Source organism: Homalodisca vitripennis, chromosome 7 (genome assembly GCF_021130785.1).
Source record: "Homalodisca vitripennis isolate AUS2020 chromosome 7, UT_GWSS_2.1, whole genome shotgun sequence".
Classification (NCBI taxonomy): Eukaryota; Metazoa; Arthropoda; class Insecta; order Hemiptera; family Cicadellidae; genus Homalodisca; species Homalodisca vitripennis.
Genome location: NC_060213.1, coordinates 56596996 through 56669084, shown reverse-complemented (window position 1 = coordinate 56669084; position 72089 = coordinate 56596996). Strand labels below are relative to the sequence as shown.

Genomic DNA, 72089 nt, shown 5'->3' with positions numbered 1-72089 from the left:
TGTTAATATCATCCCCATTTTTTAAGATATTCTTTTGAAATTAAAAATGAATACTTATATCAATGTCTTTAATAATTCTGTAAAGTTGTAGAATTATCCAATGAATAATATAGACAATAAGACGATTTTTTCAAAAATTTTACTGAATTTCTCTAATATCGTTCTTAATCACATCATAGACTAAAAATTTCTCAGAGACAACAACAACATAACAAATCGCGTTTGTAACAGCTTTTTGAAAATCCATATTGATAATTATATCGTTCTTTGAACCAGAAATATTTGTCAAACTCTTTGTTGTATCAATGACATAAATAGGTCTATTCGCTAAAAATTCTTTAGGATTGTAATACATTTCCTTATTATTACAGTAAACTTTCTTAAAATCTTGATACATCTGATACATGATTCTGAAAAGACCTCCGGAAATGTTTAAATTTTGTAATTCATCTGGATAATAAGAACCGTTCAATTTTACTCTGATATTTTTTACATCCAAACTATCAAACTTTGAAGGATTTTTTTTCTTGATTATTCTGTCTATCTGTTTGAAAACCGATGATAACGAACTTGGGATTGAAGATATTTCTATAAATATTTGTGATATCGAACGAATAAGTTGTTCCGGAAATACCTTTTTGTTCAATACATTGCCAATCTAGAAAAATTAAACATAATGTTTTGACTTTTTGTAATTTCATCCAATCAACCTAATTTTAAACTCGTGGTTTTATAATCAATCATTGGAAACTCTAATAAAAAAATCTGTAATTGTTATTTTTTCCATCAACAGGCATAACATTTCCAGTTGCAGTCTTCAGAATCACATCATCGTCTTCTGCTCTTATAAAACTTAGATAAAATCCTCCTTTATAGATCGGAATAGTAACATTTTCAAAAAATCCTAATCCAAAATGAGATAAATTTCCAGCTGCTTCAAAAACACCAAATTTAAAATCTGATTCAAAGCCATTAGAAGTTTGAGAAATAACATCACTTTTTGAATACGAATAGTTCCTTTAATTGTGCTTAATTGGCCACAGTTTTCGACTTCTTCTATCAATTTTATTGTGTTTTCTTACTTCAATCTTAGAAAATAAAAACGGTATAAAATTATCGATTAATCTAACATTATCAGTTCCAAGAATATGCTTGACCATCTTGTTTTTGTTTAAAGTTCCAGAAATATAAAACTGGAAGTTAGACGAGCAAAAGTTATCTCCAAAATCAATATTAAACTCAGTTCTTTTATTCGGTTCATTCAAATGTTGTTTACTAATTGGATAGAAATTTTTAAACTCCGCCCCTTTCAATATCACTAGCATATTTTCTGTAGTCCGCCATTTAATAAGAGAAAATTTAGAAATTTTAAACATCATGTATAAGAAAGATATCATTTTTTTCATCGATCTAATGTACGTTTTTATAAGAAAAGATATAAATTTTAGTAAAATAATTAAAAAGATTAGAGTCATTTTTAATGATCTACTTCGTCATATTCAGGATTCTCTTCCTTAAATTTTGCGATCTCGGTCACATATTTCAATAAAATCTGCACAGGATAGTAACCGCTATCTATAATATTGTTCCAATCAACTGTATCTTTATTTTCATCCAAAAACTTTATACTCAAGTGTTGATAGAGACAAAGAACAGACATATGATCTTTTTAATTGATAATGTATATTTTCTTGAATGAACTCTGATGATAAAGTTTGATATTTAGCAATGTTATACCAATTCAATTTGTTTACGTATAATCTCATCATATCTTCGGATAATTCATATTTTTGAGAAATGTCATCCCCAATGTTCTTTTTTCAAATCTCTTTCGTGTTGCATGATAAAAAGATCGAAAGCACTGTAATGTCCCGCCATCTCTATTTATTAAGAAAAAAATTTCAAGTTTTTTGTAAATTGGCTCTTTTTTGAGTTACATTCAGCACATTTTCCCGAAATTCTTTTAACTCCGTTAATGTTTGCATAGTATTTTATATCATTTGTTGCAGTTTTTTCTTTACATCTCACACAATATATGAGCGCCATTTATATAAGGAAAAATTAGTCATCATAGCCGCCTACTCCATTAAATCTGTTGTCGATGTTTTCAAAAGTTTTATTATATCGTTCTTTGAACCAGAAATATTTGTCAAACTCTTTGTTGTATCAATGACATAAATAGGTCTATTCGCTAAAAATTCTTTAGGATTGTAATACATTTCCTTATTATTACAGTAAACTTTCTTAAAATCTTGATACATCTGATACATGATTCTGAAAAGACCTCCGGAAATGTTTAAATTTTGTAATTCATCTGGATAATAAGAACCGTTCAATTTTACTCTGATATATTTTTTACATCCAAAACTATCAAACTTTGAAGGATTTTTTTCTTGATTATTCTGTCTATCTGTTTGAAAACCGATGATAACGAACTTGGGATTGAAGATATTTCTATAAATTTTTGTGATATCGAACGAATAAGTTGTTCCGGAAATACCTTTTTGTTCAATACATTGCCAATCTAGAAAATTAAACATAATGTTTTGACTTTTTGTAATTTCATCAATCAACCTAATTTTACTCGTGTGTTTTATAATCAATCATTGGAACTCTAATAAAAAAATCTGTAATTGTTATTTTTTTTCCATCAACAGGCATAACATTTCCAGTTGCAGTCTTCAGAATCACATCATCGTCTTCTGCTCTTATAAAACTTAGATAAAATCCTCCTTTATAGATCGGAATAAGTAACATTTTCAAAAAATCCTAATCCAAAATGAGATAAATTTCCAGCTGCTTCAAAAACACCAAATTTAAAATCTGATTCAAAGCCATTAGAAGTTTGAGAAATAACATCACTTTTTTGAATACGAAATAGTTCCTTTAATTGTGCTTAATTGGCCACAGTTTTCGACTTCTTCTATCAATTTATTGTGTTTTCTTACTTCAATCTTAGAAAATAAAAAACGGTATAAAAATTATCGATTAATCTTACATTATCAGTTCCAAGATATGCTTGACCATCTTGTTTTGTTAAAGTTCCAGAAATATAAAACTGGAAGTTAGACGAGCAAAAGTTATCTCCAAAATCAATATTAAACTCAGTTCTTTTATTCGGTTCATTCAAATGTTGTTTACTAATTGGATAGAAATTTTTTAAAACTCCGCCCTTTCAATATCACTAGCATATTTTCTGTAGTCCGCCATTTAATAAGAGAAAATTTAGAAATTTTAAACATCATGTATAAGAAAGATATCATTTTTTCATCGATCTAATGTACGTTTTTTATAAGAAAAGATATAAATTTTAGTAAAATAATTAAAAAGATTAGAGTCATTTTTAATGATCTACTTCGTCATATTCAGGATTCTCTTCCTTAAATTTTGCGATCTCGGTCACATATTTCAATAAAATCTGCACAGGATAGTAACCGCTATCTATAATATTGTTCCAATCAACTGTATCTTTATTTTCATCCAAAAACTTTATACTCAAGTGTTGATAGAGACAAAGAACAGACATATGATCTTTTAATTGATAATGTATATTTTCTTGAATGAACTCTGATGATAAAGTTTGATATTTAGCAATGTTATACCAATTCAATTTGTTTACGTATAATCTCATCATATCTTCGGATAATTCATATTTTTGAGAAATGTCATCCCAATGTTCTTTTTTCAAATCTCTTTCGTGTTGCATGATAAAAAGATCGAAAGCACTGTAATGTCCCGCCATCTCTATTTATTAAGAAAAAATTTCAAGTTTTTGTAAATTGGCTCTTTTTTGAGTTACATTCAGCACATTTTCCCGAAATTCTTTTAACTCCGTTAATGTTTGCATAGTATTTTATATCATTTGTTGCAGTTTTTTCTTTACATCTCACACAATATATGAGCGCCATTTATATAAGGAAAATTAGTCATCATAGCCGCCTACTCCATTAAATCTGTTGTCGATGTTTTCAAAAGTTTTATCGACATCTTCTTTAAATTTATTAAAGTTTTCTTCTAGTTTATTTACTTTATCGAGATATAAATCGTTGTATTCAACGAGTTTATGATCAATATTCTCAAAAGTTTTTGTGGCATCTAAACTAAACTTATCAAAAGACTGCTTATTTTTTATAACTTTTTCATTAATTTCGCCAAAGTTTTCTTCTAGTTTAATTAATTTATCATGAAGTAAAGATTGATTAGTAACTACTCTTTTAAAAACTTCACCATTTTTTCTATCGGTTTCATTAAAACCCTCTTGAAATTTAGCGAAATCTTCCAAAAAGTTTGTTATTTTTCCATAAAGATCGCCTTTATATAGATTGAAATTTTCCTCAAAATTTGTAAATTTTTCATCACAATTTTCTATAGATCTTTTACTTCTTTCTTCAAGTTTTTCATAGACTTCTGTTGTAAAATCTTTAACATGCTGTTTATGATTCTCATAATTTTGTTTTAGTTCATTAAACATTTTAATAGGATCTTCTAATTGAATCATTACAACAACATCAAATGGATTAATTCCTTTACTAACACCGCTAATTCTTTTTCCTTTAAAATCTAAGGCATTTTTAACATTCGGATCATGTAAATCAACAATATCGATGTTTTCTGATAATTTTAGAGGTTTTAAAATTTGTTCTTTAACAACAACATCATGTTTGTCAATACCAGGTCGAACACCGACAATTCTTTTCTTATTAGCCAAACTAACATAATTCTTTTCAACTTTGATCGCTTCAGTAATTTCATCAGCTTTTTCGATGTGAGACATTAAATTGGTAAATAATTTTTTTACACCATCATCAACTTCTTTTTCCAATGTTTTTATTTTATCAGCAACTTCATTTGAACTCATGAAATTTGCAAGTTTGTTATCATATTCTGCTTTAAAATCTTCAATCTCGACAGCAAACATATCTGAATCTGGAAGGTTTTGTAATACATTTTCTAACTTGTTATCAAACTCATTTCTCAAACTATCAAAATTCAAACTATTATCTACATTTTGAATAATTTGTGTTCCAAATACGTCAAAAATATTTTGTGAATCCATATTTATTAAGCAATAATTTGTTAACAACTTCTTTAAAATCTTTACCATTACTCAGTTCATTCAAAACAAAAACACATAAATGACCACAAATTGGGGGATCTTTATAATCTTGAATCTGAGAATCATTGTAGTAGACGCTTGATTTTTTCAAATATTTAATCAATTCTATAGGTGGTTTGTCCTCAATTCTTCCATACGAATCAAAATAACATGCATTCTTATCATTTTTATAATAACAAATCCAATGCGTTCCACTTCCCATAATCGAGTCTAAATTCACAATTCCACATTCAAATTTCTTAACTTTTTCAGGTAATGTATCTCTCATGAAGATTCCTCTAAAATGTTTAATATTTTTGCAGATTTCTTCCAATTCCCCGAATGTTAAAGGTTTAAATTTTTTTTTCAATGTTTGATTTCACGTAATTCAAAGTTTTTTCATCTAATCCAGATCCTGTAACATCTTCCAACTCTTTATCTAACCAATTTAAAATGTTTCGAACAATAGGAATCACATCTTTTTTAACGATTGGAGCAGCTTTACGAACATAAGGAACAACATTTTTAACAACTGGAATATTTTCTCCAAAATCTAATAAATCTTTCAAAAGTCCACCATTTTTGAGTTCTTTCAACTGATTATAAGAAAATTCTATTCTGGTTCCTTTATTGTTTTTCTTATGTTTTTCGAGTTTATTGTATTGTCTATTTGTTAAAAATATCTTATCTTCGCCATTTTTTAGTTGATCTATTTTAAATTGAATACTAACGGGTATTTTCTTCTTAAAAGCGGATTTTATTTTTTCTTTCTGATTTTTGCTGAAATTTACATTCACCTCCATTTATATAGTTAAAATTTCAAGTTCTCTTCGATTCCTAGTTTTCTCTTCAAAAACATTGCTCCAGCTGTTGGAAGCGCAACAAATCTTTCACCTAAACTAGCATCTTTTGATAAAAATCTATCCATTGCCTTATCTTGCAAAACTTTATCTGCGATATGTCTGGAATTTGTGTCTCTATGTTTTGCATAAAAAATATCGTGTTCCATAGCAGCTTGATCTAATTTATTTATACCAGGATCTCCTCTTTTTAGTCTTTTTTCGAGTTTTGTGCCAGGCCCCAGATACTGATAAGTTGGTACGTGTAATTCAAAAGGTAAATTGTTGATAAAATCATTCAAAAGTCCACTACCTTCAATCATAGATGAACTTATTGCCGGCAAAACTCGTTTTAAATATTTAATTCCATCAGGTTTTTCAATCATTTCATCAAGTTTGTTCGAAATAAAATCTTTAATCGCTTTCTTTTTGTTCAAAAAATTGTTGTTTCCAGCCTTTTCTTGAGCATAAATATAATTAATAATTCCATCGAGTTTTGTCAAATCGTCGATATATCTGTACTCAATCTTATTATCATTGTATTTTCTCACACCTGATCCTTCGATTCGTTTTTCCCAAATTGGTTTAATCAAATTGAGATATTTTTTACCTTTACTTGACTTTGGTTTCTTAGTTGATGGATCATTATTTTTGTAAATTGAATCAGATTTCCATAAAATTTCAGTATACTTTTTCAAGTCTTCTTCAGAATATAAACCGTCTTTTGGAACATCAGTGCCTGTTAATAATCTCCATAAACCTTGAGTTCCTTCATATGTTTTTTCATTAATAATGATATCATTATGCTCAAAATTCACGGGCAAATTTCCAATCATAAAACTTTTCTTTTTTCTGTCCCAATACAAACCAAATTTATCATCCTTTGCTCTAGGAAGAAATTTTTTACCAATTTCACCAATTATTATATCCGTTGTTCCAGGACTTATTGGTTCAACTATGGTAGAGTCTTCAATGATTCGAGGTCTAAATGGTGTTGAAGATGGTAATTTTGGCAATTCAAACTCAGATTCTGGTATCGAAATATCAGCAAATTGTCGTACAACTGGAACCAAATTCATCAAATTTTGATTATCGCTTAAAACATTTTCAATTTTGCCCTCAACATTTTTTATTGCAGATGTTACAGGTTGATTAATTTTTTGAATAAATTCTTGTTCTTTTTCATCAATTCGAATCTGTTCTTTAAATTCTTTGATTAATTTCTTTTCTATTTGATCAAGTTTTTTCGCTTCTTCAGAAGTTACGTTCGCCATTTATTTAGGAAAATTTTGAAACGTAAACGTGGAACGTGGAAACGTGAACACGAAACGTGAACACGGAACGTAAAACGTGAACGTGGAACGTGAAACACGAACGTGAAACATGAACGTGAAACGTAAACACGAACGTGAAACATGAACGTGAAACATGAACGTGAACGTGGAACGTAAAAACGAGAACACGAAACGTAAACGTGAACGTAAAATCATGAAAACAACTAGATTATCACACGTTTATATTGGAAAATTTATTCAAATATTTACCATTTTTAGGCTTCAAAGTTAGATTAATAGTTAAAAATCCATAGTCTTCTTTCCAAATTTTATCACACAATTCATTAAAGTGGTTAAAACTCATATCAGATCCCACATAATTGTTGTAAATCTTTCTCGAATAGTGATCGTCTTGCTTAAAAACACACAACATATTCAAATTATTTCTAATAACTTGTTTATCAACCTTTGAAAAGCATTGAGAAAGATAGATACAAGAGATATTTTTGTGACGGGACATTACGAAATATTCCTTAATAACGTCCTGATTTTCCAAAATACAATCATCAAAAACGATTAACGAATTGGGTTTACATTCGCTTAACGGAACTATGCCCTCAGAAGCATTATAAAAATATGATATTTTCTTACTTAAGTTCTTCTCAATATTTTCAAATCTTTCTTGTAATTTTTTATAGGCGTCTTGTTCTAAAGATTTACTAAAAACATACAAATTGGAATAAGGAATCAACCTATTGTAGATAAAATTCAATAGTAAAGTTGTTTTTCCACATCCACTTGAACCAACAATTAACAATCTGATTGGTTGATCTTTCTTATTTTCTTCAAACGTTTGAAGTTTTATCTGATCTTTTTGCTTTAAAAATTTCTCCATTTAAATAGAAGATTTTCATCTTGAAGCAACGCTTGCGAAAATGAAGCTGTTCAAGTTGACTTCAGAAAGCTCTAAATTAGTTTTAAACTTGGAACATCATAAACACTTAGAGGAAGAATCAAATTATTTTATCGGTTTAAGCGGATTTTATTCTGACAATTTTGTAATAAATATTAGTGAAAGTTCTCCTTATTGTATAGGATTTAGTGAGAAGAACATAACAAAATATTATGGTTTAAACAAAGGATATTATACTTTCGATCAAATAAAAAATTCCCTTAAAAATTATCTGAAAACATTCAAACAATCAGATAAATCTTTAAACTTTGACGAAAACAAGTTTGAAATGCAAAAAAATTATCTCTCTAATAAAATTCAAATAAAATCACCAGTAAGAATAATGTTTTCAGCAATTATTGTAGATTTGTTAGGGTTTGTTCAAGAAACTATTGAGCCAAATCAGGTATATTTAGGAAATAAAACGCCAAAATTTAGACCGTTCGATGTAATTGAAGTGCACTGCAATCTCGTTGAACCTAGTTTTGAAAATCATACCGAACATTTACACAAAGAATCTGAAATTTTGTACACTTTTTTCCCAAATGTTGCTTATGGATCAAAAATCAGTGAAAAACCGAATGAAATCGATTATATTCCAATTAGAAAAAATATTAAAAGAATTCAAAAAATCGTTCTGACTATTCAAGACTCTGAAGGAAATTTATTAAATAATGAGAGTAAAACAACAATATATTTAAGATTGAAAAAGGAATAAAAATGAGTTGATGATGATGACAAAATTCAATATTTTTACTTAAAAAACAAGAGTCTATGCCATAGACCCTTTCAAAATCTTCATCCTGACACTGTTTTTATCAATGAATCTGGCCTTCATTCTCAAAATAAAAATTACTAGTTAAATTTCTTTTCTATCTAAATGGAGTCAGTTGTAGACCTACTCAATAATCAACTTAGATTTAAAAGCAAACATATCTTTACAATTGTTGACGAAAATAATGAATTTTGGTTTAAGGCTAAAGATGTTGCAGAAATATTGGAATTTAAAAATACGAGACAAGCTATCATAGATCATGTTAAAGAAAAATACAAAAAAAGCTTTGAAAACATAGATTCTGACAAGGGTATCGAATCGCGACTCTTACAAAAATTACATCCAGACACTATTTTCATCAATGAACCAGGCATATATTCTTTAATACTGAAATCTAAAATGAAGATTGCAGAAACGTTTCAAAATTGGGTTTTAGAAGAAGTTTTACCGAGTATTAGAAAATATGGTGAGTACAAACTCAAAAACGAAAATAAGCAGTTAAAAGATGAAATAAAACAGTTACAAATTTCAGGTCAAATGAAATCCTTGAAAATAGAGAATCAAGAATTGCGAATGGAATTAATGAAGAGAGATATGGTATGTAAAGATTTTGATAAGAAAAAACACCATGTTTTTGTGTTAATTAAGAAGAATCACATGTGGGAATATCCTTATTACGTTATCAGAGCTCAGAAACGAGAAATACCAAACCGATTAAAACATCTAAAAATAAATTATCCTGAATTAGAGATTTTGTTCATTGATGACGAACCAAATTCTATCAATCTCTACAACCAAATGAAAGAATCTTTGAATATTTTATACAACGGAAATCATTTTACTACAAATATGGCAGAATCTCGACTGATTTATAGAATATCTAAATTACACGATGAAAATGTTTCTAAATTTTACTAAAAACTCTCGATTTATTATATTTTGTTTGTAAATGTTTAGCATAACTAGGTAACCATTGTAAAATCTTTTTTTCATATTCACAAGGCATTTCGTTTTTATAACTTTCGCTGAAAATTTTTTTAGCACAATCTTTGCAAAAAGCATCTTTTCTATCTTTACTATACTGCCAGTTATTAAATTCAGAAATATTTTTAATTTCTTTACAAAAGTAACACTTTTTCTCTTCTAAAGTTAATTTGTTCATTTTATCGTATAATTCCTTACAATAACAGTCTTTTCTATTCCTTTCTTGACACTTTGTACATTTCTTTTGAGACTCCATTTATATAGAAAAAATTATTACACGATGAAAATGTTAAACTCTTGAATTATGATATTTTGTTTGTAAATGTTTTTGATAATTATTTAACCATTTTATAGTTCTTCCACATTCACATTGAGTATCTTCATAATATAATCTATGGTGATTCTTCTTTACACAATCTTTACAATAGGAGTCTTTCTTATCTCTACTATAGTGATCACTATTAAACTCTGAAATTTTTTTAGTTTCTTTACATTTAAGACATTCTTTATCTTCCAAAGTTAATTTTTCTATTTTATCATATTATAATTCTTTATGATATTCCCTTTCACAATCTTTGCAATTATAATGCATTCCATCTTTCCTATTTTTATCTTTATAAAATTCATTTCAATCTTTAAATTCTTTGCACTTTGTACATTTCTTTTGAGACTCCATTTATATAGAAAAAATTACAGCTTTGACTTTCTCAATTCATATTCATAAAACTTTCCGGTTATTTCTTCATTATTTAAATCTTTTATACTATAAGTTACAGGATCTGTGTTATTAATTTGATAAATCACAAAGATTTCTCTTGACCAGTTGTTCTTATATTTGTTCGAAAATGTTTGTTTTTTACTAACAATTCTTACATGATCATTGACTTTAAATTTAGTTTTTGTATGAATTTCTGGTGGAATATACTTGAAAACGGTCTGTAATAACTCCTTTTCTGCATCTTTATCTACGTCTTTAGGCTTCATTTTGATTGTGCTATGAACAGTATCGTTATATTTCTTTACGATTTCTTGAAGAATATCGATCCATTTAAAGTTTTTATTAATCTCAAAAAGAACCTTCATTCTTTCATTTTGAGTTCTGTTATATCTCTCTACAATACTTGATTTCTCTTCGTTTTCAGTATGATAAATCTTAATGTTGTATTTCCTCAAAACATCGTTAAATTCTTTATTTTTAAACTCTAAACCCTTATCTGTATGAAGTAGGTTAGGAGGTTTGTGATTGATCCTTATGGCATCTTTTACTATATCTTCGAAAGCTTTTGAAATATCCTTGCCGTTTTTTCTTTTGATAGCTCTTGACCAAGCATATTTTGAGAAAGTATCAATAACATTTAACATATACTTAAATCCATCATTTTGATCTGAATAGTTAGACATTATAACTAAATCTGCTGCCCATAAATCGTCAATTCCTAATGTTATAATTTTTCTCTTTTTAAACTTTTTTCGTACTGGTGCATGAATTTCTCGAGCTTCAATCTCTATCTCATCTTTAGTCTTCAATTCTTGCTTAACAGGTTTTGGATTTGGATTCTTTATAAACTTACTCTTGTTTGTCTTACATTTTGAACATTTTGCAGCAATTCTATACAATCCATTTTGAGTTTGAACGATTTTTGAATCTATATTTTTCGTTTTCTTTTTACACTTGTGACAGTGAATTAAATCATCTTCCATTTACATATCAAAGTTTCCAAGTTTATTTAATTCGTCTAATATATCTGTTTTATAGCCATACGGTACTGTATCGATCTTATTTTCTAGGACAATTCTCTTATCATCTTTAGCGTTCAGTGCCAGCTTGTTTATGGTAACAGTGTACAACTCATGTTTATAACTTTTGATGACTGTCATCTCCCTAAATTCTTCTTTATCTTCGAACAAACATCTCTTCAAGTTTTCGATATTTATTGTTTTATTTACAACGCTTCTCTTAATTCCTTTACACCTAACTGGGTTTTTATCTAGATATTTGTACGAGTACATCTTAGACCTTAAACCACAAAATTCTTCTAAAACTTCGCTATTTAACTCATCTTTGAATTTCCCTATTACCTTCTTATTTTTAGTAGTGAAACATTCATGATCTTTTGGATAATCACTTGTATCAAAGTCATCTATATTTTCTTTAATAATTTTAAAAGGATCTCGTTTCAATTCTAGAAAATAACTGTCTGTATCCATGTAACACAGATTCAAATCTGGATCAAACTTCTTTAATTTGTTGTAATAAAACTCGTACATTAGCAATTTTGAGAGGTCGAGAACTGAAAATCCTATGTAAATCGGTTTGTTAAATTTAACCTTTTGTTTGTACATGTGACTCGCTATACAGTTGTCGTCAAAGATGTTAAAGCATTTGAAATTTGTTTTCTTAGCTTGTTTCATTGAAAATTCTTCATTTCCAAGCTTAATATCACATCTGTTTCTCACATTTTCCATAGATTTTCCAAAAACTGAGTTGTTCATCAGCTTATAAAAGTCCTTTTCAAAGTCGCTTGTAGCTTTGGTTCTCATGTTTGTGTTAAAATCAATGTACTCTTTCATAAAAGGCTTCTGATCGAATGCAATAACTCTATTCACATGTTTCAAAATCATACCTTGTTCCAAATAGAACTTCAAATTTCTCGAATGAACAACGTATTCAGTTTTATCCAGTAGAGTTGTGCAAAGTTTGTTTTTAAAATGTTCTGGAGCAAGAGGTAAATCCTTGTGATGTTCGTGTAAATTTGTTGGATATCCAAGATCGACTTCGAGAATATAGCCATAATCTTCGTCGCCAGTGAGTTCTAAAATTGTTTCTTGCCATTCTGCTGTTGTATATGTTTTCGGGTTCATCCACTTGATTTCGTTATATGGTAAATTTTGCATAAGACCATAACCATAAAGATTATTGGCATCGACGTACAACAGATAGCTTTCTGGTTTTGTCTTATCGAAATCTTTCAAATATTTGTTATTTGCTTTAACATATCGTTTAATACATTGAGAAATGCCTCCGCGAATACCTTTTTCAATCATTAAATACATATCGTAATCGTTTATCAGCTGAAGCTCAATTTTCGTTAATTTTAACATTGCGTCCCAAGCAATGGAGCTGTTAGATAATGTGCCGGATCAAGTTTATAGCAATTTAAGCAAATGTTTCTGAAGTTTTCAAAAATATCAGCAAGCAATAAAACATCTTGGATGTTATAGAGATCTGAGTAATTACCAAGATTTTTATCCTTTAATTTATTCCAAACAGCTAAATAATGTTGTAAATCTTTCTCAGATATGCTCTCATCTGTTAAAAGTGAATAGAAATCTTGAATTTTTAGCTCTTCTGTGTAATCAAGTTTTTCAATACTATCGATAAATTCATAGGGAAATATTCCTTTTCCAGATAGAATTTTAAAAATCTCGTCGTCGTCATTTGGCTGTCTTTCTATTATCTCATTCAATATTCTTCCATCTTGTATAAAATGATTTGTATGTTTGAAGTCTTCTCTCTTTAGATTTTTAGCTAACTTTTCTATAGACGAGGCCATGAATCTGAACGTGTCTACAAACGAAAACTTGATGAATTTTCTTGGCTTATCACCTTCGAATTCATAGCCATATCCAGAATTTACAGAATAATTTATATATTTTTCATCGGTGTTTGCAATCAAATCAACATTTCCATATTGTTTAGCCAATTCTTTTATGTACAAATGAGTATCGTAATTTGACATATTGTGGCAGAAAACGGGAATATTCTGAGGAAATTTCAAATTTAGATTGCAACATGCATGAGCTGCGCCTCGAAACTTGCCGGTTAAATGACAATGATCTCTCACTTTATTATAACTCTTATCTTTCCAACTATCAGGAGTAAAACCATACTGAATTGACCCAACATCATAAGCAGACCATTCACAGATATGACAAACGTTTGAATTTTGATACGAAATTTCTTCTTCTTCTGTCAATTTCATAGGTTTCATGTTCTTAGAATTATATTTTTTCGCTATGTATTTCGATAATTTATTGAGTTCTTCAAACAATTTTGTCGGGACGTTTTTTCAAATCTTCTTCATTTTTGGCACGATAACATATCGGTTTGTACATGCGATTGGTCACATTCGACACTAAATATAGAGTAAACATAAGGAATGTGCCTCTGAATCTTGGTTGTAGTCGATCTTTGTGGATTGTTCTTGCATGTCGGAATTTTTTCTAATATGCTCTCAAAGTCCATATAAATTACGTACGGATGGTTAAATTTCTTTTGATAATTAGTAAATTTAGTTGTTTGACCTGGAAATGGCATAATTGGCTTACAAACTTCATGATTTTTACAAATTTCTAAGTGATCTGTTAAATCTCCAGATTTGTAAAAATGGCTTAAACATCTTCTACACAAAAATTTTCTTTCTTTATGTTTAGACAATTGCGAAGAAACAAGCTTATTTAAATCGGTTATCAAAACATAATGAGATTTATCATCTTGTTTAACATACAATAAATCAATGTTTGTTTCAGCGTCATATTTTTCAGAAATTTGTAACGGAACAATGTTAATATTTTCATCAAAACTGTAGACATTGATAGACATTGTTGGATACTTATACTTGGAATTGTAGCTTCGTTTTTCAAATATTTGTATATCTTTCAGAGACATTGGATACTCAAAACCTGAAAATATTTCGTCATTCACAAATTTTTCGTATTGCTTTACACGTTCACAGTCTCTTTCTGGTTTTTCAATAGCACATCTTATTGAGTAAATAAAGCAAAAATCATCTCTATTTTTTATATTTATACAAGCTTTTTTATCTTTGATATTCTTTGGTAAATCGATGTATGATCCTGCATTCATCATTTCGTGTTTGTTAAGGCTCAAAACTAGTTGTTTACAACTTTTAAATGTCCATCCGGAACCTTTATTTGGATTATTCGTTTGTTCTCGATGTGTTAATTTATTAAATTGCTTAGTAATAAAGTCGTTTACGTCAAAGATTTCGTCTGCTTTGATAGTAAAATACATTAGACATGTTTGCGGTTCACCATTCACTAAAGTTCGTTCGTATTCACATTCCAAAGAGAGATAGCCCTTCATATTTTTAACATTTTCTTGAAATTTCTCGATTAAACTTTTAATTTCTGACCGCATAATTGAAAGATATTTGTAAATTGACATGGAATTATCGTTCAAGTTTGTTAAAATGTATTGCTTGAAAAGACCGTGTATTGAGGATAAAACTTCTACATCAATGATATTTTCGGATTTTACTTTAAGAGTTTTATCAATTTCTTCGATCATTTCAGACTTGGTTTTATCGTTAGTACCGATAGCCAACTTTTCAGCTATTGAATGAAGTTTTTCATCATTAAATAGGTCGAGATTTTTCTTTTCAACTTTGAAATTTCTCTTTAATTCACGTAATTTCTCAATATTAAACATGTTTTCGTGATCGGCAATTTTATTTTCTCTAGCCCACTGTCTTAAATAATTTAGTTCATTATTGTAAATTTGCTTGTTTTTTTCATGACTTTTAGAATTATAATGGCGATCATAGTTTTTTCTTAAAATTTCTATTTTGCAGAACGGACATGATATTTTATCGCGCTCCATTTAGATAGAAAAATTTATTTAACTAAATGGTGCTTGTAAACCAACGATTGCGCCTCTCACGGCGTGATATCACTACGGATATGACGCATGCGAAGCGATTATCGTATTAAAGTACAGTATGTTTTTAGTAAAAATGTTTTAAATTGATTAAATTTTATTAAGATAAATCCTTTATTCGTAGCAGATTTGACAACATTTTACAAAGCACAGCTTAGGAAAGTAGAAGCTCAGATTCGGTTAATTTTTCATTCCACAGAGTAGATAGTAATGTACCGATCGCTTTTGGAGACGAACGACTGTAGATTCGGTTAATTTTTCATTGAGATTTGCTGTGTTATTTCTCAGCTTCCTTTATGGTACATTGAACAGTATTTTACATTGCTTTTCGGTCGGCTCCGAAAGTGCGCCAGGAACCCCATATTACTATCTACTTATGAATACTTTTTATCTTATAATAGAGTACAATGAAACCATTTTAAAAGATTGTGTAGATTTTCGTAAATAAATCATAAAATGTTCATTTAACTGCTTAATTAAAAAATATGATAATGTGCAAGGAATTATGAATACATGTATATTTTGATACAGTTATAGATAAATGTTTCTAAATTCTTTACTATTACTTTATAGATTTTATGTAGCATTTATAACTATGAGTTTTTTGTTTTAATTTACTTTTTCTTAAAATGTGTGCATAAAAATGTCTTTTTTATAGTTTTCTTTAGTTAATGAATGATACCATTTTAGTTGTTCATCAAAATATTAGAAATATGAGACAGAATTTTGATGTTTTCATTTCCAAATTACAGGCAAATTATATCTTTCTGATATTATCATCTTATCAGAAACATGGATAAGTTCAAACGAAGTTGTCTTTTATAAACTACCAAATTATAATTTAATAACTCAATGTAATGATAATTATAGAGCCGAAGATGTGGCGGTTTATATTAATGATTTAATGAACAATGTAGATTGTATCCAATTTGAGTTACAATCGGCAGATGCGTTATTAATATCTTTTTATTTACTTTTTATTAAAGAAACATTTTATTTACTTGCTGTATATAGGTTTGTGTTTAATGCAGCTGATATTTTCATCGATGTTGAGGAACCAATTTAATAAGTCAATTGTAATTTTAAAAATTTGGCAAATTTTTTACTTATCTGAGAGATTAATATAAATATATTGGACAATGTCTGTGCGTCTGTAGATAGTTATAACACTCTGATGGCTATAAACGGGTTTGAGAGTTTAATATGAGAGCCAACACGAATTACAGAACAGTCTGAAAGTTGCATCGATCATGCTTATATGAGAGTATCCAGTAAGAACAGGATTATTGTAGACGCGTCTGTGATACACGCGGACATCACGGACCACTCCATGGTCTGTGTGGGCGTGCAGGTGTGCGGTGCGCGGGGAGAAGGTGGCGAGCCTGGGCTGTCCTCGCCCCGCTACAGCACTGATTACGCTCGGCTCGATCAGCTGTTGGATAGCGCAGACTGGTCTCTTGTCTATAATCAGGCAAATGCGTCTTTGGCGTTTGATGAGTTTTTGGGAACTTTACAAAGTTTCTTAATACAAAGTAGAGTGGAATTACGACAGATAAATCAATTTAAATTAAAAAACCGTCGATTACTAATTTTATTTGTTCAAAAATTAAGAGAAGGAACCATATTTTTAAACTGTTTAAGAACCACCCAAACAATACCAAATTGAAACTGTATTACTTAACATTTATAAATAGACTTCATACGTACATAAAAGAGCAAAAAATTGTTATAAACAAAAGTTTGAAAATTGCAATAGAAATTCCAAGGGCACTTGGAAAGTTTTGAAAGAAGTGACTGGTCAAGCTAAACAAATCAAAAAGACTATAACACTAATAAATCATTTACACACATTTATTTTTGATCCATTTTCTGTTGCAAACTATTTTAATGATTACTTTTTAAATATAGTGAGTACACTAAACTTAAACGATCCTCAATAAAAAAATTTCCTCTACTGCATTATAAAAAATTCTTTACAAAAGTATACCAAGTAAATTAAATTTGTATTGATTCAGTTCTACCACATGAGCTGGTGAGCGTTATTAAATTACTTAAAAATAATACTTCACTGGGTCTGGATGGAATTAGTTCCTTCACGATTAAGAAGATCTCTCCCAAAATCATGGATGTCTTGTTGGACATAATTAATTTGAGTTTCAACAGTGGAGTCCTTCCAACGCAGTTAAAAAATGCAGTAGTAATACCAATATCTAAAGAAGGTTCTGATTTGAACAGCAGTAATTATCGTCCTATATATTTGCTTTCATGCTTCTCAACAATTTTTGAAAAACTAATGAAACAAAAATCTTTGAAATTTTTGAAATGAGAAGTTTTTTCTGTAATAATCAATTTGGATTTAGATGTAGTATGAACACAGAGAATGCACTGTTGCATATCATGACAGATGTGAATGATGGTTTGAATGAGGGTAAATGTATTAGTGGTCTTTTCCTCGATATAACGAAAGCCTTTGACACAGTGAACCATAAAATTTTATTGGATAAATTACATCAATGTGGAGTGCGTGGAATTGCATACAAATGGTGTCAGAGTTACTTGGAAGATAGGAAGCAATGTGTAAAGAGTTAATTCTATATTAAGTGACTCTTGAATAATAAAGCAAGGTGTACCCCAAGGATCTGCCCTGGAAACAATATTATTCATTGTCTACATAAATGCCTCATGAAATGGTAGTTTACAAGGAAAAATAACTTCTTTTGCTGACGACACAGCTCTCTGCTATTCAGAATCTAGTTGGAACAGTATAAGGTCCAGTATGGAAAATGATTTGGAAGCACTTCAGTGGTGGTTTACTATGAATCACATGCTGCTGAGTGTAGAAAAAACTAAATATATACATTTCAGCCTACGATATTTACTTTGAAAATCAAGTTTATTACAAATGCGCTAAGTATCTAGGTGTTCAAACTGTATGTATTGGGAATAGTTGTGCTGTATTTGATAGAGTAACGCATATAAAGTATTTAGGATTTTTTGTTGACAGAGAGGTTAATTGAAAAATTCACATAAATCATTTGAAAAACAAAATTAATAATATTTTAAGGTATTTTTATTTTTTTAGGAAGTTGTGTAATGAAAGATTTATGCGTATGCTTTATTTTTCATTGATTCAGAGCAGAATTGGTTATGGAATTACTTTTTGGGGCAGTACATACGATACTTATCTGAATGCAATATATGTTCAACAAAAACATGCAGTTAGGTTACCTATTAATTAAAGGAAAGACAGACCATTCACGTCCCCTTTTTTGGAGTTTAAAATTCTACAATTGAAATATATTTTTGTATTTAAAGTTCTAAAGATTTTCTTTTGTAAGAGTGGTAACATGCCACAAAAAATATAGAATATAAGCAAAAATTAAGATCCGGGAATCAATTTACAGTTCCAAAACCTAATTCTACATTTTTTACAAGAACGTTAAATTTTATAGCACCTAGAATTGTTAACAAATTACCAAACAATACTAAAGAATTATCGAATATTAACACATTTTTGAAAAGACTTTAGAGAGTGGCTGCTAATTTTGGAGCACATTGACTTTCTAATTCAAATTCAGCAGTAACATTTATGTTTATACACCATAAATATTTTCCATCATTATTATGCTGATATGCTCTTTTACATGCAGTACACTAAAAAATATATTTTTTTCTCTTAAAATATTTTCTATTATTTTTGTTTCAATAATTTCTCCTGCAACAAAGCAGAGAAGCACTGATAGTAGAAAGAAAATTGGCCGAAAAAGATAAAATATTCATTCTTTCACAATCTGGACGCGTAAAAGAAGTTTAATGTTAAATAATTGGAACCTCCGAACAGGCCATGTGCCTTGGAGGCCCTAAATTTTCTCTTCTGATATTTATATAATTCAGTATTTACAAGTTTTATAACAATTTGATATGTAAGGAGACTGAAAACAGTTATATTAAGTTATTTTTTAAGTTACGTTATGTTATTTTATAAATCTAAAATTCAGAGTGTGTATAGTTCATTTCATTTAGTGTATATAGTCAACCTTTTCAAGTATAATTATATTGTTTATGATTTTTAATCATGTAAGTTTTTCATATATATTTGATTTATGTTTTGTGGCAGAAAGAGAAAATAAATACATTTATTTATACTTTTTGTATTATTCATACTAGAATCATACTAAATTTTAAATATTTCCGTGGAATAATCAATTGAACAGGAAATGTTTCCACAGTGCAACGTAGGCTAGTCTGCAGGAGACGTAGTTTAAATAGACCAGACAATTTGTAGGAGGGCTGTGGGGGCCGTATACTGCAACAAAAAAACACGTTACAAAAACAGGTTACGCCTACTAACTTCAGTCCTTCCCGATAGGATTAAAAATACGAGCAACATTCAACAAATCAGAATCGTCTCTGACATGTGTCCACGTGTGTGAACATGCTCTTTTCTGTTTCCATAGATGGACGCTCTAGTTATTTATCATACCGCCTGAATGTTCTCTATTTTGTTACTGCTTTATAAATATTATAATTATTGAATCTTATCTTTGCAGTTACATTAAATAGGCTAGATAATTTAAATTACATTACTTCTGGATTTAAATTTGATTACCGTATTTAATTGCAATAGTTACACTCATAAATTTATACTTTTGGCAACACGTTAGGATGTAGTACTTAGGAGTGATTGTATGTAAGGTTCAAAATTTTTCTTTTTTCTAGAGCCCTTCAGGCCAGCCTAACCAAAAGATGCCAAGAGGGTGAGGCAGCAGTTTCTGGTGTTAGTTTCTTGCCTTAAATGTATTATTTATGTGGCATTTAAAAATGCAATTCTGTACATTCCTTGAACTTTTAATTTAAGTATATGGTAATATCGTTGGAGTTTTGTTTACTCTCTATTAGGAATTGAATGGTAAATTATTTATTTCTAAGGCATTCTAGAATTAAGTGTTCCATGGTTTCTTTTTTTCCGGTGGTGCCAATGATTTGTGCCACAGAGTAAAAATAATAGATGATGGAATAATGGGTGTAAAATTGCTCCCAAGTTATATTTGTTTTTTCAACGTTTTTGTACCAGACTGCTTTAGGTAATTGATGAGCTAATTTATTATATTCAGATAGTTTATTGCTTTTATCTATTGTTCAAAAAACCATACCAGGATGCTTGTTGCGGTTTCGCCCGATTGGAATGAGTTTAATTACGTAGGTGTCGATATATTCCCAAACATCCCTAAAATCTGTGATGATCATTCGAGTAAGTCGCCAGATTTGTACCCTAACTCTCGCTAATTAACCAGGCCCACAATAGCGTGGATCCACTTATGAATACTGGCTCCAAGCCCTTCCACGTGCCGGCAGCACCGCGCTCCCCCCTCCCCCACACCAAGCGAGGGGACTGACCTGATAAGGACCCACCATTACCAAACCCCACTATATTCGTTTATCTAGCCACACTTCAAGTACGAGATCAAAAGTACGTTAGATTTAACATCCCCACTGTTGTTTTTTTATATTTTAATCCGCCTTGTAAATGATAACGTTAAAAGAATCTCGTAGACTTTTGTTAGCTGGCTTTCGTAAAGTGCTCGGTTCCTCCTTATAAACAATCTTCTTGTTTTTTACCTCCGGTTGAATTGTAGCCGAGATATTGAATGAACTGACTTGGGAGCAAACTATATTAACTGGCCTTGGGAGAAATTGTCAGTCCTAAGATCTTCACCAGCCACTTTCAAACCCTGTCCTTGTAATTTACTTATAGTCAAGACGTACTACACATTTGTTGGAAACTGCAGACGTTTGCAGTAAAAGTTTAGTGTGTTGAGATTAGAGGAATTCATAGGATAAAAACAGCTTTCCTATGATTTACGTCTGTGTAAATTATGGCTAGGATAACATGCTTCTTAAGAGTCTTCATTGTAGTATGGTAACACACATTAACAGTACTGTACGTGGGGTCGTCTTCAGAAATATCTTGACTGGAGCACCAACATTGAGGTAAAGAACATGCAGTGGTACCCCTGGCGCACAGAGTGTATGCAAGTTTTCCACAGTGTAATGTACAGTATTCTCGACCTGAGCTTCAGAATCCATTGCATCCACAAGGGCCATGAGATCAGTTAGAAGCCTCTCCAACAAAGAATGGTTAACGCAGTTGGCTGAGTAATTTGTAAGAATGTGGAGAGCCTTTCCTACAGCCATGAAGCGCAATCCCTAATGGCCTGTTGAATTTTTGGGTATACTCCGTTCATAAAGCTGACAAATCATTCACAAGATCGCAAAGGTTACCAGAAATATGTACTATTCAGCCTTCTTCCAAAAGGTTACAGTCATCAATACTGATCAAAAAGCTCAAAAACTTCTCTGTCTTCAAGTCATGTAAGAAGTAGAATTGCTTGAGACGTGTCTTAAAACTTCTAATGTGAGCCATGGTGCATTCATTCCACACGTTCACTTCGGTTTCTGAAAGCAGCACCTGAGCCATATCAGTCTGTTTAGAGATTATTGTCTCAGAAAAGTTCAAACTGAGAGATAATTTGTAGGCAAAGCGAACCATCTTTCGTCTACCAATCAAAATAGCTGCATTGTCTGAGGATACAAAGCAATAGTTATGTTCTTTTTGCTTCTAATTGTAGGCAACAAAAAATAATGAGAGGGAACGCTCAGAATTAGAATCAATACTGTCCAAGGGTATTTGAGTACGTTATAAACTCTTTGTTCTTTTTTAATTTTAGAACATTAACAACAACTGCTTCAGATAACCCAACAGTATTGTATATTTTCCTTGAGTGTATAAGGTTGACAACAGTGGATTCATGGTTGAGTAGGTATATCCTCCGACATAAACATCAAAATGAATGAAAAGTATAAATGTTTTCCTCTATGTTGTGATAATAGCTTAGCTAATTAAAAAGAACTAAAGTATTTATGTGATGAAACTGTAAGAACATTATTAGAAGAATCCCTGAGAATAAAACACTAATAAAATAATTCAATTCGGATTGGTGAATTAAAAAGAGATGAACTGAAAATTCAATTAAATATGATATATTTTACGTTTGGAAAATATAAACAAAGAGGTTCAAATACTTAGAACCAACATTTGGCTTTCAGAATTAAACAGTATATAATCTTTTTAAACTTTTCCTAACATTTTATTCTGTCAATTAAATTATGAAATAAGGTTAAGAGGAGCGAGTAAAAGATTCTAAAGATAGCAACAACAACAATAAAATAGAGAAAACAACTGCTGCAAATTGTATATAAAATACTGATATTAATATCATAGATCAAGATTAAAGTAATTAAATCAGACAAATATGAATACCTTGTCTACTGTAATACATTTACAACAATTATTAACACAATTAACTAAGAAATTTACATTCATTTTGTTTAGATGAACAACAAATCAGTCTGCATTTCTCCAGAAAATTGATGCGTTCTGGGAACAAGAAAAGGTACTATGCAATCAGAGCACTAGCGGCTTTTTCTGGCAAGAAATGTGAGATATTAGTTTTCTTTTATATATAATTTCATCTTTTAAGCGTCTTGAAATGTTTACTGATACTATACAGGTTGAGACCTGTTGAAAATCTTGTCAAGACAAAATTTTATTCAAATAAATACTAAAGCCTCCGTTGTCACCAAGTCTTTGTGTGAAAAAAAAACATGTTTAGTCTAATAAGCTTGGTGCAACAATTTGTTTGTGGAAACTTATATTCCTGACGCATTTTAGGTGCATTTGAGTGTTAGTATCAGTCGTTATCAGTCCGCCGATGCGACGGGTCGTTCCGATAAGCCTCTCTTAGTTTGCTGGTCCGCCCGTGCCTGTCCGCTCAGTCCTGTCGGTAAGTTTCCTGCTTTGATTGTTAAGTCGATGTTAATCTATGTTGTTTTCAAAATAACTTCGGTTTATTATTATGTTAATGTATATTTTACCCTCCTGAATATTGGCGATACAGATACGCTATATTGTTATTAGTATTTTATTTTGAAATTTCTCACAAGTGTGTGACTATGATCTGTGGTAAACGTCAGTTATATACCTCTAACGCCAAAGAAGTAGCCAAGTGTCCTTTATGCAGTGTGGAGTTTCATGCTACTTGTTGCCGGATCCGAACCTTCGCTAAACAACTGTCGAAGATGTCCTCGAAGGGGCTAAAAATGCGGCGCTGCGACGTTGACGGTGATTCCTCTGCAAACAGTGACGACCCTATAATTATGGACTTATTAAAAACCATCAAACAGGAGATGTCAGATGCCAGGAAGTCCAACAGTGAAAGTTTTGCATCTTTGGAAAAGACTATGGTATCTGTTCGCGAGTCGTTAGAAGAAGTCAAGGATAAACCCTCTACCGTTGAGAGTCATTTCGACGCTCAAAGAAGACTGTGGTTTGTTTAAAAAAGAAAACCAACACTTGGCTGAGAATGTTTCTCAGCTAAAAACTGAGATCGGTGAACTGCAACAAATATCAAGATGTGACAATATTGAAATTATGGGTGTGGTCGAGTCGATTGCGAAGGCGATCGGCGTCGTGTTCAACAAGGGAGGAATCTCCATCGCTCACAGGCTCCCGGCTCCCAGAGACAGAAGATTTCATTCCAGCATCGTGGTACAGTTTGTCTCTCGATCTATTCGAGTCGAATTGCTGACTGCCGGGTGAAAAAATCGCATTTAGACTACAGAGTTAGCACCTTCACTTACACTAGCGCCGGTGTTCATCAGTGAGCATCTCACCGCGCACAACAAGGCCATCCTGGGGCGCGCCAAGGTGTTCGTTAAATTTGGGAAGCTGGCTTACGCTTGGTCCAGAGAGGGGAGGGTCATGGTGAGGAAGACGGCTGATGCTCCAGCCCAGAGGGTCTCATCGTTTGAAGACAGAATACACGGTCAACACAAGGGATAAGGTGCGAAACTACACCAGTTGGTTCACCGCAGTCAGTTTTGTGAGTTAAATGTAGGGATTAAATAAATTGTTACTTCTAATAACAAACAACATTTTTGTTAAAGTTTCTCTATAATTAATTAGATATAGTCTTTCCTTGATTTATTATTGAATGTGAAACAAACTTAAATTTCTATACAAATAACCATTTTAGGTTTAAGTTTACGGTTTTTTACATGTAAATGAATCAGTTATGTTTAAATAAAACTAACGTATTTTTGGTTCTATTGTATATGGTGAATATATTATTAGATAGTTTTGTTAATTAATCAATGGAAGTGTTAAAAACAATACGTAATCACCACAAACTGTAATGAAACCAATTGTATCAGCTTTAGGAAAATGTTTAAAAACAAACAATGTTTAAACTTGTTGTTAATTATTTTAAATATATCAATTAGTTGACTGAACGTGGACTGATCGGACTCGATTCTCGCGCACAGGTTACGACCATTCTAAATAGTGATCAAAGATTTTGTCTGTTTTAGGAAACGTTTGCAGAGTTGGCAGCAGAAGAAAACAAATTCTATTTTCTGTTCAAATGTGTATATAAATAATGTTTAAATATAGGCTACCATGGAAATATTTTATGCAATTTGTAGAATTTAAAATCATGGAAAATTTTTATATTAAATGAAAGTATTTTTATTTCACACTATTATGTCATCTCAATATCCTTATTTTTGTTAATTAAATAAATGATGGTTGGAAACCATAAACTTATATTATTTTTGTATTTTGGAATGAGTATAATTTTTGTATATTATGTTAAAAGTTCAAGAATAAATGTGGTGATTATTTTTACTACATATGGAAGTTCCTATACATATTTAGGAATATAATTTGAATGATATATTTTACATGCTATCTATGAGTAAGCTATAGAGGCTATTAACATGAAATTAGAGAGACTTGATATTGCTAGGGATGTCATGTTTGAGTTTTTTGTGTAGTCATCACGGCAAGTCTTTCAATTGATTTCATAGTCAGAAGCCTTGATGGTGAGTTTGAAATTCTCGTGAGCAAGTTTTTTCCTAATGGTAAGTCATTTAAGGTCACATGAGAACCATTTGAAGAAATTAGAGGTAGCGATTTTCTTCCTTGGTGCACGCATCCCTATGGACCTTAAAGTGTTGCTGAATGTAGTAAAGGACAATCCCTAAAAAAGATCACTGATGATTGGAAACTCAAGATTTGGTGCAGGCTGAGCAAGAAATGTTATGCCTGGGTTGACCGGTACTTTTTAGCAAACAGACCATTGAGGCATGAATTTATAATTATGTATGGTCACTAAACTGAAGACTATCCTATTGCAGATGATATAAAAGTAGCACTGATACAGATCATAAGGGGCTAAACGCCATTTCACACTGGCATCCATGGACATCCACGGACGGGAATGGAAAAAAATTGCTTAACATGTATTTTGATGGGACCATTCAAACTGGCGTACATGGACATCCACGTATGTCCTAGGACGTCTTGGACGCGTCCACATAGATCGCACCCGGAGCGATCAGCTTGGAACATCCGAGTGGACGCACATGCGAAGTCGACCCACAAGGTAACAGCTCTTTCACACGATCCGGCGCCCGCCGCGCGGCGCTCGCCTGGGAAGCTGAATGTTTTCACACGAGGTCGGTTTCGTCCGGCGCGTGCCGTGCGGCGCTCCCATGTTTTGACTGTTCAGTACATGCTCAACTATTGAAATGTTAACACCGCGGAAGAATAAAGTGCTAGCCATGTAGGCCTACTTACTGTGGAGACGGCGAAGAAGAAGAAATAGGCTGTATTGGATTCACCCATTGCTTCAAAATCTACATACTTCTGGGTCCTTCAAAGTTTTATTCAATTAATTACTTTCGTATGTCAATCAAATCGTATGATGAACGTTATGACTTTTTCCATGTCAATATCTTCATCAGTCGACTGCCACTACCTCTTATGTTTCACTCATTTTTACTAAAAAAAAAAAAAAAAAAAAACAGTTGAACAAAAACAATACCGAAGTATACGTACGTCTTCACTCTCCAGTGGCAAACCCAAGACTAGAGGTTGGGCCGTGCGGCGCGCGCCGGACCGTGTGAAACCCCCAATATGATACAATAGCCCTTCGCAGAGTAGTCCGGCGTGGACGCCGCGTGTCAGGCGTAGGGGAGTCCGGCGGGAATTTGTGCCCCGCACGGCGCTCGCCGGATCGTGTGAAAGAGCAACAAGGCGTTCTCGACTACTAATCGCTTTCCGTTTGTATCCTTTTTCGAGATGTCTTCATCAATAATTGACAAAGCTTCTTCGAACTCGTCCTTATTTAGTCTAAAATAGGTCTTGAACCTGTCGTCATCCAACTTGAGATCGCGTATTAAATGGTGGTACTCACCAAACTTTTCTCGTTTTTTGTTTATTGGGTGAACCCATTTAGATATATTTGTATGACTGTACAACAGTACTGTCTCTTCGTCACTACTGCTACTTTCACAATCAAGCCACGGTACGTCTTCACAAAACCTATCACTACACCATGGCACGTCAGAAGACATCATCTCTTTGTCGAAGACTGACGTTTGTAAGAGTAGACGGGGAAATGACACATCTACTAAAAATATGTTCACATGCAGCGTGAAATGGCACGTCCACGGCGTCCATGGACATCCAAGGACATCCATGGATGCTGTGGATTGCAGTGTGAAAAGACCTTAAAGCAATTAAACACCTAATGATAGAAAATTCCATTAACAGTGTTGTGGATTCACGTGAATATCCTCGGTTAGATATGAAACAGATCTTAAGAGGGTATATAGGACTCATGTGGGATCTTAATGATACGAGTCGGTAGATTGAATTCTGTGATCCAGCATGGAAAACTTGTTCAGAATGCTGACGACACGACTCTCTGTTTTAAAAGCAAAACATTGCAAGAACTGGAAGTCACAACGTTCATAGAACTCAATTCCTGCATTCAATACTTTGCTGAAATGAACTTGGAAACAAACCAATGCAAATCGAATGTTGTACATTTCTGCCTTAGACAGAATGAGCTTTCAGAACGGCCAGCTGTATTTGTGGATGATGTCCTTTTAGAGGAAACATACTCTGCAAAGTGTCTAGGATTGTCCTTGACAGAGGATTGACCACGTCGACAATACGTGTGCTAGAATTTCAGGAGGCATATACGCCTTGCGCCACCTAGCAAAGCTATGTTCCCCTAACGTTCTAAAAATGGCCTACTATAGCCTAATTCACCCACACTTTGCGTATGGAGTGAGACTTTGGGGAGGCTGTGCCAAAAACAAATTTGAGCGAGTCTTTAGACTCCAAAAAAAGGCTGTCAGAATAATGGGAAAGTTAAATTACAGAGTCATGCAGGGAATCTTTTAGGGAGCTTGAATTTCTGACATTGCCCTGCCTCTACATATACGACGTGATCATGTACTGCAAATTTAAAATGCACTATGGTCCGCAGTGAGGACATTCACCAATATGAGACAAGAGGCAGGGACAACTATCGAGCCCAACAGCACAGGCTGACGCTTACGCAGCATCTGCCACAACAAGTTGGTGTCAGATTGATCAATAAGCTCCCGGAAAGTATAAGGAATTCCAACAATAAAAACCAATTCAAAACTCGTATAAAACGTCTATTGGTGTCTAGAGCGTTCTACTCTGTCGATGAGTTCATGATGAGCCGCTGGGATTTATGAGAGGCATAGGATCTGGAGTCAGTGAGAGTGTGCTTGAGTGAATGTGTGGAAGTGTAGGTTTGGATGCATGTGTGAATGCTTTAACTTTGGCATGTGTGTAAACTATTTACAAAAATGATTACTGATATTTGCAATGCAATGTAAAATTGTAAAAATGCAATAAAATATTATTTGATTTGACGAGTAATTTTATGTTTTTGCCAATTCTGATTTTGATTAAATTATCATTTGTCAGTCATAGTATTGCGATTTGTCACGGATTTTATTCAGCCACCGAAATGGGGTCTCTGGACGAAGTTGTCCAACGCGTATTCTGCAGTGAAAATATTACTTTGAAAAGACGTGTGTTAGATTGCACAGGATTAAAATTTACAGGGTTCACGCTACAAACAGTTTTAGAGTTCGGTTCGATGAATATTATAATTTATTTCACGGTTTTGGTAAGAGATGTAACCCGAATTTTAGAGTACACCTTAAATTAATGTCAGTTGGATTTTACCAGACCTGATAAGAACACATTTTGGGAGTAGAAAATAGTGGTGATTTGCGACGAGTAGAGTCGAGAAGGGGGCGTTTGGGTCCGACATCCACAACAATGACAAAATGAGCTAAGGGATGAGCAGTAAGAGAAATATTTATGTCTGGGGTTGGCTGTGGATCAGCAGGACGTTGTGGTACCGCCCTGGCGCTCTTGCCAGTCGTGGTCATCGTCAACTTAGTTTTCGCCTACCACAAAGCTATTAAATATAAAAGCTATTGCTCAATTTTGTTCTCGATATCCTCTTGTATGGTATACTTCGCTCTTAGTCTACAAGGAAGGATATGCATCACAATCAAAGGTCCGTATTTCCAATGTAGAAGTGAAACTTCACGCAATAGCAATTCTTTCTCAATATTTGCAGACAGGAAATTGTTTCAAGCACCATTATCAAACTAACTGCATGTTAACTATGTAGTAGTGAATTTTATTGTCCATAGCTTAATTTGTTTTTGAGATATTCGTCAGAAGATGAACGGATTCAACAACATTTTTCCAACCCTCTGAGTGATAGATGGTTACATTTAAAGTCTATACATTAATCTATTCTTTGGTTTTTTCTGTGACCATTTACGCTTTATTGGACAAAACCCCAATAAGGGGCCCGCACCATGGATGTTTTCTATAGGCATTCCAATAGATCACAGTGCGTTCTTTAAATATCCCGTGGAAAGTTAGATTTCACTAATGGCCAGCCAAATCTATGGGGAAATATGCACTACTGGAATATGCTTTACAACTGGAAGTTGCCTATACAGAAATTATGCTTTGTGCCAAATTTCAAGCCTATAGCTCAATTAGGTTTAAATATATCATGGATACAATACATACGAAAAAGTTTTCCAGCATTCTGAGTAAGCTTCGCTAATGCTCAACCCAGTAATTTTGTATTTATAAAACTATACAGAGGAGACCACTTTCTGTAAAACCATCATACGATTTTAAGTTCAAACATTAAACATTTTTTAAAGATATGATTGTGGCATACTGATAAACTTGGCCTACACAACCCTTAAATTTAGCTAACATCATGCAGAGCACTTGGTGAGGCAAAGCAAAGCATGTTCAATTCTATAAGACATATATGCACAAGAATTGTCACATGTGAAAATATCCTAACTGATGTAGGCTAATAATGTTAAAACAATTATTATGTTTATCACTGAAATACCTCTGCGTTGTATAAGTGAATGGATAGATAAAATAAACACAACATTTGTATGTTACAACGTTTGTTTATTTGCTTCACACAACAATAATCAGGAGTATCATAAAATATTTCTTATTACTTTTGGTTGTAAAAACCTTAAATAATCTAAAACTAAAGTACACCAATTTCTTGTTTCCACGAAAAAACTACATTTTGTGAACCAAAACCTTTATTACCGTTACAAAATATATGCGTGGTATCTTCACAATCCAGGCAATGCAATTACCTCAAAATAGTAACGATTAATGTGGTCTAAAAATCTGTTTACATTTTATACTGCATGATTTACCAACATATTTCTTAAAATTATTTATCTAAGCGTTTTACATGATTCGCTAATGTAGTATACATTTTAGTGCATTTCTCTGAAAAGCTACTTTTTTTGTGGACTAATAATTACAGTCATTAACTTTAAGCTTACAATGGCTTCTGGTAAAATGACTGCGTACAGAACTATTACTACGGTTAAACCTTTTCTTTTAACACACATTACTCGAGCACACATAAAGAAGGTATAGACAACCCTTCCACATGTCTGAACAATGGTTTCCAATGAGACCTACTCAGGGCCGGATTTACCAGTTTGCCGCCTATAGGCTTAAGATAATTTGCCGCCCCAAAAAGGGAGCACACCCCCCCCGGGAAAATTTGCATTTTTCAGGAACAAAATAGTAATTTGGGATGGCGTTTTTTAAAGCATTTCGTAACAGTTTTTAATGTATTATAAATTTTTTTAATGTTTAGTCAAATAACGGGGAAATATCGCTCGACGCGGTGGTTAGATTAGGTTATTTCACGTTATTTACCGACCGAGAAGAACACAAAATAACGTGAAATAACCTAACCTAAACGCCGCGGCACGATGTTTTAGCTTGATCAACAATCGATATGTTTCGTATTCGATTGTGCCGGTGGAACTATATGGAACTGCAGCCCAAATAACACACATTTTAGAAAATGGGTATTTTTTGCAGACTTACACTTACTTGGAATGTTGTTAAATATTTTCAAATCTTGGAAAATTGTTTAATTTAAATCAATCAAATGGTTTTGCAAGGTGAAATTAAAAGTTTGACAAAATTATTTGAATAACTGGTTTATTATAAGCATGAGTTGAAATATTAAAAAAATAACGTTTGTACATTCTAATACAAGTTCATTGTGTGATTAACAGAACTAATTTATTGTATATACAGTAGGCTATTTACACATTTTACAGAGCTTTCTTACGAGCCTTTTTAATTGAGAACTCTTTAATTAAATCTTCATAAGAGAGCTTCTTTGTTAAATTTGCTTCTATACATAGGAGGGAAAGTGAATTTGAGCCTGTTTTCAGAAATGCTTGTCCGTAAGTAGTTTTTTAACTCTTCGAAGGCAGGAAAAGCTACGTTCTCCCGCGCAATTAGTTGCAGGTATGCACAAACTAATTCGTACTGCTATGTCCAAGTTAGGGTAAACATCATGCAACGAGTTCTTTCTCAAAAAGGTAGAAATTCCTTCCAACGTTTTATCTGAGGGATTGTCCATTCCCACCGCACAGTGTTGTTGAAAGTGAATGCACTCTTCAATAAAATCGGAATCTAAGTCATTTTGATAAAATTTAATGAAGTTTCGTTGCCTTGTTTCTTAGTTCCTCTTCTGTGATGTTGATGTCTGTTTTGCTGTCACACAATTGAGTCAGGAAGTAGAATTTATCTACAAAGTCACTATAGGCCACTTTTCTTCTCTTAAATTCACAAATAAAGGAGTCTAGAATTGGAAGAAATGTGTTTAATTCTCAAGTCAACAGTCAAAATATGGAATCGTCAAGTGCAGGTCCTTCAAGTACTGGTGCAATCTCTTGTTCTCCTGGCGTCTTAAAGAACAAATCTAGCCTTTTGGTTTGTTTCAATACACGTTCTTGTTCTTCGAGTTTCTTTTTTTTTCGCCCGTTTCTTGTACTCCGCACCGCTAAGCCTCATTGTAGTTGTAGAGAAGCTAGTAGTAGCCTAAAATATAAAACTCTACGTTAGAACCGAATAGTCCAGTTATTTGGGAGCGTAATCTGCGTAACTGCCATCCTAGGGGTCCTGGAGAAAACGAGATTTGAAAGCTCTTTTTATATGGGAAGAAGGAAGAAGGTCTGGAGGGCACACATATACCAGCCAAAAGGGGATCTGGAAAAATGTTGGACTTTTTTCTGTGAGAACGCAAGCAATACATTGTATTACTTACATGAATTTTTATGAGATTTTTTCAATTTGAGTTTTCACCACTCGCCAAAAAATTTGATTTTGTCTTAATAATGAGTTTTTAGAGTACTTCTGTTCTTACTTATCTAAAAACATATGTTAAATATGCCAAAATATCTGTAGTTTAAACAATTTTCCCTTAAAACTACCAAGTAACACCTCATGATTTAGGGTAGGCTACCTAACATTCCATGATGTAGAGAGTAACACTCATGAGGTTTTATAAGGAGTAATAAGTACAAGAGCAGCGGTAATAAGCAAGTAAAGTAATTATCCTAAATTTTAATTGGTTTCATTGATAACACATACGACAATTGAGTATATTTTATTAAGGGGGTGCTCTAACACACCGCTGACCATGAAAACAGGGCGTGGAATTCAAATGATCACTGCTCACAGAATTAAGTTATCCTAAATTTTAGAGTATTGGTGTATTCCTCAAATGGTGATCTAGGATTGCCGTTTTTTAAATGTTGAAAAATATTAAATAATATAGTGTAGGGGACTTGGCAAAAAGTCCAAAAATTAGTGATTTTTAACCGCCCGTTGAACAGATTTTTTTAGAGGAAATTAAAAAATCGAGAACCCTAGATTGATTAGTTGTCAATAGATTTCCGTAAAAAAATATTACTTTTTATGAGCACATTTTGTGAGCACTGTTGGAATATGATCATTTGAATTCGACAAGCCTGCAAGCGTGAAATTAACATTTGCGCTTATGGGAGCCGACCGGCCAAAGGTTGCTAAAACCGCAAATGGTGAATCGCCCCCTTAAAATTAAAAGTTATTAAAAATTGTATATATTGGGACCTCGAAAGGACAGTTGATTTGACAAACGACCCACATGTTATTGCAATGGTTACTTGTTAGCTAAAATTTTCCATTCACTCCACTCTTACATCTAAGTCTCATTCAGATTCAATCATACTTACAATTGATTGTTGACTTTAACATTGAAACTAGCTGAATACAACGAGTCAAACGACTTATATAACACCGTAAACCGGCGTAACCGTGCCGCCGTGTGCACAACACTAACATCAACCTCCAACTGACAGTGGCAGTGTAGTCACTGTAGACTGTAGTGTAGTGTAATCTGTGGATGTGTGAGTCGTGAGTCAGAGGGTGCGTCTGTCGGTCCGTGACAGCGTCAGGTGACTATCAGCTGAGCGCCAGTGTTGGAGAGGTGGGGAGGGGAAGGGAGCGGAGAGCTGTCGCGCCAGCCACCCAGGGCTGCCGGCTGCCAGGGGGTGTTGCCAATGTAAATTGGCAGATCGCCGCTCGTTTGCGCGAAGGAACAAGGCGTTCGTACATATTTTGTAGTAATACATACAACGAAATAGGAAATTAAAGTGTATGTGTTTCCTAAAAGCTCTATTTATATAACACAAACTTAAACTCGTATAAGGAAAATAATATTGTATTTCACAAATATTTCATTTTAATATTTTAATTTTTTTTCAAATCTGCCGCCCCTTAATTTTGCCGCTCTAGGCTGCAGCCTACTTAGCCTATTTAGAAATACAGCCCTGGACCTACTGATAATATTACATATGACCCTTATGCCTCTTTTTTGGAATATTAATAGCATTTATGTGTTAGTACAGCTGCCCCTCACAATAATCCCACAGAACAAGTGAATATGTACATGTGCTTACAAGTACAATTAATTTTAATACAAACAACATAAAAATACCCTTGGCTAATTTTGTTTTTACATATGACCTTCAATTATGAACATTCCACTTCAGATTGTCTTGGCGATGTAGCCCTATAAAAACCCAACATGTCCATAATGTAGTGTTTATTTTTAAGACTAAAATTATGTGGCCTCGACCACACTTTAATTTATTTAGAATGTTCTCGAGTCCGATCTTCAGACGCGGTGATGAACCAGCCCATGTTATTCAGGTGTTTATATTAAATAAAAACCTCTCTATTGGTTGATCGAATAAAACAATATACTGTACTTCATTTGACCAACAATGTGAAATTTACTTTATAATTTATAAGGTTATAAATTTAGAACGGGAGAGAGAGAGAGAGAGAGAGAGAGAGAGAGAGCGATATCACGCGTGCTTAACGCGTTCAAAACCCTTTACGACTGATCTAATAACAAAGGCCTTCCACCTAGAGTGCGTTGTCCCAGACGCTAACTTAGCAGATTCTGAACATTCCAGCGTGTTTACTGCTTTATATTTACGGTTCACTATTACAATTAAACCATTAAATATAACATGTTGAAGAAAAAACTAAATATTTAACTGATAATTTAATACTTTAAATTTGTTGATTGTTACCGTATAAGGTGTTACGGGTCTGGCCTTACATATGTTAGGGTTCGTCACAATGAATTCCTAGAGTTTTATCACAGATAACACAAGGAATATTAGGTTGCAGCCCAATAATCCACGCGCGCACGCGCGCGCGTTTGTGTGTGTGTGTGTGTGTGTGTGTGAGCGCGCGCACTATATTATTATTTAAATAGAGGAAGGTCATTAACATACATTATAAATAATACTGGGCCCAAAATTGAGTAACATCAGCGAGGCCCAGTAAAAGCAAGAGTCCCCCAAGGCTCGATTTTGGGCCCAGTATTATTTATAATGTATGTTTAATAACCTTCTTGCCTAATTAAATAATAATGTAGTAAACTTTATATGTTTCTAATGGGGGTAGCATTGAAAGCAACCATTAGATGTCTCTCGCTAAGATAGAACTCCAAAGAAAAGTAATTAAAATCATAGCTTTCGCAGTAAGATTTCATGATTTACAGTATCAAATGCTTTCGACATATCAAAAAAACTTTAATATGACTACGTTCTTATCATCTACACCATAAATATAGTTATTCACGAATTTTTCTACAGTGTGTCCTCTTAAGAGACACTCGCAAAACCGAATTGACTATCTGATAACAGTAGATTACTTTCACAATGCTTGATTACTTGTCCATTGATTTACCACCTCAATTACTTGTAATAATTGTAATTATCGAGACAGGTCGAAAATTCTTATAGTTAGTTCTTAATCCTTTTTAAACAGTGGTATAACTTTACTAGTTTGAGGCATCTTGGAAATATACCATTATCAGTACAAAATTTCAGAAGGTAGGCAAACACTTCGGTATTACATATTGAATCCACAGCATCACAAATTTGCTCCACTCTGACCAAATCTATTTTAGATTAGATATATTACAACCTTAACTTATTTAAATAATACGACACATATCGACTAGATAGTAGTACACTAGAGGTAAGATCACTTATAATATTTACAAAGAAGTGCTTGAAGTCAATGGAGATAAACTATTTAAAACTTCGGTTTCCTTATTGCTTCATAATTGTTACTTAAATTTTCATTAATACTACTGACTTCTTTATATTTATTATTCCCTATTACAATTAAACCATTAAAATGTAATATGTTGAAGAAAAAATAAAATATTTTAACTGATAATTTAATTTTTTTAAATTGGTTGTTTGTTACCGTATAAGGTGTACGATTACATAATCTTTTGATTTTTTACTAACATAAGGCAACTCTCTCACAACTCAAAAGTAATTTACATTTTCTAACATCGGATTTACATTACTTTTTTAAATATAGTGTATCAGCCCTTAAAATAGATTTTATCTGTGGATTTAAAGCTGAGCATGCATATCTAAAACAATTTTCTTTAATTTCCCTAAGTTCCGAATTGTACCATGTAGGGAAGGTGATGCATATTTCCAACAGCTGGAAAACACTTGGTTGGGAAGGCAATACCCGCGATGTTTTGAAATTTGGTTTAAGAAAGAGTAAACATTTTCATAAATACTACCTAATTGATACATAATGAACCAGTTGAGTTTAACGATTGATGTAACAAAATACAGATAATTTATAACAACCATAGTCTTAAAACTTTAATTACACCGGTACTATTTACATCATTGTAGTCTTATTTTTACATCACGTCAGTGTTGTTTTCCCCCCCAGGTATAAATTTACAATTTAAAACAATTGCATGGTGGTCTGAGACTACCATAGGCTCCACTAGAGCACTCTCAATTCTATCCACACGTACAGACGTCGCCATATTGTCAGTACATGTGTTTTTATCCACATAATTAGGACTAGATAGGTCTAGTTACATAGCTAATGGCCGCAAAAGGTTGAAACTTAAAAGTATACATACTTACTTTCCCTACAGTCATTGATTAAAATATTTATAAACGAAATCGCCATACGGCAAACTGATGCAATTTTCTTTATTACTATTTATAAATGTATTTAACAAGCCATACAGGTGTCCAAGGAAATTGTCAAAGTTGTTATGTGACACAATATTATGCGGTCTAAGTTTGGGATTACCAAAATTAACAATTAAAAATTATATTTTTTACTATGATCTGTAATAACTATCTTAGTACAGGAGTTATTGACATTACTCATATAAAAAAACAACAGGAATTCAATTCTATAGAGTTTAAAAATGTTGCACTGCCTGACCTTGAATCTCTTCCCAATTCCCATAAAGCACAACTGGACCCATATTCAGAAATAAAATAGTTGCTGGTAAGTGAATTTGCCGTTATAGTCGACCTAGGAATTTTGTATGCATTTTTCATTTTTAATGGTGTAATTTGTAATGTGTCCGTATTGAAAGCCACAGTGAACATGTTGTTTTCAAGGAACAAAATCATATTACTTCGGTTTATTATTATGTTAATGTATATTTTACCCTCCTGAATATTGGCGATACGGATACGCTATATTGTTATTAGTATTTTATTTTGAAAATTTCTCACAAGTGTGTGACTATGATCTGTGGTAAACGTCAGTTATATACCTCTAACGCCAAAGAAGTAGCCAAGTGTCCCTTTATGCAGTGTGGAGTTTCATGCTACTTGTTGCCGGATCGAACCTTCGCTAAACAATTGTCGAAGATGTCCTCGAAGGGGCTAAAAATGCGGGCGCTGCGACGTTGACGGTGATTCCTCTGCAAACAGTGACGACCCTATAATTATGGGACTTATTAAAAACCATCAAACAGGAGATGTCAGATGCCAGGAAGTCCAACAGTGAAAGTTTTGCATCTTTGGAAAAGACTATGGTATCTGTTCGCGAGTCGTTAGAAGAAGTTAAGGATAAACCCTCCACCGTTGAGAGTCATTTCGACGCTCAAAGAAGACTGTGGTTTGTTTAAAAAAGAAAACCAACACTTGGCTGAGAATGTTTCTCAGCTAAAAAACTGAGATCGTGAACTGCAAACAAATATCAAGATGTGACAATATTGAAATTATGGGTGTGGTCGAGTCGATTGCGAAGGCGATCGGCGTCGTGTTCAACAAGGGAGGAATCTCCATCGCTCACAGGCTCCCGGCTCCCAGAGACAGAAGATTTCATTCCAGCATCGTGGTACAGTTTGTCTCTCGATCTATTCGAGTCGAATTGCTGACTGCCGGGTGAAAAAATCGCATTTAGACTACAGAGTTAGCACCTTCACTTACACTAGCGCCGGTGTTCATCAGTGAGCATCTCACCGCGCACAACAAGGCCATCCTGGGGCGCGCCAAGGTGTTCGTTAAATTTGGGAAGCTGGCTTACGCTTGGTCCAGAGAGGGGAGGGTCATGGTGAGGAAGACGGCTGATGCTCCAGCCCAGAGGGTCTCATCGTTTGAAGACAGAATACACGGTCAACACAAGGGATAAGGTGCGAAACTACACCAGTTTGGTTCACCGCAGTCAGTTTTGTGAGTTAAATGTAGGGATTAAATTAAATTGTTACTTCTAATAATAAACAACATTTTTGTTAATGTTTCTCTATAATTAAATTAGATATAGTCTTTCCTTGATTTATTATTGAATGTGAAACAAACTTAAAATTTCTATACAAATAACCATTTTAGGTTTAAGTTTACGGGTTTTTACATGTAAATGAATCAGTTATGTTTAAATAAAACTAACGTATTTTTGGTTCTATTGTATATGGTGAATATATTATTAGATACTTTTGTTAATTAATCAATGGAAGTGTTAAAAACAATACGTAATCACCACAAAACTGTAATGAAACCAATTGTATCAGCTTTAGGAAAATGTTTAAAAACAAACAATGTTTAAACTTGTTGTTAATTATTTTAAATATATCAATTAGTTGACTGAACGTGGACTGATCGGACTCGATTCTCGCGCACAGGTTACGACCATTCTAAATAGTGATCAAAGATTTTGTCTGTTTTAGGAAACGTTTGCAGAGTTGGCAGCAGAAGAAAACAAATTCTATTTTCTGTTCAAATGTGTATATAAATAATGTTTAAATATAGGCTACCATGGAAATATTTTATGCAATTTGTAGAATTTAAAATCATGGAAAATTTTTATATTAAATGAAAGTATTTTTATTTCACACTATTATGTCATCTCAATATCCTTATTTTTGTTAATTAAATAAATGATGGTTGGAAACCATAAACTTATATTATTTTTGTATTTTGGAATGAGTATAATTTTTGTATATTATGTTAAAAGTTCAAGAATAAATGTGGTGATTATTTTTACTACATATGGAAGTTCCTATACATATTTAGGAATATAATTTGAATGATATATTTTACATGCTATCTATGAGTAAGCTATAGAGGCTATTAACATGAAATTAGAGAGACTTGATATTGCTAGGGATGTCATGTTTGAGTTTTTTGTGTAGTCATCACGGCAAGTCTTTCAATTGATTTCATAGTCAGAAGCCTTGATGGTGAGTTTGAAATTCTCGTGAGCAAGTTTTTTCCTAATGGTAAGTCATTTAAGGTCACATGAGAACCATTTGAAGAAATTAGAGGTAGCGATTTTCTTCCTTGGTGCACGCATCCCTATGGACCTTAAAGTGTTGCTGAATGTAGTAAAGGACAATCCCTAAAAAAGATCACTGATGATTGGAAACTCAAGATTTGGTGCAGGCTGAGCAAGAAATGTTATGCCTGGGTTGACCGGTACTTTTTAGCAAACAGACCATTGAGGCATGAATTTATAATTATGTATGGTCACTAAACTGAAGACTATCCTATTGCAGATGATATAAAAGTAGCACTGATACAGATCATAAGGGGCTAAACGCCATTTCACACTGGCATCCATGGACATCCACGGACGGGAATGGAAAAAAATTGCTTAACATGTATTTTGATGGGACCATTCAAACTGGCGTACATGGACATCCACGTATGTCCTAGGACGTCTTGGACGCGTCCACATAGATCGCACCCGGAGCGATCAGCTTGGAACATCCGAGTGGACGCACATGCGAAGTCGACCCACAAGGTAACAGCTCTTTCACACGATCCGGCGCCCGCCGCGCGGCGCTCGCCTGGGAAGCTGAATGTTTTCACACGAGGTCGGTTTCGTCCGGCGCGTGCCGTGCGGCGCTCCCATGTTTTGACTGTTCAGTACATGCTCAACTATTGAAATGTTAACACCGCGGAAGAATAAAGTGCTAGCCATGTAGGCCTACTTACTGTGGAGACGGCGAAGAAGAAGAAATAGGCTGTATTGGATTCACCCATTGCTTCAAAATCTACATACTTCTGGGTCCTTCAAAGTTTTATTCAATTAATTACTTTCGTATGTCAATCAAATCGTATGATGAACGTTATGACTTTTTCCATGTCAATATCTTCATCAGTCGACTGCCACTACCTCTTATGTTTCACTCATTTTTACTAAAAAAAAAAAAAAACAAAAACAGTTGAACAAAAACAATACCGAAGTATACGTACGTCTTCACTCTCCAGTGGCAAACCCAAGACTAGAGGTTGGGCCGTGCGGCGCGCGCCGGACCGTGTGAAACCCCCAATATGATACAATAGCCCTTCGCAGAGTAGTCCGGCGTGGACGCCGCGTGTCAGGCGTAGGGGAGTCCGGCGGGAATTTGTGCCCCGCACGGCGCTCGCCGGATCGTGTGAAAGAGCACCAAGGCGTTCTCGACTACTAATCGCTTTCCGTTTGTATCCTTTTTCGAGATGTCTTCATCAATAATTGACAAAGCTTCTTCGAACTCGTCCTTATTTAGTCTAAAATAGGTCTTGAACCTGTCGTCATCCAACTTGAGATCGCGTATTAAATGGTGGTACTCACCAAACTTTTCTCGTTTTTTGTTTATTGGGTGAACCCATTTAGATATATTTGTATGACTGTACAACAGTACTGTCTCTTCGTCACTACTGCTACTTTCACAATCAAGCCACGGTACGTCTTCACAAAACCTATCACTACACCATGGCACGTCAGAAGACATCATCTCTTTGTCGAAGACTGACGTTTGTAAGAGTAGACGGGGAAATGACACATCTACTAAAAATATGTTCACATGCAGCGTGAAATGGCACGTCCACGGCGTCCATGGACATCCAAGGACATCCATGGATGCTGTGGATTGCAGTGTGAAAAGACCTTAAAGCAATTAAACACCTAATGATAGAAAATTCCATTAACAGTGTTGTGGATTCACGTGAATATCCTCGGTTAGATATGAAACAGATCTTAAGAGGGTATATAGGACTCATGTGGGATCTTAATGATACGAGTCGGTAGATTGAATTCTGTGATCCAGCATGGAAAACTTGTTCAGAATGCTGACGACACGACTCTCTGTTTTAAAAGCAAAACATTGCAAGAACTGGAAGTCACAACGTTCATAGAACTCAATTCCTGCATTCAATACTTTGCTGAAATGAACTTGGAAACAAACCAATGCAAATCGAATGTTGTACATTTCTGCCTTAGACAGAATGAGCTTTCAGAACGGCCAGCTGTATTTGTGGATGATGTCCTTTTAGAGGAAACATACTCTGCAAAGTGTCTAGGATTGTCCTTGACAGAGGATTGACCACGTCGACAATACGTGTGCTAGAATTTCAGGAGGCATATACGCCTTGCGCCACCTAGCAAAGCTATGTTCCCCTAACGTTCTAAAAATGGCCTACTATAGCCTAATTCACCCACACTTTGCGTATGGAGTGAGACTTTGGGGAGGCTGTGCCAAAAACAAATTTGAGCGAGCCTTTAGACTCCAAAAAAAGGCTGTCAGAATAATGGGAAAGTTAAATTACAGAGTCATGCAGGGAATCTTTTAGGGAGCTTGAATTTCTGACATTGCCCTGCCTCTACATATACGACGTGATCATGTACTGCAAATTTAAAATGCACTATGGTCCGCAGTGAGGACATTCACCAATATGAGACAAGAGGCAGGGACAACTATCGAGCCCAACAGCACAGGCTGACGCTTACGCAGCATCTGCCACAACAAGTTGGTGTCAGATTGATCAATAAGCTCCCGGAAAGTATAAGGAATTCCAACAATAAAAACCAATTCAAAACTCGTATAAAACGTCTATTGGTGTCTAGAGCGTTCTACTCTGTCGATGAGTTCATGATGAGCCGCTGGGATTTATGAGAGGCATAGGATCTGGAGTCAGTGAGAGTGTGCTTGAGTGAATGTGTGGAAGTGTAGGTTTGGATGCATGTGTGAATGCTTTAACTTTGGCATGTGTGTAAACTATTTACAAAATGATTTACTGATATTTGCAATGCAATGTAAAATTGTAAAAATGCAATAAAATATTATTTGATTTGACGAGTAATTTTATGTTTTGCCAATTCTGATTTTGATTAAATTATCATTTGTCAGTCATAGTATTGCGATTTGTCACGGATTTTATTCAGCCACCGAAATGGGGTCTCCGGACGAAGTTGTCCAACGCGTATTCTGCAGTGAAAATATTACTTTGAAAAGACGTGTGTTAGATTGCACAGGATTAAAATTTACAGGGTTCACGCTACAAACAGTTTTAGAGTTCGGTTCGATGAATATTATAATTTATTTCACGGTTTGGTAAGAGATGTAACCCGAATTTTAGAGTACACCTTAAATTAATGTCAGTTGGATTTTACCAGACCTGATAAGACACATTTTGGGAGTAGAAAATAGTGGTGATTTGCGACGAGTAGAGTCGAGAAGGGGGCGTTTGGGTCCGACATCCACAACAATGACAAAATGAGCTAAGGGATGAGCAGTAGGAGAAATATTTATGTCTGGGGTTGGCTGTGGATCAGCAGGACGTTGTGGTACCGCCCTGGCGCTCTTGCCAGTCGTGGTCATCGTCAACTTAGTTTTCGCCTACCACAAAGCTATTAAATATAAAAGCTATTGCTCAATTTGTTCTCGATATCCTCTTGTATGGTATACTTCGCTCTTAGTCTACAAGGAAGGATATGCATCACAATCAAGGTCCGTATTTCCAATGTAGAAGTGAAACTTCACGCAATAGCAATTCTTTCTCAATATTTGCAGACAGGAAATTGTTTCAAGCACCATTATCAAACTAACTGCATGTTAACTATGTAGTAGTGAATTTTATTGTCCATAGCTTAATTTGTTTTTGAGATATTCGTCAGAAGATGAACGGATTCAACAACATTTTTCCAACCCTCTGAGTGATAGATGGTTACATTTAAAGTCTATACATTAATCTATTCTTTGGTTTTTCTGTGACCATTTACGCTTTATTGACAAAACCCCAATAAGGGGCCCGCACCATGGATGTTTTCTATAGCATTCCAATAGATCACAGTGCGTTCTTTAAATATCCCGTGGAAAGTTAGATTTCACTAATGGCCAGCCAAATCTATGGGGAAATATGCACTACTGGAATATGCTTTACAACTGGAAGTTGCCTATACAGAAATTATGCTTTGTGCCAAATTTCAAGCCTATAGCTCAATTAGGTTTAAATATATCATGCATACAATACATACGAAAAAGTTTTCCAGCATTCTGAGTAAGCTTCGCTAATGCTCAACCAGTAATTTTGTATTTATAAAACTATACAGAGAGACCACTTTCTGTAAAACCATCATACGATTTTAAGTTCAAACATTAAACATTTTTTAAAGATCTGATTGTGGCATACTGATAAACTTGGCCTACACAACCCTTAAATTTAGCTAACATCATGCAGAGCACTTGGTGAGGCAAAGCATGTTCAATTCTATAAGACATATATGCACAAGAATTGTCACATGTGAAAATATCCTAACTGATGTAGGCTAATAATGTTAAAACAATTATTATGTTTATCACTGAAATACCTCTGCGTTGTATAAGTGAATGGATAGATAAAATAAACACAAAATTTGTATGTTACAACGTTTGTTTATTTGCTTCACACAACAATAATCAGAGTATCATAAAATATTTCTTATTACTTTTGGTTGTAAAAACCTTAAATAATCTAAAACTAAAGTACACCAATTTCTTGTTTCCACGAAAAAACTACATTTTGTGAACCAAAACCTTTATTACCGTTACAAAATATATGCGTGGTATCTTCACAATCCAGGCAATGCAATTACCTCAAAATAGTAACGATTAATGTGGTCTAAAAATCTGTTTACATTTTATACTGCTTGATTTACCAACATATTTCTTAAAATTATTTATCTAAGCGTTTTACATGATTCGCTAATGTAGTATACATTTTAGTGCATTTCTCTGAAAAGCTACTTTTTGTGGACTAATAATTACAGTGATTAACTTTAAGCTTACAATGGCTTCTGGTAAAATGACTGCGTACAGAACTATTACTACGGTTAAACCTTTTCTTTTAACACACATTACTCGAGCACACATAAAGAAGGTATAGACAACCCTTCCACATGTCTGAACAATGGTTTCCAATGAGACCTACTCAGGGCCGGATTTACCAGTTTGCCGCCTATAGGCTTAAGATAATTTGCCGCCCCAAAAAGGGGAGCACACCCCCCCCGGGAAAATTTGCATTTTTCAGGAACAAAATAGTAATTTGGATGGCGTTTTTAAAGCATTTCGTAACAGTTTTAATGTATTATAAATTTTTTTAATGTTTAGTCAAATAACGGGGAAATATCGCGACGCGGTGGTTAGATTAGGTTATTTCACGTTATTTACCGACCGAGAAACACAAAATAACGTGAAATAACCTAACCTAACGCCGCGGCACGATGTTTTAGCTTGATCAACAATCGATATGTTCGTATTCGATTGTGCCGGTGGAACTATATGGAACTGCAGCCCAAATAACACACATTTTAGAAAATGTGTATTTTTTGCAGACTTACACTTACTTGGAATGTTGTTAAATATTTTCAAATCTTGGAAAATTGTTTAATTTAAATCAATCAAATGGTTTTGCAAGGTGAAATTAAAGTTGACAAAATTATTTGAATAACTGGTTTATTATAAGCATGAGTTGAAATATTTAAAAATAACGTTTGTACATTCTAATACAAGTTCATTGTGTGATTAACAGAACTAATTTATTGTATATACAGTAGGCTATTTACATTTTACAGAGCTTTCTTACGAGCCTTTTTAATTGAGAACTCTTTAATTAAATCTTCATAAGAGAGCTTCTTTGTTAAATTTGCTTCTATACATAGGAGGGAAAGTGAATTGAGCCTGTTTTCAGAAATGCTTGTCCGTAAGTAGTTTTTAACTCTTCGAAGGCAGGAAAAGCTACGTTCTCCCGCGCAATTAGTTGCAGGTATGCACAAACTAATTCGTACTGCTATGTCCAAGTTAGGGTAAACATCATGCAACGAGTTCTTTCTCAAAAAGGTAGAAATTCCTTCCAACGTTTTATCTGAGGGATTGTCCATTCCCACCGCACAGTGTTGTTGAAAGTGAATGCACTCTTCAATAAAATCGGAATCTAAGTCATTTTGATAAATTTGATGAAGTTTCGTTGCCTTGTTTCTTAGTTCCTCTTCTGTGATGTTGATGTCTGTTTTGCTGTCACACAATTGAGTCAGGAAGTAGAATTTATCTACAAAGTCACTATAGGCCATTTTTCTTCTCTTAAATTCACAAATAAAGGAGTCTAGAATTGGAAGAAATGTGTTAATTCTCAAGTCATCTCTGCCAGTCAGGTTGACTTCTTCACTCTGGGTTTCGTCTGGCCAGACTTTTCGCTTGGTTTGTCTGCTTGTGTCTTTTTCGTATGAATCGTATGTTTCAGTTTTGGTTATCTTCATACCCAATTCCTCGAAATAAGAAAAGTTGTTTCTTTCTGACACAAAATATTCCTCTAGAGAACCATACAAATCCCTGACTAACAAAACGTCAACGGTTCCACTTTGTATAGTTTTACTGACTTTGTGAATTCTATGGAGGGCAGTGCTCCAGAAGCATACCATAAATGCAGTCTCAAAACGTTCTAGATTCCGAGCGATTCCTTGAGCCTCACATCTGGCTGTAGCCTTTTCTGTTGGGTCTTTTGAAATTGTTGTCAAAGCCTTGTACACTTCGTCCCAAGACTCTCGCAAGCTCTGACATGCATCATCCCTAGCCGACCATCGTGTAGGACACACCCTTTTTATAGTCTTATTATTCTGATAAGAATCTTCCATTACACCTATCAGGCACTCCCATCGTTTTATAGAAGATGTAAAAAACACATAAAGTTCTTGAAGCAACATGAAGAATCTGCACGCTTCTTCACAAGATTCAGCAGCAGATGATCCGACCAGATTTAAAGAATGAGCCGCACACGGGATGAATAGAGCTAAAGGACTTTTGCTCTTTATCTTTGCCTGAAGACCATTGTAAGTCCCCGACATATTTGAGGCATTATCGTACGATTGGCCTCGGCAGTCATCAATGTTTATTTCCAGATTTCCTAGTTCTCTCATCACACTTTTAAACATACCCTCTGCGGTATGTCCAACTGACGGGATGAAGGTAAGAAATCGTTCACAGGGTACACCGTCATTTAAAACATATCTGACTGCAAGAACCAACTGGTCTACATGAGACATGTCTGGGTTGAATCAACTATGAGAGAAAAATATTTTGACTGTTTCAATTCTTCACAAATTTCTTGTCTTACATTTTGAGCCATTAATTCAATGACTTCTTCACACGTTTGGGAAGAGAGATAGTTTGTATGACCACTTCCACAATTACCATATTTTTCAATGTGAGTAGCTAAAAAAGGGTCGAATTCGGAGATAAGCTCTAAAGCCATAAGAAAATTTCCATTTCTGTTTGATCCAAAGATTTCATCATCGCCTCTTAATGCAAGGCCTCTTGATGTCAAGGCCTTAACGGCCGCTATAACCCTGGCCAAAACCTTTTTCCAATAATTGGTTTCTTTGTCTAGCTGCTCAGTTAACATACTGCCAACACGTTTCAGAGCAATTTCTCGTGATTTTAGAGTAATGATTGCCGACTTGTGAATTGGTGAGTTTTCGTGATGACTGGCCCGACTTTCACCATTTTTCCAGTCGTTGAATCCGTCTTTACAATCAAACTGGGATTTCTCTTTGAAATTGAATGCCAAACAAGGGCCACAATAAACAGAACCCTTGCTTTTTGAGAATACCATCCACTTTCTGTCCTGAACCTCTCCATTTTTCAATGTTCGTTGAAACAGAGATTTGGATAAATATCGTTTTTGATCCTTGTATTCTCTGACGCTGTTTGAGAAATCCAGGTCGATATTTTGGTTGAACCCATTTTTTGCGATTGAATCTCGAGTTGCATCATTCAAAACCCAGAAAGCTGGATCTTCGCTGGAACAGCAGGGTGACAGCAGCTCCAACGAAAGGCTTTCAGTGGCGATCTCGTGAGCTATGATGATGTCTTCGTTTAAACTTGCTAGGTTAGCTGGTGGATTTGAGCAGCTTGGCCCAGCTGAAACATTGTCGTCCAGCTGGCCGGCCGTCTCATACAAAGTGGTCATACAAACTATCTCTCTTCCCAAACGTGTGAAGAAGTCATTGAATTAATGGCTCAAAATGTAAGACAAGAAATTTGTGAAGAATTGAAACAGTCAAAATATGGAATCGTCAAGTGCAGGTCCTTCAAGTACTGGTGCAATCTCTTGTTCTCCTGGCGTCTTAAAGAACAAATCTAGCCTTTTGGTTTGTTTCAATACACGTTCTTGTTCTTCGAGTTTCTTCTTCGCCCGTTTCTTGTACTCCGCACCGCTAAGCCTCATTGTAGTTGTAGAGAAGCTAGTAGTAGCCTAAAATATAAAACTCTACGTTAGAACCGAATAGTCAGTTATTTGGGAGCGTAATCTGCGTAACTGCCATCCTAGGGGTCCTGGAGAAAACGAGATTTGAAAGCTCTTTTTATATGGGAAGAAGGAAGAAGGTCTGGAGGGCACACATATACCAGCCAAAAGGGGATCTGGAAAAATGTTGGACTTTTTTCTGTGAGAACGCAAGCAAATACATTGTATTACTTACATGAATTTTTATGAGATTTTTTCAATTTGAGTTTCACTCGCCAAAAAATTTTATTTTGTCTTAATAATGAGTTTTAGAGTACTTCTGTTCTTACTTATCTAAAACATATGTTAAATATGCCAAAATATCTGTAGTTTAAACAATTTTCCCTTAAAACTACCAAGTAACACTCATGATTTAGGGTACCTACCTAACATTCCATGATGTAGAGAGTAACACTCATGAGGTTTATAAGGAGTAATAAGTACAAGAGCAGCGGTAATAAGCAAGTAAAGTAATTATCCTAAATTTTAATTGGTTCATTGATAACACATACGACAATTGAGTATATTTTATTAAGGGGGTGCTCTAACACACCGCTGACCATGAAAACAGGGCGTGGAATTCAAATGATCACTGCTCACAGAATTAAGTTATCCTAAATTTTAGAGTATTGGTGTATTCCTCAAATGGTGATCTAGGATTGCCGTTTTTTAAATGTTGAAAATATTAAATAATATAGTGTAGGGGACTTGGCAAAAAGTCCAAAAATTAGTGATTTTTAACCGCCCGTTGAACAGATTTTTTTAGAGGAAATTAAAAAATCGAGAACCCTAGATTGATTAGTTGTCAATAGATTTCCGTAAAAAAATATTACTTTTTATGAGCACATTTTGTGAGCACTGTTGGAATATGATCATTTGAATTCGACAAGCCTGCAAGCGTGAAATTAACATTGCGCTTATGGGAGCCGACCGGCCAAAGGTTGCTAAAACCGCAATGGTGAATCGCCCCCTTAAAATTAAAGTTATTAAAAATTGTACGAGTATATATTGGGACCTCGAAAGGACAGTTGATTTGACAACGACCCACATGTTATTGCAATGGTTACTTGTTAGCTAAAATTTTCCATTCACTCCACTCTTACATCTAAGTCTCATTCAGATTCAATCATACTTACAATTGATTGTTGACTTTAACATTGAACTAGCTGAATACAACGAGTCAACGACTTATATAACACCGTAACCGGCGTAACCGTGCCGCCGTGTGCACAACACTAACATCAACCTCCAACTGACAGTGCAGTGTAGTCACTGTAGACTGTAGTGTAGTGTAATCTGTGGATGTGTGAGTCGTGAGTCAGAGGGTGCGTCTGTCGGTCCGTGACAGCGTCAGGTGACTATCAGCTGAGCGCCAGTGTTGGAAAGGTGGGGAGGGGAAGGGGAGCGGAGAGCTGTCGCGCCAGCCACCCAGGGCTGCCGGCTGCCAGGGGGTGTTGCCAATGTAAATTGGCAGATCGCCGCTCGTTGCGCGAAGGAACAAGGCGTTCGTACATATTTTGTAGTAATACATACAACGAAATAGGAAATTAAAGTGTATGTGTTTCCTAAAAGCTCTATTTATATAACACAAACTTAAACTCGTATAAGGAAAATAATATTGTATTTCACAAATATTTCATTTTAATATTTTAATTTTTTTTTCAAATCTGCCGCCCCTTAATTTTGCCGCTCTAGGCTGCAGCCTACTTAGCCTATTTAGAAATACAGCCCTGGACCTACTGATAATATTACATATGACCCTTATGCCTCTTTTTTGGAATATTAATAGCATTTATGTGTTAGTACAGCTGCCCCTCACAATAATCCCACAGAACAAGTGAATATGTACATGTGCTTACAAGTACAATTAATTTTAATACAAACAACATAAAAATACCCTTGGCTAATTTTGTTTTTACATATGACTTCAATATGAACATTCCACTTCAGATTGTCTTGGCGATGTAGCCCTATAAAAACCCAACATGTCCATAATGTAGTTTATATTTAAGACTAAAATTATGTGGCCTCGACCACACTTTAATTTATTTAGAATGTTCTCGAGTTCGATCTTCAGACGCGGTGATGAACCAGCCCATGTTATTCAGGTGTTTATATTAAATAAAACCTCTCCATTGGTTGATCGAATAAAACAATATACTGTACTTCATTTGACCAACAATGTGAAATTTACTTTATAATTTATAAGGTTATAAATTTAGAACGGGAGAGAGAGAGAGAGAGAGAGAGAGAGAGAGAGAGAGCGATATCACGCGTGCTTAACGCGTTCAAAACCCGTTACGACTGCTCTAATAACAAAGGCCTTCCACCTAGAGTGGCGTTGTCCCAGACGCTAACTTAGCAGATTCTGAACATTCCAGCGTGTTTACTGCTTTATATTTACTGTTCACTATTACAATTAAACCATTAAATATAACATGTTGAAGAAAAAACTAAATATTTAACTGATAATTTAATACTTTAAATTTGTTGATTGTTACCGTATAAGGTGTTACGGGTCTGGCCTTACATATGTTAGGGTTCGTCACAATGAATTCCTAGAGTTTTATCACAGATAACACAAGGAATATTAGGTGCAGCCCAATAATCCACGCGCGCACGCGCGCGCGTTTGTGTGTGTGTGTGTGTGTGTGTGTGAGCGCGCGCACTATATTATTATTTAAATAGAGGAAGGTCATTAACATACATTATAAATAATACTGGGCCCAAAATTGAGTAACATCAGCGAGGCCCAGTAAAAGCAAGAGTCCCCCAAGGCTCGATTTTGGGCCCAGTATTATTTATAATGTATGTTAATGACCTTCTTGCCTAATTAAATAATAATGTAGTAAACTTTATATGTTTCTAATGGGGTAGCATTGAAAGCAACCATTAGATGTCTCTCGCTAAGATAGAACTCCAAAGAAAAGTAATTAAAATCATAGCTTTCGCAGTAAGATTTCATGATTTACAGTATCAAATGCTTTCGACATATCAAAAAAACTTTAATATGACTACGTTCTTATCATCTACACCATAAATATAGTTATTCACGAATTTTTCTACAGTGTGTCCTCTTAAGAGACACTCGCAAAACCGAATTGACTATCTGATAACAGTAGATTACTTTCACAATGCTTGATTACTTGTCCATTGATTACCACCTCAATTACTTGTAATAATTGTAATTATCGAGACAGGTCGAAAATTCTTATAGTTAGTTCTTAATCCTTTTTAAACAGTGGTATAACTTTACTAGTTTGAGGCATCTTGGAAATATACCATTATCAGTACAAAATTTCAGAAGGTAGGCAAACACTTCGGTATTACATATTGAATCCACAGCATCACAAATTTGCTCCACTCTGACCAAATCTATTTTAGATTAGATATATTACAACTTAACTTATTTAAATAATACGACACATATCGACTAGATAGTAGTACACTAGAGGTAAGATCACTTATAATATTTACAAAGAAGTGCTTGAAGTCAATGGAGATAAACTATTTAAAACTTCGGTTTCCTTATTAGCTTCATAATTGTTACTTAAATTTTCATTAATACTACTGACTTCTTTATATTTATTATTCCCTATTACAATTAAACCATTAAATGTAATATGTTGAAGAAAAAATAAAATATTTTACTGATAATTTAATCTTTTAAATTGGTTGTTTGTTACCGTATAAGGTGTACGATTACATAATCTTTTGATTTTTTACTAGCATAAGCAACTCTCTCACAACTCAAAAGTAATTTACATTTTCTAACATCGGATTTACATTACTTTTTAAATATAGTGTATCAGCCCTTAAAATAGATTTTATCTGTGGATTTAAACTGAGCATGCATATCTAAACAATTTTCTTTAATTTCCCTAAGTTCCGAATTGTACCATGTAGGGAAGGTGATGCATATTTCCAACAGCTGGAAAACACTTGGTTGGGAAGGCAATACCCGCGATGTTTTGAAATTTGGTTAAGAAAGAGTAAACATTTTCATAAATACTACCTAATTGATACATAATGAACCAGTTGAGTTTAACGATTGATGTAACAAAATACAGATAATTTATAACAACCATAGTCTTAAAACTTTAATTACACCGGTACTATTTACATCATTGTTGTCTTATTTTTACATCACGTCAGTGTTGTTTTCCCCAGGTATAAATTTACAATTTAAAACAATTGCATGGTGGTCTGAGACTACCATAGGCTCCACTAGAGCACTCTCAATTCTATCCACACGTACAGACGTCGCCATATTGTCAGTACATGTGTTTTTATCTACATAATTAGGACTAGATAGGTCTAGTTACATAGCTAATGGCCGCAAAAGGTTGAAACTTAAAAGTATACATACTTACTTTCCCTACAGTCATTGATTAAAATATTTATAACGAAATCGCCATACGGCAAACTGATGCAATTTTCTTATTACTATTTATAAATGTATTTAACAAGCCATACAGGTGTCCAAGGAAATTGTCAAAGTTGTTATGTGACACAATATTATGCGGTCTAAGTTTGGGATTACCAAAAATTAACAATTAAAATATATTTTTTACTATGATCTGTAATAACTATCTTAGTACAGGAGTTATTGACATTACGCATATAAAAACAACAGGAATTCAATTCTATAGAGTTTAAAAATGTTGCACTGCCTGACCTTGAATCTCTTCCCAATTCCCATAAAGCACAACTGGACCCATATTCAGAAATAAAATAGTTGCTGGTAAGTGAATTTGCCGTTATAGTCGACCTAGGAATTTTGTATGCATTTTTCATTTTTAATGGTGTAATTTGTAATGTGTCCGTATTGAAAGCCACAGTGAACATGTTGTTTTCAAGGAACAAAATCATATTACTAATTGCAAAACCTGTGCTACTAGAAGATATTTGGATTCGCTGAGTTGGTGTTGATGTTACAACCAGCTGTGATGTTAAATAATTGTAGACATAGACGAATCCACAGAAAGTGACGGCAAGAAACCTGCCATTTATAATACAATTAAGATTATAGTCAGGCACGTCGTACGGCAAGTCATGGTTTACACTAAATTTGGGGAAATCTACCTCTTTAATACTATGCACTTGTATAGAATATCTATAATGCTTTTCTAAAATTTTTGTTTCCAGAATGATGACAAAGTCCAGTGATAAAGTTTCTGATCGGATTAATCTATCTATCTTGATGTCAGAGCCATATTTCATTGTGAAATCGATTCTGTTTAGTCTTTTGCCTTCTTTAATATCCCATACATGCAAGACACCCTTGGCTCCAACATCGTCGGAACAACCCAAAAATATATTTCCTATAACTAACATTTTATCAATGCTTGGACCCGGTCTGTCACATCTAAGCAACGCACTGTCACTAGGTGACAGCGACTCTTCTCCGCCGATAAAAAAAAACCGCAGCAGATTCCATTTTTCATCAAAAATAGTGTTGAAGTGGTACAAAAGCACACACAGACATTGGGCAACACAAAACATGTTATCACCGATTCTCCCACTCCAAGCAGTACGATGGATACAAGGGAAATCAAAGGGGTCGCTTAAGTGAACAGGAGTTTTTCTCATATCCCACAAACTCGCTCTACCATCAGTAATCTCTATTAAGTAATCATCGGAAAGGAATGTAGAATGAAAGAATGAATCGTGACTAGCCTTTACTTTATTTACTACGTATCTCATCCCTCTCCAGTTCTTGAACAGGTGGTTCTCACGCATGAAGCACATCCTCCAGTGACAGATTGGGCTTAACTTATTGTTCTCCATGACTGGAGACACGAATCCTGGCTGCACTTGACACTCAGCAGTCTCCAGATAATCAGCAATACTTATGTTACAGTGAGGCTTCCACAGACTGTCGTGGTTGAAGATGTCTCTCCAGCTCATACTGACGGCACTGCACGCTGACAAATCCTTGGTTGTCAAGTTCTCAGCAACCAACTCTAGCACCTCTAGAGGTAACCGCTCCATTCTGCACCTGCAAGTATATATTATATTATTCTACATTGTACTAAAACCATTATAACGATCTTACCATCTAGTAGAATGCAAACACTGTGCTGATATACACAACAGTTATACAAATATAATTTTTACCATTATTACTCAATCTTTTAACCCCGACGATTACGTACACATGATTTGCTCCAAAGCCTACAGGTTCCTTGAATTGATCCTTGATATGAGATAATTTAATACTCATAATGGTAATCTTTAACTTTGGTACTACTAGTAACATGTATAAACCCAGGAGGGTTAACTTCTGTCTGGTTTTAACCTTCCAGTTGAACCCACACTGGGTACAGCAAAAATCAATGTGTCACTTAAATCTGGGCAACCTTATGGACATCACTTGCCGCAAATGTCGAGATTCTGGGATCAAAGCATAAGTCGATAGGTCTAGTCTATTGTGGGAGATGGCTGTTGGTGTTGGTGGTGTTAGTTTCCTAGGAGTCAAAGGCTTTGCTAGCCTAGACATACGGGTGTGCTACCCCCTGCTTGCTTTGACTAGAGAGGTAGGTTCAGAGCTGTCTTCCCCTTCTTCCGAGGAGACGTGACTGAAATCATTGGATTAAATTCTCCCTCGTGGATCTCGACAGAAAGCGGCCCCTACCCAAAACCTTACCCATTAAGAATATCCTGTAACTACGGAAGTAGCGCAAAGGTCTTTATAGGACTAGGTACAATTGCTAAGCTTCTTGTCATAAGAGAACAAAAAAAATCTTCATCTAAACCTTCTTATACAACAACATCGCTTTTTGGGAGGCATTAAAAACTGATAATCATAAGGACATGTTATTTTCACAGTAAATTAAATACAGTCTATTATTTTTAATAATTTAGTTTTTATGTCCCGGGCAAGAAAAGTTTTTCTAAAAATAGTGGCCTCCGGGTAGTACCAAAGTATCCACAAATAATACATAGCGGTATCGAAGTATCAATGATTTTCAATACCGCAATTATTTTTACCCAACAATATTAGAAAATAAATGGTCAAATTAACAGAAACGCTTTAATTATATTATTTAAAAAGTCATGATATTTTATTTATATTTGTTTAAAATCTGTATAAATAAAAATGTAATTCCGTTGTTTTTCGTTGCTAGGCACATTACCTGAGGACGGCTATACAGATATTCTGTGTTTTGTTCTAAGTTCGAACTTTTTGAAATTACATTTTCTAGCGCTTCGAAAGTAGGGTACTGCTAAAAGCTATGACAATGATTTTATATGACTTTTACTATTGAACCCACAACTACAAACCTGGATATCATTTTTACATAGATATTGATTTCTTTAAATTAGTTATTAAAATTGTTAACATGTACACGTAACTTATATTGGTAAGATATATATAAAGTAGCTGGATAAAACCAGATTTCTTCATGTTTATGATCGGAGGCAATAGCAATTCTTGATCATTGCAAACTGAATCACAAAGCAATGTATGCACCAGACTCAAATTGCAATGCTTTTATAAGATATAGCATTGAAGAAACAGCGAGTCTTTTGTATATTGACTAGAGATACAACACTGATTTAGTGTATACGAGTACAAATTGACATTAGTCCTATACTAATCCAAGGAAATGAGTAACTGAGACGAGACAGCAAGGAATTACAGTATATTTTGTCAGATTTACAGATATATTTACTTTCCAAAAATGAAGATCAAGGATACAAACAGGGGAAATACGACATGCAGGCAAATTAATGTCTGTTTAGGGATGCAACTAGTGTTTTTTTTTCATCTGTTGCTTACACCTTCACTGAAACATTGTACTGAGTAATCTTGAGTACTATTACTATAAATCGGTACCGAAAGGCGTCTGCCACAGTTTATGTGTTAACTATTGTAGGGTAACCATGTAGCTATAATACATGTAGTTACTTACACTGCGACTTTGTACCGAGTGATCTGGAGTACTTTTACTATAACTCGGTGCCAAAAGGCGTCTGCCACAGTTTATGTGTTAACTATTGTAGGATAACGATGTAGCTATAATACATGTAGTTACTTACACTGCGACTTTGTACCGAGTGATCTGGAGTACTTTTACTATAACTCGGTGCCAATAGGCGTCTGCCACAGTTTATGTGTTAACTATTGTAGGATAACGATGTAGCTATAATACATGTAGTTACTTACACTGCGACTTTGTACCGAGTGATCTGGAGTACTTTTACTATAACTCGGTGCCAAAAGGCGTCTGCCACAGTTTATGTGTTAACTATTGTAGGATAACGATGTAGCTATAATACATCTAGTTACTTACACTGCGACTTTGTACCGAGTGATCTGGAGTACTTTTACTATAACTCGGTGCCAAAAGGCGTCTGCCACAGTTTATGTGTTAACTATTGTAGGATAACGATGTAGCTATAATACATGTAGTTACTTACACTGCGACTTTGTACCGAGTGATCTGGAGTACTTTTACTATAACTCGGTGCCAAAAGGCGTCTGCCACAGTTTATGTGTTAACTATTGTAGGATAACGATGTAGCTATAATACATGTAGTTACCTTACACTGCGACTTTGTACCGAGTGATCTGGAGTACTTTTACTATAACTCGGTGCCAAAAGGCGTCTGCCACAGTTTATGTGTTAACTATTGTAGGATAACCATGTAGCTATAATACATGTAGTTACCTTCACTGCGACTTTATACCGAGTGATCTGGAGTACTTTTACTATAACTCGGTGCCAAAAGGCGTCTGCCACAGTTTATGTGTTAACTATTGTAGGATAACCATGTAGCTATAATACATGTAGTTACCTTCACTGCGACTTTATACCGAGTGATCTGGAGTACTTTTACTATAACTCGGTGCCAAAGGGCGTCTGCCACAGTTTATGTGTTAACTATTGTAGGATAACCATGTAGCTATAATACATGTAGTTACCTTCACTGCGACTTTATACCGAGTGATCTGGAGTACTTTTACTATAACTCGGTGCCAAAGGGCGTCTGCCACAGTTTATGTGTTAACTATCGTAGGATAACCATGTAGCTATAATACATGTAGTTACCTTCACTGCGACTTTATACCGAGTGATCTGGAGTACTTTTACTATAACTCGGTGCCAAAAGGCGTCTGCCACAGTTTATGTGTTAACTATTGTAGGATAACCATGTAGCTATAATACATGTAGTTACCTTCACTGCGACTTTATACCGAGTGATCTGGAGTACTTTTACTATAACTCAGTGCCAAAAGGGCGTCTGCCACAGTTTATGTGTTAACTATTGTAGGATAACCATGTAGCTATAATACATGTAGTTACCTTCACTGCGACTTTATACCGAGTGATCTGGAGTACTTTTACTATAACTCGGTGCCAAAGGGCGTCTGCCACAGTTTATGTGTTAACTATTGTAGGATAACCATGTAGCTATAATACATGTAGTTACCTTCACTGCGACTTTGTACCGAGTGATCTGGAGTACTTTTACTATAACTCGGTGCCAAAGGGCGTCTGCCACAGTTTATGTGTTAACTATTGTAGGATAACCATGTAGCTATAATACATGTAGTTACCTTCACTGCGACTTTATACCGAGTGATCTGGAGTACTTTTACTATAACTCGGTGCCAAAAGGCGTCTGCCACAGTTTATGTGTTAACTATTGTAGGATAACCATGTAGCTATAATACATGTAGTTACCTTCACTGTGACTTTATACCGAGTGATCTGGAGTACTTTTACTATAACTCGGTGCCAAAGGGCGTCTGCCACAGTTTATGTGTTAACTATCGTAGGATAACCATGTAGCTATAATACATGTAGTTACCTTCACTGCGACTTTATACCGAGTGATCTGGAGTACTTTTACTATAACTCGGTGCCAAAGGGCGTCTGCCACAGTTTATGTGTTAACTATTGTAGGATAACCATGTAGCTATAATACATGTAGTTACCTTCACTGCGACTTTATATTGAGAGATCTGGAGTACTGTCATTGTGCCTCTGTACCTCAAAAGGCACATCTGATATGTAAGGACTTTTGATTGATACCAAACATGTACAGAGACGGATTTTTTGTAATATAGAAAAAATTAATTGGGAGCCGTAGTAATTATACCTCATTGACTAAATTTGAGCAAAAGCCATGGCCAACATTTTCTAAATAATCTTTTTGAGTGGATGATTGGGTAAATTACTGTATATAAACTATTGCAAATAACAATAAATTACTAAATAGTATAGCATGTAACCTTATTGAATGTAACTGGTGATTTGTTTTAAATATTAAATGTTCTTAGTACGATAACATAAAAAGGTGAATTTTATATTGGAAACAGTTAAATTAATATAAAAAGACGGGGTTTAAGGAAAATTCCTAGGCTGTATCTAATGTGGGAAACTTTCCTATATGCATATACAAATAAAAAGTTTGTCAAATATATTTAAACCTGATAAAACTTATTAATGTAGATCACAGGTTAATAGTTAACTGTTCATTACAATCTGTATTACAGCTCATATACTGAATGCACACATTCCTGTGATTTTATAATTTCTACCACCACCTTCACACTTGGTCCTGTGAAGATAATTTAACCATCCATGAATAGTTAACTGTTCATTACAATCTGTATTACACCTCATATACTGAATGCACACATTCCTGTGATTTTATAATTTCTACCACCACCTTCACACTTGGTCCTGTGAAGATAATTTAACCATCCATAAATAGTTAACTGTTCATTACAATCTGTATTACAGCTCATATACTGAATGCACACATTCCTGTGATTTTATAATTTCTACCACCACCTTCACACTTGGTCCTGTGAAGATAATTTAACCATCCATGAATAGTTAACTGTTCATTACAATCTGTATTACAGCTCATATACTGAATGCACACATTCCTGTGATTTTATAATTTCTACCACCACCTTCACACTTGGTCCTGTGAAGATAATTTAACCATCCATAAATAGTTATAAAACATCCTATAAAATTATGCTATGATATTTATTGAGTGAAGAAGTATTGTGGCCCATAGTACTTGGACTTGCTTCCCCCTGTTGGCACACATCAGAACAATTGTGCCGGATCTCATATCTAACGGTAAATGTTTAATTTAGCCACTTCACACCATTAGTCAAAATTTACTTATTTATTCACATAAGAAAGGGAGGAAAGCCTAAGTAACAACTGAATTTACGTCACAGCAGTACCGATCCTGAATGAAAAAAAATTTACATTAATTACATTTTAATTTTTGAATATAAAATTTACATTGTATATTAGTATTATTGTGATTGCAAACTCGAGTGAAGATGGACTCGGTTCTCACACACAGGCTTTTGCCCATGTGGGTACCTTCTCGTGTATATTATTATCACTATATTTGTATTATATGTAAATGAGATAAATAAATGAAAATTGAATGAATGAATGCCCCTGTTCATCAGTGAAGACTCCTATGGCACCTTGAATTTGCAAAAACAAGAAAAACATCCTTGAGGTATTAACGAAATATATGGGTACCTCATATGATAGTACCTCATATCATATGAGTGATTAGTTTATACGTTAGAAAAATAGCTTAACCGGGGGCCAACCGACCTGCACTAGAAACAATATCATAAGTAAAATGAAATAAAACTAGAAATAAAAATCATAACCGAAGGCAAGGTAGAAAAAACTTAAATAAATAAAAGAATGCAGAAATAAATACAAGGGCCAACGTATCTAATATTTAATGAAGGGAGGACAATAGCCGCCACATTTTGTTATACAAAGAAATGTAAAGTCCCGTAAGTAAAACTAGTTCACTTGAAGAAGGTAACTCCAAACTCAACAAAACCCAAACAAAAAAATGGCTGATTGTGATGAAAAAACATAAAGAACACTGCCTTTTTAATGTACTGTGCAGCAAAATCTGGCCATTCAGGAAACGGGGGAAAAATACAAACTACAAACAAGATACACCAATAAGATGCGTATTGTCAAACAAGTGAACAGCTTCATCATAGAGGTAGAAAATGTTGCAAAAAGACAAAAAAGAATAAAAGCACCGAATAACTCTTAAATTATCTTAATATTCAGTTGGAAGCCGTAATCTGACCTATAAAATGTCTTGTACTTTTTTTCATGAACGTTAGTATCCTTATTATCTCCACCACCAATGCATATCTCTCCTTAGCTTGTTATACATCCACCCAGAAACTCTGGGGGCAGAGTACGATAAGCGGAACCGGTTTTTATATCGTTTTTACAACCATCGATACTTTACATATCGTATAACAAGAGTATTAACGCATCTAAAATACTAAATTAAAGTCACATGTTGCAAATTAATAGAAATAGTTTAAACAATTAAGTAATGTCATAAATAATAAAGGAACAATAACCATATTATGGCCTAAATTCTCCCTCATTGATCTCGACAGGTGTCGGCCCCTACCCAAAACCTTACCCATCCAGAATATCCTATCACTTCGGAAGCATCGCAAAGGTCCTTTTTAGGACTAGTTGCGATTTTTAAGCTTCTTGTCCTAAGAGAGAAAAAGAACTAATAAATGAACTAAAGTATGAATGTAGCCTATCAAGTGGTGAGATATCTTTTGTACATATTTTTGTTATAAGAATAAGAATAATTTATTTTCACTTCTTTTGTACATATTTTTTTACAAATATCTCGTGAAAGAAGTCATCTGTAGACTTTAAATTTTGCATAAAACCTCATTTCTACCATAAACATACACGAAAATAGCCAAAAAAGGTTAAATGTAAACAAGAAAGTATACAATACTTGATGAACATAATGTAAAATTTGTTAAACTGAAACATAAACGCTGTAAATTGACATAAATACATTGACTCTCTTCATTAGTAAGTAAAATTTGTGTTTCATGTATTATTCTGATATATTTCATAAATTAAATTAAATTTTGCATAAAACCTCATTTCTACCATAAACATACACGAAAATAGCCAAAAAAGGTTAAATGTAAACAAGAAAGTATACAATACTTGATGAACATAATGTAAAATTTGTTAAACTGAAACATAAACGCTGTAAATTGACATAAATACATTGACTCTCTTCATTAGTAAGTAAAATTTGTGTTTCATGTATTATTCTGATATATTTCATAAATTAAATTAAATTTTGCATAAAACCTCATTTCTACCATAAACATACACGAAAATAGCCAAAAAAGGTTAAATGTAAACAAGAAAGTATACAATAATACTTGATGAACATAATGTAAAATTTGTTAAACTGAAACATAAACGCTGTAAATTGACATAAATACATTGACTCTCTTCATTAGTAAGTAAAATTTGTGTTTCATGTATTATTCTGATATATTTCATAAATTAAATTAAATTTTGCATAAAACCTCATTTCTACCATAAACATACACGAAAATAGCCAAAAAAGGTTAAATGTAAACAAGAAAGTATACAATACTTGATGAACATAATGTAAAATTTGTTAAACTGAAACATAAACGCTGTAAATTGACATAAATACATTGACTCTCTTCATTAGTAAGTAAAATTTGTGTTTCATGTATTATTCTGATATATTTCATAAATTAAATTAAATTTTGCATAAAACCTCATTTCTACCATAAACATACACGAAAATAGCCAAAAAAGGTTAAATGTAAACAAGAAAGTATACAATACTTGATGAACATAATGTAAAATTTGTTAAACTGAAACATAAACGCTGTAAATTGACATAAATACATTGACTCTCTTCATTAGTAAGTAAAATTTGTGTTTCATGTATTATTCTGATATATTTCATAAATTAAATTAAATTTTGCATAAAACCTCATTTCTACCATAAACATACACGAAAATAGCCAAAAAAGGTTAAATGTAAACAAGAAAGTATACAATACTTGATGAACATAATGTAAAATTTGTTAAACTGAAACATAAACGCTGTAAATTGACATAAATACATTGACTCTCTTCATTAGTAAGTAAAATTTGTGTTTCATGTATTATTCTGATATATTTCATAAATTAAATTAAATTTTGCATAAAACCTCATTTCTACCATAAACATACACGAAAATAGCCAAAAAAGGTTAAATGTAAACAAGAAAGTATACAATACTTGATGAACATAATGTAAAATTTGTTAAACTGAAACATAAACGCTGTAAATTGACATAAATACATTGACTCTCTTCATTAGTAAGTAAAATTTGTGTTTCATGTTTTATTCTAATATATTTCAGTTGAGTGTTAGCAAAGGCCATTACTCAAGGAGCTGAAAAAATGTAATTCTTGTAAACCAAGTATACATATATTTTTGTTCAAGAGGATAAGGAGAATACGTTAACCCTTTGAGTGCCAAGTAATTCCGAAAAGTGTCGAGAGCAGATGACATCGGCCCGTTGGGTATGTCTCAAAAGTACCAAGGACCGATTAGATCGGCTTTCCCTTCAAGAAAAGTGGTTTTACTTTGAATGTTCTAAAATTCATTATTTATAATTTTAATACACTAAAACCGTTTTTTTTATTTTTTTTTTTTTTTTTTTTATTATTATTATCGTTTCCGGTGTGGTGAAAATAAAATTGAAAAAATCCATACAAATTTTATCGAACTTTCAACAAACCAATAAATAGTGTAAAAAAACAAACATAAGTTTTATGAATAAGCAAAACTAATGTAACCATAACTTCGTATGTACGTATTGTGCACTTTTATATACGACGTGGTAACTTCCGATCACATAAGTAGGCTACAAGTAGCTTTTCTTGATTTAAAATATACATACTTTCTCACAACGAACTCATAATCACACTCGGGAAAAAACACGATGGCCAATTAAAAAGGACTAATTTATTTTCCTAATATTTTAACTGCTCACATAATCTGTTTCTTATTAACTTGTTTAACTTATTAACTGTATTAGAGTTAACGCGCCACGATTGAGTAATAAGAGGAGACGCCATTGTTATATATACTGAAGGGACCGGTAGGTGGTGCTTAACAGAAAGTGTTCTGACCACAGAACACTCGGATAACCTATCGAGAGCAGATAACTCTGAAAATCATATATAACACAAAAATCATATAGGAACAGTACACAAATACACCACAAAATTACATTTACATTTTAATTATTAAAAAACAAAGTTATTTGTGATTTCCACCCCCTAAAACCACATATATTTTTATGCAGGAGGATGAGCACTTGAAACAATTTATATGCCAAGTTTTTCGTTAACCCCATAAATACCTAGACTAAATAAACAACATAGGCCCTACTACAATTTTTTACTTCAAAATTGGAAAATATATCTTTTGGTATCTAAAATGTGTTATCATTCAGATAGATATTTTAATTTATAGCCCAGTTTTCTCCCTACATAATACAACAAAGAATATCTCGTTATGTTTATTTTTGATAAAGTTATAAATTATTTAGCGGAACACTACACAAACATATAAAAAGTGCTTGACACTGAGAGAAGTAAACGGTTGGAAATGCTTGGCACTCGCAGTGCTTGAGAGGAAACTGTCGTTGTTTAGCAGCAACACAACGCTGTGCGACGTTATTCTGTCAGCAGACAACAGGTTGCGGCAACGTGTTATTTCAGCAACTGTTGCCGAGTGAGCAATTAATTGCAAAACAATCGTCCGTATATCCATTGCGCAACGTTATTTGAATAACGTTTTCCAGTGGCTGTTGCTTATAGAAAATTATAAAAATATAATAAATTACTAAAACACGGAATGTTACTTTATAATGTATTAAAATTTTATAATTAAACTGATTAGCTTCGTTACTGTAGTTTATTTTGAGATAATTAAAAGTATAATTTGATATAATTAAGAACAAACTTTAAAAATTAACTACATTATTCATCAAATTAGTTATGATTATAATAATTTACAGTAAAATAATATTTTTAACATACAATGTTATGCGACTAATAAAGCATTGCAGCATTTGATAAAACTCTAACTGTGGTTTTATTATATGACTGATTAATCATTCATACAATTTTATCGTTGAGAGTTAATTATTTAATTAAAAGCTATTACTATGGATTTGCAGTACGTATAAGAATAATTCATTAGTAAGAAATACAATTATTTAAGTTTTTAATTGTATAAGTTCTAACAATGAATACATAGTAACTTTACACAATATAAAACACATGAACATAGTCAAATTGTACAATTAATTTTGTAATCTACCATTCATTATTTAATGGCCGGAGGATTTATAAAACTGATATATCAGCTGGTATTATCGAGGTGTAGATAAATCTCCGGCCATTAAATAATAATGGTCACATTACAACTATGTAGTTCATTATAACCCCGTTACTCAAATAACGGATGAAGAGTTTGGAGTCTGCCGCTTTATAGACTGTTTCCAGGTCAAGCTTACCGTTGCCGGCAACGAAAGAAATGAATTCATTGTTCGTTGTCATCACGTTACCAAATAACAGGATGTTTCTCACAACACGTTGCGAGTACAACTGTTGCTGCGCGGCAACACCGTTGTTTATCGTGTTACTCGTACATTACATAACGCCCATCTAGGCAGTGCCGCCAAGTCAAAAAGGCTTGGTACTCAAAGGTAATAACGTAGAAAGTTTCATTGGCTACTACCGCCGTTAACGTCACTGATACCCTGAACAATTATACAATATAAATAAATTTAGTTTTAGTATTTATAAAAAAGGTTTTTACTGTGAAAACCTCCTAACTGTCTGAAATGGGCGCACCATTTTAGGAAGTTGTATGGCATTTTGTTAATGATATTTCTATTTAGATTAAAACTAAAAACTAATAAACAAATAAGAAAAGCATTTTCGAGACTACCTACATACAAGCTCAGATCAAGTGAGCTTTAACTAAAAATAACAATAACCGAAGAAATGATAAATAAAAATAATGGCGAACTTACAAAATATCTAATGAAAATGATAATGGAACTCACTTCAAATATTGTCCTTATGTTAAAACTGCATTACTTGATAACTCCAAACCCAATGAAACTCGGATACAAAATGGCTCACTGCGAGGACAAAACACAAAAGATGAGCTTCTCAGGAGGAGTAGACTCCAAAACAGGGCTGGGCTGATTTTAACGGGAAGGGGTAATGACCTCTGAGAGAAAAAGTCGGAGAGGGGTAGAGCCGAGCAGTTCCGACAACCACCGACAAACCTCGAACATACGATTGGTGAACGACCTTGGAAGAGACAGCGTGTGGGGCAAAGGCGAGAAGTTCTATTTAATAGAAACACAATACACAAAGAAACCCCCTCGACGCCGTTTAAAGCAAAAGTTACAGACCTTTAAAATGGCATGTCACAAAATAGGGGTTGATATTTGAACATTTAAACTTATCCTACCCCTATTTGAAAAGGAAACGTATGGTGAAGGTTGTAAAGTGGTACTCAATCCGTTTGGAATACAATCCACGCGTATCAGAACTTAATTTACACCATAAGATATAAGGGGTTGCTTGCCCATAACTTTTGCTAGGATTGTCGCAGAGATGTTTCGTTCATGTCATTGTGTTTCTTTTGAATTTACTTTTCAAATGACATGTTACAAGATAGGGGATGGAATTTGAAAATTTAAAGTGACCCCCCTAACCACTTTGAAAAAAGGAGGGGTAAATATTTGTATCCTTCAAAAAGTCCAATAAAGTATTCTAATAGTTATGAAGATTGTACATCTATATCTCAATCGGTTTGGAATATATCCAGGAGTACCAGTACTTCAGTTACACCCTGTAACAAAGCAATACATTCATATACATCAATCATTATAAAGAGTTTATAAATCTGTCCGCTTATCAGTGAATCAGTTAATTGTCTCTGGCCGATTGATGCTTCTGAATTGAGAAACATTTTATTACCTAGACAAAGTGGTTTATTAATTTGTTTAACATTCAACAGACTTCATTACTTAATTATAAAATTTATTGCTATTTATAATTATATGCAATAAGTGGTAATACATCAGGGACATTTCAGCGTTGGAGTATTGCAGTTTATGCCCTTGTTTGTCTCTAAAGGAGATACTAAAATTAAATTGTAATGGATGTTCACAATCGAACGATCTAGCTCCGGTAAACCGAGCGTGGTTATTGGAAGCTATAAATATAGAGAATCACACGTACTGGCTAGTGGTGATGTCGCATGGAGGTGTCTGGGAAGTACGTGCAAGGTGTCAGTAAAAATAAACACTGATCGTACTTCCATACTGGTACACAAGGACGTCCACACGGGGCGGCATCCTCAAACATATCGCAACGTGTCACCTGCTCATACTCAGACAAGGAAAACATCTACGGTACTACTGTCATCTGTAGATTCACATGACCTACAATTTTTCAACAGATAAATAAGACTAGATGTATAGAGGGATCTGTACAGACTGAGGAAGAATACCTAGTCTAGAGATGACCTTTTAGACAGAATCGCTCAGCTTACACAGCGAAAATCAACTCTAATTGATAAAATTCAGAGTATACAGCTCGAACTAGAAGCAGAGAAGATCGCTACGAGATCTCGTTCGAGTCCCGAAGCGGTAAACGTGGCAGTAGAGTGCGAGCCAGAAAAAAGTTGGATTTCACTACGCAGACGGACTTTATTCCAATGTGTGGGCAATGCCCTGTGTTAAAACGAAAGATTTGTCTGGCCGAGGATATGACTGAGAAACTGCATTTAAGTTTTACAGAATTGCATTTAAGTTTTACAAAATTGCGTATAAAATATAATTATTTACGAGAATCACATGAACAACTCTCTATCTGCAAAATACTAAAATCAGAAAAGACGATAGTTTGGTAAATAGGAAATTCACCCTGATGTGCCGGTTACTAATATGGTCAATGTACTTGGATCGAAAGATGACAAACTGCTCTGAGTGGCAAACGATACCAAACCAAAAAAACAAAGATTGTAGTAAGAAAAGCTCCAATATTGAACAAAGAAATATTTAAAGTAAACCTACCACAAACTAGAAATAAATTAAATAAGGAACAAAACACAAAAAAGAACATGTCCGTTTAAAATTAGCAAAGCATATCCATATTTATGGGGGCAGTCACGCCAAGGGATTGTCTCAACGCCTGCAAGAAAAATTACCGAGAAGCACAAATTGTGTTGTTTGTTCTAATCCTAGTGCCCATCTGATATTATTATTAACAATGCAGATGACATGTCGAAGGACTTAACAAAAGAGGATATTGATATTCTGATTACTGGAACGAATGATCTGTCAAGGTGTTCGCCAGGAAACGCTCAACCAGCATTAGTGCTGACTGATCAAATAAAGTTTTTTGTCAGTCTTAACAGTCACACAAATTGGATTGTGGTTTCACACCCGCACCGGCACGACATGCCATATTATTACCATACTAACCAAGAAATAAAGCGAGTAAATAATAAACTTGATAACTTCGCAACAAACTGTTTTAAGTTACATGGTCTAAGGCGGGTGCACTTTACTCGACACGGTCTCCACCTCAACAGGACGGAGAAGAGAATTCTCTCCAGCTGGATCTTGAAAGCGATATTGTCTGACGATGGTGCACTAATATCGTGGATCTTCGAAATCCATCACCATCTTCTAATTATATGGTCGGCCTGCCCCACTTGTTTACCCGTTACTGCGTCGGTGACCCTCGGGATGTTTGTGCTGATGTCACCGCGGAGATGATAATCACTTCTGGAGAAGATCGAAGAAACGACGCAGTGGACCACCAGCGGGGATGTACAGCCTGTCCGGCTCTCGACATGGAGTCCCTAGTTGATTATCCGACATTGACATTGATCCGGCAAAGATTGTGCCAGTGATGTTGTTAATGGTGTTTTAAGTGCTAAAAGTTATTCTGCTATTCCTGTACAACCACCTTTTTTAGAAAAGCATCCAAGAAATGTGTCTTCCTTAAAATATATAAACACTGACAACTCATATATTAGGAATATTTGTGATAAAAACGTAATTGGCAATCGTTGCAAGGTCTTGCATCTCAACATACAGTACATAGGGGAAAAAGCTTATGCCCTTGATATTTTGCTTTTAAATGAGAAACCCCAGGCTCTCATAATAATTGAACGTGGGAAAATTATGAAATAAATTATATGAACTTTTATGTCTATAGGTTGGTTACCAGTTATAGTCGAGTACACCATAAATCAGGCAGAGTGCTTATATACTGTAAGAGTCAAATTAAGCATAAAGTCCTTGATCTACACTCCTTGGCCGAGGAAATGAATTTTGAGATTGCAAGTTCTAAATTCTTCTTTGAACAATCGCTTAAGATTGACATTTTTGGTGTGTACCGCTTCCCAACTGGCAATATTGTAGAGATTTTACACGCCTAACTGCTGATTTCTTTCAGAGATTTGTACTCTTCAATAAAGCCAACACTGTTACCACTGGCGATATAAATATTGATTGGTTGGCTGGCTCAACTGCGCAAGATGAGATGCAGGACCTTCTTGCCTCCTCTAACTTAAGATGGCTGGTTAACTCCCCAACTCGAGTGGATCCTATTGCTGGTCGCTATCATTGCTGGACTGGGTCATGACTGACATAGTCGACGAAGATGTAAGTGTTGATGTCTTATTGGTACTGGATTATCGGACCATTTCGTTCAGCTAGTCTCCGTACCTGTGAACCTCCTGAAGGAGCCCATACCGGTTCCAGGCGCTGTCTGACATCCAGTAACTTGACCACTCTGAACTTCATATTAAGTCAAGAGTCTTGGGACGCTATCGATGTTGCCGAGCCAGTAGACGAGTAGTTTAATTCTTTTATGAGTGTTATTAATTATGCTCTTCATTTTTGCTTGCCCTAAAAAAATGCGCAAATGTTGAATACATCAGGATAAAGGATGGGTATCAACCGGTATTAAAGTGTCAAGTCAAACAATGAAAACATTACATAAAAATTTTAAATTTGATAATAGTGAAGCAAATAAAGCTCATTATAAAAGGTATAAGAACATGTATTTTTAAACAATTAAGCAGCCTAAAGCTAACTATTTTAAAAACATACTATCGTAATCAACTAATAAAAGCAAGGATTCATGAAAGGTAATAAAGGAAAAGTACAATACTAGCAATGCTAATAATAACATTTCTGTACATATCAACGACAGAATAGTATAAGATAAACAGTAATTATGTAATTTTTTTGGATAATCATTTTGTATCAACTGGAGCTAATTTAAATGGAAAATCAACCGAACAACCACTTATAATGGTATTTATTCGCGAAATTGGAATATCTCTTCTTATTACATCTTGTGAGCCCTGCAAAGGTTGTAAATTCCACCAAAATGTTAAAAAAAATAAGCATTCAAGTGGAGCTGATGACATATCTAATAGATTATTGAAGGATCGAGTATATGCAAAATGTAAACCCTTGTCTGTTATAATAAGTTCTTCTTTCCAGCAAGCTACTTTTCCATCTTTACTAAAAACTAGTTTAGTGATATCTGAATTCAGGGGAGGGGACAGTACGACCAATTACACAAATTTCAAGTCTAAGTAAAGTATTTGAACTGATTAAAAAATAGATTATCACCGTACTTGCTCACAAATAATATTCTAACAAACAAGCAGTTCGGTTTTGTCAAGGGCCGCTCTACTGGAGAGGTATTGGCATCTTTTGTATTTTATGTGGTCACGGGACTGGAGAGAAGACAGCAGACACTTGGTGTGATGATGGATCTGACTAAAGCGTTCGACTGTGTCAGTCATGACAGACTGATGGAGGGTTTGCAACGCTTAGGTTTTTGTAAATTAAATACTGAGTTGGCTAGAGTCGTATCTTAGGGATAAAAGACAATTTGTCAAACTCAATAACCACTGCTCGGAACTGATTGAGATTAAATTTGGAGTCCCCCAAGGGTCAGTACTTGGACCAATTTTGTTTTACCATTACATAAATAATTTATTGCTCACTAAAAACCACGAAAATACTGTTATGTAGGCTGATGACATTGCCTTCATATATTACAATTACAGTACAGAAGAACTCGAAATTAACAGTAACGTAGTTTTATCCCAGGTCTATCAATTTCTAAACAATCTGAATTTACATCTTAATTAAAAAAACACGGTTTACAGAAAAAAATACTCATCTTCAGCCTCAATGTATTGAAATAAACGAAGAGAAATAGAACACCAATTATCAGTAAAATATTTGGGAATTCAGGTGGACGACTTGGCGATCTCACATAAACTTTGTGTGTGCCTCTTTGTCTTCATCGTTATATCTGATGTCCCAGTTTGCAAAATATCGCCATGTTCAGTAATTAAAACTAATATATTTTGGTTTGGTAGAGTCACGGTTGAGGTATGGACTTCTTATTTGGCGCTCGGTGTCTCAGTACTTGAAAAAAAGGGTTTTCGTTTTACAGAAACGACTTGTGCGTGTTGTGGCTGGCATATCTTGCAGAAGTTCATGTAGAAATGCATTTAAATAGCACAGCATTTCGATCTTGCCATCTTTGTACATCTACGCGACCATCATCTACGCCAGGTTTCATTATGAAAATGTAGTAGATGGAGTACATGACCACAACACGCGAGCTCGAGTAGACCTGCGACAAAACCCAACATCGCTCGGCTCTGCCGGGTGGACTGCCTCAAAACTCAGGGGCTAAGTTTTTTTGGAAACTTCCCAGTCATTTAAAAAATATAACACAAAAAACAATGTTTAAAAAACAACTAAAATAATACACATTAGAGGGTTGTTTTTATTCGGTTGGGGAGTTTCTAGCCTAAAATCTATTGTATTAATCATTTGTATTCTTTTATTAGGCCTATTTAATGTAAGTTTAGTTTCTTATTGTTCTTGTCTTTCATACAAATATTGTATTTTCATATTTTAAGTAACAATAATGTACTACTTACGTTTGTCACATATTTAATACATGTCTACGACAATAAAACAATTTAAATTAAAAATCATTCTTACCAAGGACGTAGCCAGCGAAGGGGTCCAAGGAGTCCGGATCCCCCCCCCCAAATTTTCAATTACCTTTTTATAGTTGAATTGATTACAAAATAGACTGGGACCGGTGGTGGGGGGGGCGCGGTCGACGTCCGACGGCTGAGAGCAGCCAATCAGCTTCGAGTAAACCGCACAGCGTTGCCGTTTTCACCCCCAATATCGCACATCACTCTCAGTCCTCAGTCTCTGCCCAGTAACCGATTCGTGCGTTTCACTTTGTAGTCTCGTGTTCTGTGCAACTGTAGTGGTGTTACCGTTTGTTTAACAGTCCTTTTCAGGACTTAGCTGTGACTTTAGACCTACAGTAGTGTAACAAACTATTTTGTACTTTCATAACCTTCGTACTGGTAGTTAATGATTATATTCCAATCATGAATGCAGAAAATCAAAGTATGAATCGTCCGTGGGCGTCACCGCGCATTCATCTAAAGCGTTTACATTATCAGAACGTAGGACATGGTGTACCTCTGCGCACTCAAGCCAGAACACTTGTTTGCACTGGCCAAAGAAAGATATTTCCAGCAGGAAAAACTAACAATGGGCCACTCTTACTCGTTGCCAAAGTTGCACAACGAACTGCAGCGGCCCTGGGCATAAATAAAAATACCGTTGTAAAAATCTGTTCAGAGAAGAAGAAAATCATTGATGAGGGAGGAAGTGGAGAAGTACATACCCCAAACAAAAAGAAACTTCCACGTCAGAAACGAGTTACAAACCTAGATAATTTCCAAAAAGATGCAATCCGTCGTCATGTGTATGCATAGACTACTATAGACGAAAGGAATATCCAACTTTTAAAAAACTAATTCAATCATTAAAGGATGCCGATTTATTTAACGGCTGCAAATCTTCTCTTTTCACTTGTTTTAAAACAACTTGGCTTCAAGTACAAGTCAGTTGGGAAACGGAAAGTACTTTTTGAAAGACCAGATGTAGTTGCATGGCGCTGTAGGTTTCTTTCTTCGTCAAATGAAGAACTTAAATTTAGATTAAGTAGTCTGGATTGACGAGACATGGGTTAATACAAACCACTCCCTCCCAAACAAACGCTTGGACAGATGACTCTGTTCAATGTACAATGTCCGTACCTCTCGGTAAAGGGGGGGAAAAATGATATTGCTTCACGCTGGTAGTTCTAAAGGGTTTTTATTCCAAACAGCCTTCTAACGTTTTTTCTTTCGAAAAAAAAAACGAGTGAATTACCATGAGGAAATGAACCACGAAAAGTTTTTAGGGCTGGTTTGTAAACAATCTTCTTCCAAATTTGGAAAATCCTCAACCACAGTATTTGATAATGCTAAGTAACCACCCAAAATTATTGGACAAGGCCCCAACAATGGCATCAAAAAAATGTTTTGATGGTGGAATGGCTACAGAAATTCAACATCCCATTTGAAGCAGACATGAAGAAAAGCAAAAAATAAACCGAATATATTTTGAATTTTATTTCCGCATGCAAATACTGACAAAACTATACATTTAAAAACCATATTCTAAATCATTTTTATGAATACTGGTTTAAAATTACATCATACCCAATTATTATTATCTACCCAATTGTAATGATATTTAAAATAAAAAATGTGCAACCAAAAATATTTTATGTCATTATTTAAATCAATATTTAAGTGAGTTTGTTTCACTTATGAACACCAAAACGAAAAGTATGAGCAAACAAGTTCATACAAGGTCGTGAGTGAAATTGTAAATAATCATATTTTTTTGTAAATGACCAAAAGTCACTCAAAAATATTAACCATAAAGAA

General features: G+C 34.1%; 2 protein-coding genes across 2 annotated transcripts; both read right to left on the bottom strand.

The window, feature by feature from the left end:
* Window positions 1-46046: 46046 nt before the first annotated feature.
* LOC124366721 (zinc finger MYM-type protein 1-like) lies at window positions 46047-48290 on the bottom strand. The gene has a single exon (XM_046823322.1). The coding sequence runs from the start codon at window positions 46983-46985 to the stop codon at window positions 46047-46049; it is 939 nt and encodes a 312-aa protein (XP_046679278.1). The 5' UTR covers window positions 46986-48290.
* LOC124366720 lies at window positions 47076-65511 on the bottom strand. The gene is made up of 4 exons (XM_046823320.1): window positions 65471-65511; window positions 52913-53301; window positions 48541-48596; window positions 47076-47270 (listed from the first exon to the last, which is right to left on the bottom strand). The coding sequence occupies exons 2-4, from the start codon at window positions 53292-53294 to the stop codon at window positions 47076-47078; spliced, it is 633 nt and encodes a 210-aa protein (XP_046679276.1). The 5' UTR covers window positions 53295-53301; window positions 65471-65511.
* Between the last annotated feature and the right edge of the window lie 6578 nt (window positions 65512-72089).

Coding starts and splice junctions, on each gene's coding strand:
- LOC124366721 (XM_046823322.1), bottom strand. CDS start 46,985: ATGACCACTTTGTATGAGACGGCCGGCCAGCTGGACGACAATGTTTCA.
- LOC124366720 (XM_046823320.1), bottom strand. CDS start 53,294: ATGGAGCGGTTACCTCTAGAGGTGCTAGAGTTGGTTGCTGAGAACTTG. Junction 48,597..52,912: donor CTTAATAGAGATTACTGATG/GTAGAGCGAGTT, acceptor ACACATCCACAG/ATTACACTACACTACAGTCT. Junction 47,271..48,540: donor ACTGTCAGTTGGAGGTTGAT/GTTAGTGTTGTG, acceptor TTTATATTTTAG/GCTACTACTAGCTTCTCTAC.